Source organism: Rosa chinensis, chromosome 4 (genome assembly GCF_002994745.2).
Source record: "Rosa chinensis cultivar Old Blush chromosome 4, RchiOBHm-V2, whole genome shotgun sequence".
In the NCBI taxonomy this organism is placed as follows: domain Eukaryota; kingdom Viridiplantae; phylum Streptophyta; class Magnoliopsida; order Rosales; family Rosaceae; genus Rosa; species Rosa chinensis.
Genome location: NC_037091.1, coordinates 62478185 through 62547710, shown reverse-complemented (window position 1 = coordinate 62547710; position 69526 = coordinate 62478185). Strand labels below are relative to the sequence as shown.

At 37.4% G+C, this 69526-nt stretch overlaps 8 protein-coding genes and 2 long non-coding RNA genes across 13 annotated transcripts in view; 7 read left to right on the top strand and 3 right to left on the bottom strand.

Moving 5' to 3' along the window:
- Positions 1–3589, top strand: part of LOC112199899 — a 3987-nt gene extending 398 nt beyond the window's left edge. Inside the window, exons 1-3 of one of the 4 annotated variants that reach the window (XR_005810535.1) lie at positions 1–269; positions 2257–2847; positions 3091–3589. The exon at positions 1–269 is cut by the window's left edge and continues 395 nt beyond it. This is a non-coding gene — a long non-coding RNA (uncharacterized LOC112199899). Of the gene's footprint in view, positions 1910–2256; positions 3008–3090 lie in introns of those variants that run through there. The other 3 variants (XR_002936097.2, XR_005810534.1, XR_005810533.1) reach the window with 3 other exon arrangements.
- A 25538-nt stretch (positions 3590–29127) lies between these two features.
- On the top strand, positions 29128–32786 carry LOC112197978 (WRKY transcription factor 72B). The gene is made up of 5 exons (XM_024338962.2): positions 29128–29345; positions 29815–29910; positions 30362–30949; positions 31128–31241; positions 31345–32786. The coding sequence occupies exons 1-5, from the start codon at positions 29214–29216 to the stop codon at positions 32296–32298; spliced, it is 1884 nt and encodes a 627-aa protein (XP_024194730.1). The 5' UTR covers positions 29128–29213; the 3' UTR covers positions 32299–32786.
- Positions 32787–32910: 124 nt separating this feature from the next.
- On the top strand, positions 32911–36043 carry LOC112197980 (SNF1-related protein kinase regulatory subunit gamma-1-like). The gene is made up of 7 exons (XM_024338964.2): positions 32911–33082; positions 33417–33611; positions 33763–34125; positions 34314–34420; positions 34537–34803; positions 34887–35059; positions 35225–36043. Exons 2-7 carry the CDS (start codon positions 33428–33430, stop codon positions 35505–35507), a joined length of 1377 nt encoding a protein of 458 aa, XP_024194732.1. The 5' UTR covers positions 32911–33082; positions 33417–33427; the 3' UTR covers positions 35508–36043.
- Positions 36044–36341: 298 nt separating this feature from the next.
- On the top strand, positions 36342–39036 carry LOC112197981 (SNF1-related protein kinase regulatory subunit gamma-1-like). The gene is made up of 6 exons (XM_024338966.2): positions 36342–36502; positions 36873–37055; positions 37163–37605; positions 37787–38053; positions 38136–38308; positions 38623–39036. Exons 2-6 carry the CDS (start codon positions 36887–36889, stop codon positions 38897–38899), a joined length of 1329 nt encoding a protein of 442 aa, XP_024194734.1. The 5' UTR covers positions 36342–36502; positions 36873–36886; the 3' UTR covers positions 38900–39036.
- LOC112197979 (pentatricopeptide repeat-containing protein At2g02750) lies at positions 37295–40959 on the bottom strand. Its single transcript, XM_024338963.2, has one exon. It carries the CDS (start codon positions 40844–40846, stop codon positions 38987–38989), a length of 1860 nt encoding a protein of 619 aa, XP_024194731.1. The 5' UTR covers positions 40847–40959; the 3' UTR covers positions 37295–38986.
- Positions 40960–42495: 1536 nt separating this feature from the next.
- On the top strand, positions 42496–45356 carry LOC112197982 (ubiquitin-conjugating enzyme E2 2). Its single transcript, XM_024338967.2, has 6 exons — positions 42496–42777; positions 43422–43555; positions 43682–43707; positions 43823–43912; positions 44462–44550; positions 45037–45356. Exons 2-6 carry the CDS (start codon positions 43431–43433, stop codon positions 45163–45165), a joined length of 459 nt encoding a protein of 152 aa, XP_024194735.1. The 5' UTR covers positions 42496–42777; positions 43422–43430; the 3' UTR covers positions 45166–45356.
- A 147-nt stretch (positions 45357–45503) lies between these two features.
- On the bottom strand, positions 45504–48659 carry LOC112197977 (probable LRR receptor-like serine/threonine-protein kinase At1g14390). Its single transcript, XM_024338961.2, has 6 exons — positions 47029–48659; positions 46797–46930; positions 46473–46716; positions 46190–46377; positions 45946–46080; positions 45504–45862 (listed from the first exon to the last, which is right to left on the bottom strand). Exons 1-6 carry the CDS (start codon positions 48272–48274, stop codon positions 45629–45631), a joined length of 2181 nt encoding a protein of 726 aa, XP_024194729.1. The 5' UTR covers positions 48275–48659; the 3' UTR covers positions 45504–45628.
- Positions 48660–51643: 2984 nt separating this feature from the next.
- On the top strand, positions 51644–56186 carry LOC112197877 (protein IQ-DOMAIN 31). Its single transcript, XM_024338808.2, has 7 exons — positions 51644–51803; positions 52142–52269; positions 52489–52773; positions 52914–53102; positions 53436–53516; positions 54280–55393; positions 56101–56186. The coding sequence occupies exons 2-7, from the start codon at positions 52186–52188 to the stop codon at positions 56130–56132; spliced, it is 1785 nt and encodes a 594-aa protein (XP_024194576.1). The 5' UTR covers positions 51644–51803; positions 52142–52185; the 3' UTR covers positions 56133–56186.
- A 359-nt stretch (positions 56187–56545) lies between these two features.
- Positions 56546–58945, bottom strand: LOC112197878 (polyvinylalcohol dehydrogenase). The gene is made up of 4 exons (XM_024338810.2): positions 58429–58945; positions 57885–58327; positions 57170–57773; positions 56546–57096 (listed from the first exon to the last, which is right to left on the bottom strand). The coding sequence occupies exons 1-4, from the start codon at positions 58522–58524 to the stop codon at positions 56638–56640; spliced, it is 1602 nt and encodes a 533-aa protein (XP_024194578.2). The 5' UTR covers positions 58525–58945; the 3' UTR covers positions 56546–56637.
- A 5467-nt stretch (positions 58946–64412) lies between these two features.
- Positions 64413–69123, top strand: LOC121052466. Its single transcript, XR_005809163.1, has 3 exons — positions 64413–64535; positions 65543–65647; positions 68697–69123. It is a non-coding gene; the product is annotated as an uncharacterized LOC121052466 (long non-coding RNA).
- The last annotated feature ends 403 nt before the right edge of the window (positions 69124–69526 follow it).

The window sequence follows — 69526 nt, the reverse complement described above, 5'->3', positions numbered from 1 at the left end:
TGCAGCTGCTCCTCCAATAACACCGCAACTGTGGTCGCGCAACAAAACACCAATGCCACCGGAGATTGAGCTTACCCATGCTGCATCGCAATTGATGGCAATGGTACCTGGAGAGGGGGGTCTCTGTCGGGCTTGGTTCAGCTGCCGTCATATACTCAAGAGTTGATTCCATCCCAATCTTAAGAATCCGGGAAAGAGAGATCATATTGTGTTGGTAGACAAAGCTACACCTAGCCTTCCATATTGCCCAAGCTAGAAAGCTGATCCAGGTAAACACCCACTTCCTTTCCTTGCTGTTGTGATGAGAATTAGAAATGAGTAAGAACCATTTGTCAAAAGTAGTAACCTGTTGTTTATCGATCCTTAGTCCCAAAGGGAAACCAAACCAAACCATTTCTACCCAAGGGCATAAAAGAAGAGTATGCTCTATAGATTAATCAAAATCACCACAAATCGGGGCATCTGTTAGCTTACGCTTGTAGAGATTAAGGAAATAGGGGATAGCTCCATTTAGGACTTTCCATAGAAATATCTTGATTTTTGGTAGAGAAGCAATTTTCCACAATAACTTCCAGCACCTACTATCCACAGAGTGGGAGGTTCCACTCTTATGGGTGATATGGGAGGTTTTCTGCTGGTTATGGATCAAATGATACGCTGACTTGACAGTGTAATCTCCACACTTGTTCCATGGCCAAACCAGCTTGTCATCTCCACCCCCCCTGCCTATAGGAACAGACAATATCTTTTCGACCTCAGAGGGTAATAAGATGTGAAGAATTTGGTCTAGAGTCCACGTCCGGGTGTCTGGATCAATAATTTCAACAACTCGAGTTGGAGCATTACTAGGGATAGCATCAATAGTATGTACCAAACCAAAATTAGGAGGAGGAATCCAGTAATCAGTCCATATATTGATGGATGAGCCACTGACGACTTGCCAGAAAGAGCCTTTTAGAGCTATGTCCCTTGCTTCCAAAAGACTCGACCAACCCCATGAAGCCCAGTATCCTTTTTCAGCCTTGATGAAGTCACAATTTGGGTAGTACCTGACTTTAGTCACACGAGTCCATAGGGAATTAGGCTGCTGGATAAGGCGCCAGGCCTGCTTGGTAAGGAGGGCAAGGTTGAAATGGTGGAGGTCCCTGAACCCTAAGCCTCCCATGTCGTTAGACTTGCCCAAGTGTTCCCAACTATTCCAGTGAATCTTGTTGCCATTTTCATTATAACCCCACAAAAAGTTACCAAGGGCAGAGTTAATATCATCGCAGATGCCTTTAGGGAACTTGAAGCACGTCATAGGATAAGTGGGGACTGCAATAGCTATCGATTTGATCAAAACAGTTCTTCCAGCTTGAGACAAAGCCTTCTGTTTCCGGCCATCGATTTTGTGCCTGATCTTCTCTTTGATAAAAGAAAGGGCCTCATTCTTAGACCTGCCCCATATAGTTGAGAGCAGATCATTCACTCCAGGGTTTGGAGCGACACTCGATACTAATACCTCGCCCTCCTGTGTGATTTTTTTGGAGGATTTTGAGCAAGAACCCATTACCTCAGACACCATTTTCATGTCCATTGCATTGTTCAGTGCCTGGAGATGAACCACATGTGTCCCCTCTGCCGATACCCAATGCCAACAGAAGAAGATTAAGACCTGCTCAACCTGCCAAGATCAAGAGGTGCTTGCTGCTGTCTTATCAATTATGAGTCTTGAAAATTAAACAAAAAAAGTTGGTTGCTACTGAAATAAAATGTGTCATCTTTTATTTACTTTGTATAGGTATTTTCGCTATTAGTGACAGAAATTGGAAGCATAGTGAGCCTTGGTGTGAGGTGTGAGGTGTGAGGTGTGAGGTGTGAGGTGTGAGGGAGTCTGTGAATTTTTTCACGATCCTTTTAAGGGGAATAGGTGCTATGTCTACTCCACTCCATTAGTTCATTTTATGTTGATGAATGGGATTTTGAACTCCTTCGTGACATGTTACTTGGGTTTTACATATCTTGTCATCATACATTGAACAGAAAGGTCTTAATTTGGATTTAAAACCCAAAAACATTAAGTTCATGATATATCATAAACTTGGTTCTGTATGACCAAAAAACAAAAAAAAACTTGGTACTGTGGCCATATATACTGTGATATCCATAAGCCCATGTATGTCTATGCACACTGTCATAATACATGTTGCAATGCACCTTGTTCATTAGATGATTATATATAATAAAATGATCAATAAAATTGAAAATGTTTTGTAGTGCCGTGAGGAAGGCAAGGTCAGGAAGGTGTTGAAAGTGGAACCTCTTCCAGATGGATCTGGCCGTTTCTTTAACCTCAGTAATCCTCTTATTCCTTGAAATCTTTGTGGTGAACTAATACAATAGTACCTTATTTGTATTGAACTTATGTAATACATTGAAATATGTAATACACCGGTAGAAATTAGGTGTTCGAAAAAGTTTGATGTTACTTGGTCATTCTGTTTTATCTTATATAATATTAACCTCATTTGGTCAACCATACAGTCTATTTCTGATATCAATTATGGTTATATGGCATTTATTCAAGGTGTTCAAAACAAGCTTATCAACTTGGATGAGAACATTTATATTCCTGTCACCAAAGCGGAGTTTGTTGTTCTCAACTCCGCTTTCAATGTATGATCTCCACTACTCTCCACTAATTTTGCTGAATTCTTGCCTGTTAGGACTCATATCCATGTGTTCTCTGCAATATATCTTACCGTATCTCATAGGCTGGCATGCATATGCAAACTCTATAAAGCCAGAAGATATGAGCCGTGTGAATAACTCCACTCCTAGATATGGAGGGGACTTTGAATGGAGCTGGTAGTGAACATTGCGGGCGTTTCTCTGACGTGCAAATTATGTTCTTTCTTATATGTTGTAACTGTACTGTTATTAGGATTTAGGAAGTCCTAAAATTTTGTTAATTAGTAGCTATTTGTTTATGGAAAATTTAAAGAATGAAGTGGCTGACCTTGTCCTCTTTTCTTCCATCTCAGAGGATCGTTAGATCTTTTTTATTTTTGCCAAAAGCTAAAAACTAAAAGGGATTGATATTGTTTGCAGGTCCATGAGAAGGCCCAGCAAGCATTCATTCTTACCCACTCCAAGCTTTCAAAACCCATAGAGAATTGAAAAGTTGTTGGATATTTTTTTCTTTTTCTATTTTCAATTCAATTTTTTATTTATTCTCGTGTGGATAACTGTACTCCTAACGTTAAGTTATTCCCTTGAAAAATATCGATTATTTTTCAAAGGAGAAATATCAATTATATTACCTAAAAAGATGGATATTGGTGTCTCATGGTTCAACCATGAATAGAGAATGAGCATGTATGCATCCATGAAGTTTCTGTGGAAAATATATATTATGATGTGTTGTAGGAAATAGTTGGTGCTTACTTAACAAGTTGATATTCTAATCATTTAATTAATAGCTGCATTCTTATGCATGATCCCACTCAATTGACTAATTATGATGTATTATGCCGCACAAAGTGACAAAACAAGACCTGCAATTATGCAATTTGTCTAGACAGGAAAACAAAATGTTGACCCTATTTGTTTTAATCAGATGGCTAACTTAGCTCCGCAATTGAGAAATTTTTATGTAGGGCATACATATCATGTATCTGGTAAGGTTGATCAATCAGTGCACATGTATGAGTGTGTTTTGGGTATTGACTTTAATGAAGTAATGATAATTTCAGAATACACATAAAAAATTTCTGGGTTTTAATTGGATAGTTACACCGCTATGTGATACGTTTGCCTTATATAAGAATTTCTCCTCAATTAAATACTTGCGAGAAGCCAAAAAGAGTGTCTACTATCCAATACGAGGACAAGTCGTGGCTGCATTTTGGTCCAAATAGCACATTTCTATGGGAGGAAAATGTTTTGGTCTTGTTTGATCCGTACGGTATTTGTAAGAAATTTATTTTTCTTGCTTTTCTATAGAAATGAGATATTATTTATTTTTTCGGTTTCTTCTAAAAGTCCAATGTTATGAAGAGTTTTGGATACAAATTTGGTCTTTACTATAATTTTTCAATTCAAGCTCATGGATCTAATAAGTTTAATTTACAGTAATGGAAATTTTTAATATAATGACTTTCACATAAATGAGAAGATCGATATTATTATTTTACTATAGAATTTATTTAGTATTTATGTTTTTTATAAACCTTTATTGGTAACCAGAAAAGGAATAAATGATACAATTCAATTGTATTTAATTTGGAAGGAAACATATGGTGTATACTTTTGGAGAAATTTTTCTGTCCTCCAATAGAACCATGTTAGCCTGACACATGGTCTACCAACCCAATAGAATAACGCCACGTGGATTTATTTAACACCTCATATCATAACAAATTACCCTACATCCTACTGCAGTAAAACCAACGTGAAACAAAAAAAAAACAAGAATCTTAAACGGGACGTTAACAGCTATCGTTAACTGATGCAAACACTATTCGAAGGAACCCTAGAGAAATTTGTTTATCTCATCAACCCGAGAATTCTCTACTACAATCTTGTTATCTTTCTATAAAGATTGAACTTCCTCTCTCCAACAATGAGTAGAGATGCAGACGATGATCATAATCAAGGTAAACAAAGCTGTTCAATCATGTTATTTTGAGTCTGATATGTATGTATTTGGTACAAATTTATGAACTTGCTTCTGTGTTTTCCGAATTGGGTTCCAACTGCGTTTGCTGCGTTTATAGTAAAAGTTCATGTACTTGCTTCCGTTTTCTCTTCCATGTTCTACTTGCTTCTGTTTTTTTTTCCTGAATTGGGTTTTATTTGTTGCTTCTGTCGTTGCCATAGCTTCTTGCTTTGCTCATCTTTTTTCTTTTCTTTGGGTTTAGTTTGTTGCTTCTGTTGTTGCAAGTTGCTGCCGTAGCTTCTTGCTCTGCTCCTCTCTTTTTTTTCTCTCGAATTGGGTTTAATTTTTTGCTTCTGTTGTTGCAAGTCGCTGCCATAGTTTCTTGCTTTGCTGGTTTTTTTTTCCTTTTTATTTTTCTTCTCTTTTCCCCCAAGCTACATAGCTAGCTTCTTGCTTTGCTCATCCCCCCCCCCCCTCTCCCTAGCTACTTCGCTTAGGCTCTTCAATCTATTAGTTTGGTGCGTCCTTCTTCCTATTGTTTTGTTGGTTTCTTTTAGGAGTTGTGTTCTAGAGTAAATTGACACCCCTCTATTATATAGATGATTGATTGGAGTGAATTACTAAATAATTTATTAGTCCCTGTTTACATACTTGCTTATGTGTTTTTGCTCCGATTATTATGAACTACTTTCACATTGTCTGCACCACAAGTTTGAAATACTATTCTTTAATATGATGGTGGAGTTCTTATATTTATTGGCATGTTATGATACTCAACTTGATTCGTGCTTCTGTGTAATTTTTTTTAAGCAATTTCTTTGTTCTTTTACTATAGCTACATATTACACAATATATATATATATATATATATATACACACCAATTTATTAATTGACATGCCTACATTAATTGACATAGAAGACGATGGAGAACATAGCATGGGAACTGCTTTGGGAAAAGATTCAATGTTTGTGAATCGTCAAGCTAGTAATGATGATGACTTGTATGGAGTGACTGTGAATAGTGAGGAAGAAGCATATAACGTCTACTATGAGTATGGTGCTAGAATGGGGTTTAGTGCTCGGATAATGCAGAGGAGGAAAACCAACAATGTTGTGAAGCAAGTTAATTATCGTTGTTCAAAAGAAGGTTTTAAACTAGATAGTGATCCTTCGGAAGTGAAAAAGGCAGCTAGGCTGGACATTAGAACTGGTTGCACAGCAAAAATTCGATTTGGATTGCAAGATAACAATTTATGGAAAGCGACTCTCTTTGTCCCTGAACACAACCATAAGCTTGTAGAGCTAGAAGAAAGACAATTTTTGTGCTCCAATCGAAAAGTTTCAAATGCTCATCAGGGGGTGATTAGATCAATGAAAACCGCAGGTATGAGTACGATAAATACATATTCATATTTAGCAGAAGAAGTTGGGGGATCTCAAAATGTTGGATTTACAAAGACTCTTGCTATGATTATTGTGTTGGTAGACCATGGCGTTATTCTATTGGGTTGGTAGACCATGTGTCAGGCTAACATGGTTCTACTGGAGGACAGACAAATTTCTTATATTTTTGAGCCTTTGAAGGGGTATTGACTGACCTGGAAAAAGATGGAGCAGAGTTCGTCATGATTATTGTGTGCTTAAGCTTAAAGTAGACTTACGGAAGTTTGCTAGATTAGGATTTATCTAATGAAAACTGTACTAAGTTAGTGATTGATGACATTAAATAAAACATCCAATCACATTCAGCTAGCTAATTAATTGAGGTCAGTCTATGAATATATTTATTCAAGTGCATAGTAGATAATTTAGTTCAGGCCACAAGGTAACAAATTATCTTACTTTTAAATTCTCTCTGAGAAAACTCTAAGGAGGTGTTAGCATTAAAGCCACCCTCAAGTGCAAGAGGTACAAGTTATAGAATAGAGGATTAAGTAAGGATGTCGAACCCACGAGGATTGGTAAATCCTTTCCTAGCTAGGGAAAACCTAAGGAAAAACTAGAAGAATATGCAAATGTACAATCACAAACAAATGCTCACAAGTGAACCAAAGTTCATGGTGAGTATGTGCAAGATGGTGAGTAGAGATTTGATTTTGAGTTTGAGATTGGTTTCTATTCAAATTGAAACAATGAAAGCAAGTAATATAAACTAAGCTAAACTAAACAAGTTGTTATCAAATGGATGGGAGTTAGGGCATTGGGTTTCACCTTTTGCCTCCCTTGCAAGCATTAAAGCAATTGAATATAAATGATGCAAAGCTAATTGTCCAACTACCCTCTTAGCATCTGGATAGGACTACTAAGGCTTAAACCCCTTTCATTTTATTAACTCTAACCGGATAAGTTTAGAGCTAACTACCTAGAGACAAATTCAATTACCGGATAGGTCTCAATCATTTGCCCCTAAATGCATAAAGCTTAGAGTTTAGGTAACCAAGCAAGCAAACCAATCCTATCTCCAGGTGATTTTAGCTCACTACCCTCACATGCACACATGGTGTGCTTTCATGCTCTCTTTTTGCCTAAAGGTAATCAATCTCTAGGAAAAACTTCATGTCATGGCAAACACATAACTCAAATTGATTAGGTCTAAGTAATGCATTCAACTATTGACTTAGCATGTGAGAATGAAAACATGAATTTGCATCAATTTATAAACAAAAGCATCAATCCAAGCAAGTTTGGCTAGGGTTTTCAACCCTAGCCCCAACTAGTTCACTACTCACACATAGCTAGATACACAAGCTTCAACATTCTATTAAACATCAAATACATAAAGAGATAGGGAGTAAAGGGTGACTATTGATGATGCCAGAAGAGGTGGTGGAGATGGGTCTCCAAGAACATGATGTGGTGGTAGTCACCTCCTTCTCCTTGCTCCAAGCTCTTGATATTGGTAAGAATAGTGAAATTTGGAATTTCTAAGGTGAGTTGTGGTGTTGAGTGGTGGAAGAAATGGAGGATGTAGTTGTGGAAATGGAGGTTTTAGAGGTGGAGATGGTGGTTTTAGTGGTGGAAATGGTGGTGTATTGATGCAGTATAATCACTGCCTAGACACCAGGATCAACAAACTCTAAGGTATAGGGCTTTAACACACACAGGTTTTGTAGGGTAGAAAGTGAAAACTAAGAACTAGGATTCCCTCCCAGGTTTCTCACTCACACACAAGGCTTCACACCAACACTCCAATCTCTGGAAAACTCAGAAACTCTCTGAAATTTTTATTCATCACAACATATCTGGCCACTTGGCACTTACACTTATTTATATTTGAGCATATAGCTCATATTAACTAGCATTAAAGACTCTTTCATAGCTAGGGCTGTTACACTTCACAAAACTGAAGCATAAAAGACCTAATAAAGGAATTTAAACTCCTATCTGAAACTGAAGTAATAAAGAAACCTTAAAAATCCCAAACTGAAACTGACCCAAACTGAAACTGAAAGACACCTGCCTAGAGACTTCTAGACTGAAAGCAATTAATCAAACCATATGGAAAGGGAATGACTAGCTGCTCTCCTTTTCCATTTCTTTCGCTCATAAACCTTAAAAGGTTTGGCTATGATGTCCTCATCATGTATTCTCTAGAGAGAAAATGGATCTTGGATAGGATGAAGATGATTGAATGGAGTCAATAATTTATGTCACATGATCTTAATCATATTTTTAATTCTTATTAATATATATGAATGTTTTAATGAGTATGTAGTGAAATTGGAAAATGAAAATAGATAAGGAAAATAATAAGAAATAAAATCTAATATTATTGAATTAGAAAGTCTACATAAAATAAATATAATATTTTTTGATATAATTATTGTCCTTAATTGTCATTTTATAGTAGGTTATATATGTCATTTAATAATTCATAATAGAGTGAGGTCAAGTGAGCAGATTTGGAGGTCCCAATAGAAACTCTCTTAGTATATTCTAGTATATTGATGTTTTTAAATGACCATATTGATTACTTGTGTTACATAAGAAATCCATAAAGATTTATTATTGTTCCCTTTAAATAAATGCATATAAATAGGTTTTATATTATTTGAGTTCTCATCCACCAAACACCATGTTGATCAAGTATAAAATTATGAGTTGAACATTTAACCAAAACTATATCATGCACTAGTTTCTCTCCAATGGTGGAACTACAAAGTTGTCATTAGAGGGGCCAAAAAAATTAACAATTACAAAGTTTTTTCACCCGTGATGTTTTATATTAGAAAATAAATGGATTGATTGTATCTCTTAGAAAAAAGAAAGAAAAGGAAATTACTAAAAAATGGGAGTAACACGATCCGTTTTAAAAACATTTAATTCCTATGTTTTTTAGCTTGTCTAAATTACAATAATTCTTTGTATCAAGAAACTAAGCACCGATGTGCACTCTATGTCTCTTTAGCATCTCTGGAGTAGTACCGAAGGAGGATATCCGTTATCTCTACGTATTTAAATGTACAATGAGTAGGACTATATGTATGTACCACTTGTGGGTACTACCACTAGCTTCTTGTCTGTCTCAAAATGACAGCGGAATGGTATGTAACGGCCTATTCTGACTTCTGATGAATATATATTGTCACCCGTTTTTGGGTTTGATTCAAAAAAAAAAAAATTTAATACCATTGATTTTGCAATTCTAAATATTATGGCTTCTAACCCCATTTAATTACAATTTATTTAAAAAAAAAGTAAATTAGATAGTTTCTAACTTTATTCCATTACTAAATTAGGAGGCCATGTGTAGAAATTTGTTGTGTTTATCTAACTATTTATACATAAATTATTCTATATAAGGAAAATATGACTATTTTTTTTCTTCTAATGCATAGATGTCTATTTTGGTCATTCAACCTACCTATAAAATCTAATTTGAAATATAAAATAATAGGGATGTGTATTAAGTGATTAGAGGTGTGTATTTAAAATTTCTCACAGAATAATAGTTGAGTCTATACATCTAGGTGCAAAGTTTTTTGGTGTACCACAATTGAGCTCATTTACACAGGGAACTCTGTCTGCTATTATTATAGTTTAGAATTTTGTTATTCTGCTAGGGTCCTGCATAAAGGATCAACGGAATTGTTTTCAAGTGTAATGACACCTATCACTCCTGGTGGGATCTATGTATTGTGTCATTCTAATCTATGTTTGCTATGAATGAAGTTGTTTCTTAAAAAAAAAAAAAAAAAAAAAAAAGAAGAGATAATTTAGTTCCAGATCGATACTTGAATCAGCATCCATTGACCTGGGTTTAAATTATAACAAAAACCAGTACGTACTTGCTGCATATTTTTTTTTTAAAGGTACGTACTTGCTGTGTGTGTGTGTGTATATTACAATTTTCAAGCTAGGGTTTTAGACATTGAGTGAATATCTAGCTTCCCTAATCATCTGAAACCGTGGTTTGAGCTGTCAACAGCAGCCTCTTGACCCTGTTTTAAAAACTTAATTAATTAGCCAATTTTTTTTTCTTAGATTTTGTAAAAATCCTTAGATCATTGAAACCAGGATAAAATAGTGTTTATACTGAGTAACAAGTAACATCAATAACCTAATCTGGACGTTGAACATTGAACAGATCGATTACTTTAATTTTAGTTGATCGATTTATCTAAATTTGTATCCACCCCTTTCTGTCTGTTTTTTTTTTACAGTCATGATTCATGCATGTATATGAACTATGAACTTCCAACTTCCAGGTATGTAAGCTTATTTGTTTATATTTTATGTGGGGTGTAAAGACTAGAGAATGAAATTCTAAACTATTTACAGTATATACATGCGGTAGTCAAAGTTACAGTTCATCGTTCAACATGATATAAAATCATACCTAAAAAACTAGTTACAAGTTGTTCACGTAATTATTGTACACTTAGATGATACATACCATGCATCTTCATGAAATGGCTAGGCTAGCGATTAGAACACACACACGTGTATCCTTAGTACACAATAGTTGTAGTACGTTGTAATACGATTGTAACCTATTTATATACACCACAGAATGGGTGTAATGATCATCAGGAAATTCATTCTCTCAATACTGTCTTATTTGACTTGGTATCAGAGCAAAGATCCGAAAAAGGACTTTGTCTCTTTGTTTTTCCTTTATTTTTCTCTTAATTAGAGGAAAATCCTTTTTAGAACCCCGGTTGTTAGGGTTTCTTCTCCAACTGACGGCAGCATTCATCTTTCCAGATCGGCTTCTTGTCTGTCTGTTTCACTCCAAACGACGTCGTCCTTCATCTGTCCCAAGATCAGACTCGTCCTCTATTCCAGGCTTCCATACCAGCACCAGTCCATGCGTCCATCGAGCCGGGTCAAATCCGGTGCTTCTTCAGACCGGTCGTGTCTCATCTTCAGTCAGTCCGGTTGGCCTCATCTCCGATCTACTTCGTCTCATCTTCAGTCAGTCCAGATCGGCTTCGTCTTCGCCGGCGCTAACCTTCGATCGGCTTATCAGTCCAAATCGTCGCAGCCCAGCAGCAGCGTTGCACTCCAGTAGCAGCCCAGTCCAGTTGCGGTCCAGACTGCCTGCGCCCTCCGTTCCGATCAGCGTCGCTAATCAGTGTCCCCTCTTCTCCAGTCACCTGCTTCAGTCGGCGTCCTTTCCAACTCTCTCACTCAGTCAAACTCAGTCAACCAGCTCACTCGGTCAAACTCAGTCAGGTTCTAAAAAAAAATAAAAATAAAAATAAAAAAAATCAACTGTTACTATTTGTTTATTTCCGCTGCGTACTTTGAGATTTGTATATTTTTCTATTGTATTATTGCAATGGGTGGTGCTGACAGTGAAAGTCAAAGTTCTAAGACCAATGAGGTCCAGAGAGTTGAAGTCTCTGTCAAGAGCTCAGAAGGTGGTTCTTTTGGGGGTACCAAACTCACTGGTACCAATTTCCGAACATGGAAGAAGATTATGTATGTTTATCTCCGTGGGATACACAAAATGGGGCATGTGACTGGAACAATCAAGGCTTCTAGTGAAGATGATAAGGAGGCCTATGCTAAGTGGGAAGATGATGATGGGTTTGTAATGTCGGTTCTATTTCGAGCCATGACTGATGATGTGCTATAGATGGTAGGGGAATGTGAAACTGCTGAGGCGATATGGAAGACATTGGGAGATCTCTATACAAATGAGTCTGATTTTATACAGGTTCATGAATTGATGTGCAAAGCTGCAGGAATGCAATAGAACGAGCAACCAGTGTCAGTGTTTTTTACCAAGCTGAAGAATGTATAGGCTGAAATTGATCAGAAGCGTCCTTGCAAGATCAAGAACCAGGATGATATTGCATGGTACCAGAAAGAAAAGGAACTTGAGTGGGTTCATGCATTCTTGCGAGGACTTGATACCAAACATAACAGTGCCAAAGGAGAATTGCTTAGAATGCCAGATCCTCCTAGCTTGACCACAGCTTTTACATACATTCGTAAGGATGAGTCTTAGCAAGAAAGTCTCAAACAGGCACAAGTTGAAGTATCTAGCCTCGCTATTCAGGCACCAACACCTTTTCTTCAGCATCAGAGATCAGTCCCAGTTCATCAGCAAGGACCTCCGCCCGGCTATGCTAATCGTCCTCGTCCTCAGTGCTCTTATCGCACCGATGTTGGGCATATTCGAGATACTTGCTGGAAACTGAATCCGCACCTCAAACCTAAAAGGCAAGGTTATCCTCCTAAGGCAAAAGCAGCTGCTGTTCAATTGGTTCAAGAACCAGATTTCTATGGAGTGGCTGGCCAAGATCATCATATAGCCGGTGGAACTACTTCTACAGCCTCTATAGCTGGTCGAGGTAAAATTGGTATGGCTTTAAGGTTTCTAACTTTGTTGATTCTGATAGATGGATTATTGATTCTGGTGCCTCCGATCATATGACTTATGACAAATCATATTTTACTAAATTGTCTTCCCCACCAGTATCCTATGTAACCAATGCCAACGGTGAGGCTTTTCCTGTGTTAGGGTCAGGGTCAGTGCGTATTACCCCCACTTTAGAACTTCATAATGTGTTATATGTACCTGACTTATCTCATCACTTGATATCTGTCCCACAATTGAACACTGAGTCTAAATGCTCTGTAACCTTTCATCCTATGTATGTGATTTTTCAGGATCTTCTCACCAGGGAGATAGTCAGTCGGGGGTATCTAAGGGCAAGTTGTTCCATCTGGATCAGACATACGCAGGAGAGAAACCAGGGGTACAGTCCCGAGCCGCTTTGACTTCGAATTCTGATAAGCTAAGTGAAATTTGGTTGTGGCATCGCCGTTTAGGGCATCCATCTTTTAGTCTTATGAAAAAAACCATGCCTACTCTATTTATTGGTGTGGATGAGTCAGTTTTACATGGTGAAACATGTGTTTTGGCCAAGAGTCATCGTGCTACTTATTCTCCTAGTATTTCTAATAAAAGTGTTATTCCTTTTGAGTTGATTCATTCTGATGTTTGGGGACCTTCTAGAGAGCCTACTGTATCGGGTATGCGATACTTTGTGTTGTTTATTGATGATTGTATGAGATTGTCATGGGTTGCTCTTCTTAAAACCAAAGATGAAGTCTTTCCTGCCTTTCAAACATTTCGTAATCTTGTTCAAACACAATATCATAGCACCATTAAAGTCCTTCGTTCTGACAATGGGGGGGAGTATGTTAACCATGTGTTCCAAGAATTTTTTAAAAACCATGGGATTGTTCACCGAACCACGTGTCCACAAACACCATAACAGAATGGAGTGTCCGAACGGAAAAACCGACATTTACTTGATATGGCTCGTGCCCTTCTTTTTAGTGCTCATATGCCTAAGTATCTTTGGGGCGATGCTATACATGCTTCCTCTCATCTTATCAATCGTCTTCCATCCAGTGTCCTTCAGGGCAAAATTCCATTTGAGGTTCTCGCCTCTCATGTCTCCTTACCATCATTTCATAATCTTCCCGCTCGTGTATTTGGTTGTGTTGCTTTTGTCCATGTCCCCAAGAATCAGCGGTCTAAGTTGGATGCCCGGGCCCTTAAGTGTGTGTTTGTTGGCTACGGAGGCTATCAGAAGGGGTACAAGTGCTATCATCCACCAACCATAAGGTATTATGTCACTATGGATGTTACTTTCTTTGAAGACATGAGTTATTTCTCCTCTTCCGATACAGCTCTTCCGGGGGAGAATTCATATTTTGAATAGCTACATCATGGAGAGGGGGAGGAATCAGAAGGAACACCGCCATGAGGTATTTTGAGTGATCCGGTTGAGATTCTTAGCTCGCTACCTCCAGTAGCAGAAGCACCAATTTCCACTCCTCCGAATGAGGTTGAAGACACAACTTCCCCTCATACCATCGCTTCTACTCCTGACCTACAGCTTCCTGGTACTGAAGATCATCCAATTGAGGTATGTCCATCCACTGATACTGGTAGTAGTGAGTCTAATGTTGAACAATATGTGTCACCACATAGGACTACTCTAGGTCAATCAGCCAAAAGATATGTACCTTATCTTACTGCCAAATCAAAATACCCAGTAGCCAACTATATGTCCACTAGGAGGTTGTTTAAGTCATATGAATCATTTGTGAATCAAATATCTGTTGTATCAGTACCTAACAAAGTGCAGGATGCGTTGGGGGATTCAAAGTGGAGGAAGGATATGGATGAAGAGATGGAGGCGTTGCAGAAGAACAATACTTGGCAACTTGTGCCTCCACCACAAGGCAAGAAGGTTGTAGGCTGTCGTTGGGTGTTTACAGTGAAGCATAATGCAGATGGATCAGTGAATCGATATAAAGCACGGCTTGTAGCAAAGGGATTTACTCAGACGTATGGTATAGACTATGATGAAACTTTTGCTCCTGTTGCCAAGATGAATACTATTCGGGTTCTGCTCTAGTTCGCTGCTAGTTTAAACTGGCCACTCCGACAGTTTGATGTCAAGAATGCATTTCTTCATGGAGAGTTAGCTGAGGAAGTGTTCATGAGCCTTCCACCAGGGTATGTAGTTGCTTCCCCTGGTGAGTTTGTATGCAAGTTGAGAAAATCTTTGTATGGTCTCAAACATTCACCTCGTGTTTGGTTTGGAAGATTTTCACAATTCATGCAGAAGGTTGGTTACAGGCAGAGCAACTCAGACCACACCTTGTTTCTCAAGCATCAACAAGGGAAGGTAACAGCTCTAATTATTTATGTGGATGATAAGGTAATCACTGGTAATGATACTGTTGAGATAGATAGGCTGCAGAGACAACTAGCCTCTGAGTTTGAGATGAAGGATTTGGGTGAGCTTAAGTACTTCTTAGGAATTGAGGTAGCCATGGGGAGAGAAGGAATCTATCTGTGCCAGAGGAAGTATGTTCTCGATTTGCTGACAGAGACAGGTTTGTTGGATTGCAGACCTATTGACACTCCTATTGAGCAGAACCATTGTTTAGCTGAGTATCCAGATCAGGTACCTACTGATCGAGCTCGCTATCAGAGGTTAGTTGGGCGCTTGATTTATTTGGCTCATACTAGACCAGATGTAGCATATGCAGTGAGTGTGGTGAGTCAGTTCATGCATAATCCGAGTGAGAGTCACATGGATGCTGTTATGCGAATTCTGAAGTACTTGAAGTCAGCTCCTGGAAGGGGAGTACTGTTTTCTAAACACAACAACATTCTTGAGATTTGTGGCTTCACAGATGCAGATTGGGTGGAAATATCACAGACAGGAGGTCGACATCAGGTTACTTCACCTTTGTGGGAGGTAATTTGGTTACATGGAAGAGTAAGAAACAGAAAGTTGTGGCACGTTCTAGTGGCTGAGTATAGAGGTATGGCTCACGGAGTGTGTGAATTGTTATGGCTAAGAAATCTGTTACGTGATCTGGGTTTCAAACTCAAAAATTCCATGCAGTTGTATTGTGACAACAAGGCAGCTATTGGCATATCACAGAATCCAGTACAGCATGATCGTACTAAGCATGTGGAGTTTGATCATCACTTTATAAAAGAGAAGCTAGATGCCAAAATGATTAGCTTTCCTTTTGTTCCAACTGAAGAGCAACTTGCTGATGACTCACTAAACAAGTTGGGCATGGTTGATGTATATGTGCCAACTTGAGGGGGAGTGTTAGTGTGAGTCTTTGTTCCCTATTAGGAATATATTACAAGGGAATATATTGTTGTAACTACTTACCTTGTATATGTTGTGTAGTACAATAGTACACAATAGTTGTAGTACGTTGTAGTACGTTGTAGTACGATTGTAACCAGTTTATATACACCACAGAATGAGTGTAATGATCATCAGGAAATTCATTCTCTCAATACTGTCTTATTTGACTATATATATAATAATAATAATAATAATAATAATAATAATAAAATCAGCTAATCCAACCAAATCCAATTCAATTAAAGATGGTTTGCCACAGTATAGGCTGCAAATGTTGTGACTTTAGATGCCAAAGTTTTTAATAGTCGTTTAACTTCTATACTGTTGATTTCAGTGTGCGTTCTGTGAATCTGTGATCTTTGTGCACCTGCTTCTGCTGGTCTCTTCATAGTCGTTTTCTATACTGAATGAATATTTTGTTTGGATGTTCCTGCGTTAAGAGATCATACTTACTACTGTGGGACTTTTGTGCACAAAGATCTAACTTCCTTGCTGCTATCTCATTTGCTCATCGAAGTACAGACTTTCCGGTTACAATTAAACACCAGCATACTCCATGTTCAAAGTTCAAACTATGAAATATGTAATACACTGGCTGAATTTAGGTGTTCAAAAGTTTGAAGTTACTTTGTCATTCTATTTTATCAAAAAGAATATTAACCTTATTTAGCCAACATACATTTAGGATATAATCACAGATTATTTGACATTTATTAATTCAAGGTTTTCAAAACAAGCTTATCAACTTGGACGAGAACATTTATATTCCTATCACCAGAGCAGAGTTTGCTGTTCTCAACTCCCCTTTCAATGTATGATCTCCACTCATTTGTATTGTCCTCTACTAGTTTTGCTGAATTCTTGCATGTTAGGACTCATATCGATTGTTCTCTGCAGTATATATTGCCGTATCTCCTACGTTGGCATGCATATGCAAACTGTATAAAGCCAGATGAGATGAGCCGTGTGAACAACGCCACTCCTAGATATGGAGGAGACTTTGAATGAAGCCACTAGTGAACATTGCAGGGGTTCTGAGAAGTGCAAATTATGTTATTTCTTATGTGTTTGTAACTATACTGTTATTAGGATTTAGGAAATCCAAAAATTTTGTTAAACAGGAGCTACGTGTTTATGGAAAATCTAGTACAGATTGAAGAATAAAGAGTATGACCTTGCGTCTTTTCTCCCATCCTAGAGCTCTTTTCTTTCTTTATTCAAGCTTGTTTATTCGTCTGGAGAACGTGAAGTTATTGCCTTGAGAAATATCGTTTATTTTTCAAAGGAGAAACGTTAATTGATGGACTAAATACTGTTTAGTCCTTGAGTTGTCCTTGAGTTTTTGACAAAAAAACACTTCAGTCCTTAGCTTTTTAATTTCACACATTTAGTCATTGTACTTCTCAATTTTGAACCAATAGGTCCTTTCAGTCACTCTCCGTCCAAAACTTCCATTAAGTAGCTGACGTGGCAGCATTTTCCAGCTAAAATGTCTGTTCTACCCTCACTTCCTTTTTTTTATAATTATATATATATATATATATTATTATTATTTTCTTGTTTCCTTCTTTTTCCTCTCTCTCCTCCTTCACCTACTCAATCTTCCTTACTTCCTTCTCTGACACTCCTCAATGTCGTGCCCTTTTCTTCCTCTTCTCTCTTCTTCTTGTCCTCTATACCCATATCGAAGGGACTGATTCATATACAACATATATGTTAGCATAATTGAGAACGATAAGGACATCACATTAATGCAACCTCATCAATAACAACACCATGCACCATTGCAAAACCCCCCAAAAGCAATCGAAATCTAAAACAACAGAAACTAACTGCAGTTAAGAGCCTAATTCAATCACAAATTTGAACAACAATACCATTTACCATCATAAAACCCAAATCAGCGACAAGGTTAGATTATCATAAATAAATTTTTGGGTGGATGAGTGCTCTACGGTGGAGCAGCTGTTTGGAGCTCAATTCCAACTGGAAATTGAGGCTGAGAGAGAAGATGATCCTGGGGTGAAGATGATCCGATCTGGGGCCCTTTTTTTTTTTTTTTTGTCAATCTGTTTATCTTTTCTTCTTTCTTCTTCCAGCTCCACCCCCTACAACCTCCTCTGCAGTGTTTCCAACACCGTCCTCTTCTTGGATGAGGACACCATATACCCAAAGAGGCAAGCCATATACCCAAATCATAGAGTTTCAAAAAACAAAGAATCAAAGGCAAGCCATATACCCAAAACATAAACACCATTATCCCAAACTCAAATCGAGACCCAATCCAAAAGAACCCGAATTAAAACCCTATATCCCTAAATCAACCACAAAAGAATCAAACCTCGGGGGTGTCGTCCTCGTCTTGGCTGAGGACATTGGAGCGGTGCAGGTCCTCGGAGGCATCGTCACGAGTGCACTGCATGCGGAACTGGCTTCACGATCCAGTAGAGTGTGGAGGAGAACAAGCAAATCGAGGAGCGGGTGGATGGGAAGGGATTACGGTTTGAGGTTCGGGTGAGGAGGATTTGGTTGATTAGGGTGAGCGAGATGGTTAGGGTTTTAAAGGAGAAGGGGAAGGTTGCAACTCAGTCTCGTGTTTGCTCGTGTTCAGGGTTCTGAGAAAAGATAGCTGGAAGAGGGAAGAAAATGAAGAAGAGATGAACCGATTGACAAAAAAAAAAAAATAATAATAATAATAAAAAGATAAGTGAGGGTAGAATAGACATTTTGGCGGGAAAATGTTGCCACGTTAGCTACTTAACGGAGGTTTTGGACAAAGAGTGATGGAAATGACCTATTGGTCTAAAATTGAGAAGTACAAGGACTAAACATGAGAAATTAAAATGCTAAGGATTGAAGTATTTTTTGGTCAAAAACTCAATTACTAAACAGTATTTAATCCTAATTGATTATATTACTTACCTAAAAAGACGGATATTGGTGTCAACCTTCATCCATGAATAGATAATGGGCATGTATGTACCCATGAAGTTTTTGTGGAAAATATATATAATGATTTGTTGTGGGAAATAGTTGGTACTTAGTTACAACTTACAAGTTGATATTCTAATCATTTACTTAATGGCTGCATTCTTATGCATGACTAATTATGTTGTATTATACTGCAAAAGAAGACCTCCTGCAATTATGCAATTTGTCTAGGCAAGGAAAACAAAATGTTGACCCCATTTGTTTTAATTCGATGGCTAACCTAGCTACGCAATTAAATACTTGCGAGAAGAGTGTTTACTGTCAAAATGAGGACAAGTAGTGATGGTCGGACCTGTGAGTTTGGAGGCTCAAGGCAAAAAAAATTTCGAGGCCCAAAAAAAGAGTCTAAAATCCCCAAACAGAGATGAAACATGCATAAGTCTAAAATCCCTAAAGACAAAAATGAAATAGACTCATTGTTCATTGTTCTGCAGCATACTAAATAGCTCACAAGTCCTAAATTTTCAACAAATCATGATTTCATAGTTATATGACTCCAAATCAAAATAGAGAAGGAATGGTATGCAAGAGCATCAGAAACACAAAAAGAGAAATAAAAAAGCCAAAATTTCTTCAAAACAGAAAAGAAAGAGCTTCAAAGATCTTACTTTTTTACCTTTTTGGATGATAAAATCAACTCTTCAATCCCTAAATTCAACTTTTTCGTCTAATCTTCTCCTAGTCTCCTTCTCCTTTTGGGTTTTGGTCTTCAACCACCGTTGGGAAATATAATTTTCTTCTAGTATGATCTGCAATGGTTCAACCACAATGGATTTCTGTCTTGGAATGAGAAAGAGATGATCGTTGGCTTGAAAACTTGAATTGAGAAAGAGAAAGAGATGATGAGATGATCGTGTGTCAGTTCATTTGAACTTTGCGTGTAAACAGAGTGTCGCGTCTATATAAGCATCTTTTATTTCGTTAATTTATTTTTTATTTTTTATTGCAAGCCCAACATAAAACAAAATTTGGGTGAAATCTGAGGCCCTAGGTATGGGTCTGCTTCGCCTAGGCCCAAGGCCGGCCCTGCAAGTCGTGGTTGCATTTTAGTCCAAATAGAACATAATTTCTCTGGGAGGAAGATATTTTGGTCTTGCTTGATTCGTAGAGTATTATTTTTTAAGAAATTCATTTTCTCGCTTTTCTATGAAAATGAGATATTAATTATTTTATGGGTTTTGACTAAGAGTAAATAAACAATGAAAAAAATCAAGAGAATTTGGATACCAATTTGGTCTTTACTAAAATTTTTCTAATTCAAGCTCATGGATCTAATAAGTTTAATTTACAGTAATGGAAATTTTTAATATAATAACTTTCACAAAAAATGAGAAGTTATTTTTATTTTACTATAGAATTTATGTTTTTCTTAAAGTTAGTATTTATGTTTTTTTTTTTTGAAAGAGTATTTATGTTTTTTATAAACCTTTAGTTGGTAACCGGAAAAGGAATAAATGTTAAGATTCAATTGTTGTTTTAATTGGTTGGAACTTGGAAGGAAACATAAGGTGTATGTTTTTGAGCCTTTGAAGGGGCATTGACTCACTTGGAAATAGATGGACCAGAGTTCATCATGGTATGTGCTTAAGCTTAAAGTAGACTTACGGAAGTTTTGCTAGATTAGGATTTGTCTAATGAAAATTACACTAAGTTGGTGATTGATGACATTAATTAAATAAAATATTCAATCACATTCAGCTAGCTAATTAATTGAGGGTCAGTCTATGAATATATTTATTCAAGTGTATAGTAGATAATTTTAGTTCTAGATACTTGAATCAGCATCCACATGTGATTAAATTATAACAAAAAACAGTACGTACTTGGTATATATATTTATATATATTACAATTTTCAATCTCGGGTTTTAGATTCATTGAGTGAATATCTAGCTAGCTTCCCTAATCATCATGATTATGTGCCTGTGAACCATTAAACCGTTGGTTTGAGCTGTCAACAGCAGCCTCTTGACCCTGTTTTAAAAATATAATTAGGCAATTGTTTTCTTAGATTTTGTAAAAATGCTTGGATAAAATAGTGTTTATACGTACTGAGTAACAAGTAAAATCAATGACCTATTCTGGACGTTGAACATTGAACAGAGTACTTTAATTTTAATTGACCGATTTATCTAAATTTGTATCCATCCCTTTCTGTTTGTTTTTTTAATTACAGTCATGATTCATGCATGTATATGAACTATGAACTTCCAACTTCCAACTTCCAACTTCCAGGTATATATGTAAGCTTAGATCGATCTGTTTATGTGTTATGTGGGGTGTAAAGAGTAGAGAATGAAATTCTAAGTACTATTTGCAGCCACTTGCATGCGGATTAGTCAAATTCCAAACTTATAAAAAAAAAAAAAAAACAGTTCATCCTCCAACATGATATCATATCATATCTATAAACCCGTTACAAGTTGTTCACGTAAATATTGTACACTTAGAGGATACATACCATCTTCATGAAATGGCTAGGCTAGCGATTAGAACACACACACACACGCATGCGTCTTATTGTTTAGTAACTGTAATATATTCGTGCATGTGTTTACTCAAAGTTTGTTTTATTTCCCGGTCCGAAATTAGGGTTTCCGAGTACTCAAGGTGTCTTGTAACTAGAAAAATAAAGTTTATTTAGGTAAGTAACTATCATTATCACGATGAATCTGCCTTCTGCAGATGTGTTGATGATCATGAATAGGGGTGTGCAAAACACGGTACAAACCAGCCAAACCGGTCGAAACCAACCTGTAAATATGGTTTGGCTAAGGTTTTTTAGCGTTAAAATATGAAAGCCGGTTCAATACCGAACCAAACCGTTTATGAATTTGCTTGGTTTGGTTTTTCTTTTACTTAAACCGCGAAACCCGAACCGACCGGTATGTATTAAATATAATAAGAAAAAATTTAAATTTATATACATAATACATATATATATATATATATATTTATTTGTGGGTAGTCTTTTATAAGTAAGTTATAAGGGAAAATGCTTATTTACCCAATTTTAGCTTAAAATTTGCCCACTTGCTCCACTAACTGTTTTTTAATCCCGTTTACCCAAAACACTCTAAGGGATTATTTCCCTTTTACCCAATTAATTCTTTTTTTCTTCTTTTTATTTATTTTGGGACTTTTTTGCCCTCTTCCCCCTCACCGATTTCTCTCTCCTCCCCCTCACCGATCTCTCTCTCTCTCTCTCTCTCTCTCTCTCTCTCTCTCTCTCTCTCTCTCTCTCTCTCTCTCTCTCTCTCTCTCTCTCTCTCTCTCTCTCTCTCTCTCTCTCTCTCTCTCCAGACGACATCGGATTTCTCTCTCCCTCCCTCCATCCCTCCAGCAGGTCGCCCACGACGCCTGCTCTAACCATCGCCGTGCCGAAACTTGTCGTCGTGCTCTCCGGTGCCAGGCTCGACGCCAAGCAGACGGTCCTCGTCGCTGAGAAGCTCGGCGAGGCCGGGTTTGACCTTTTGAAGGAATCGACGACGGACTAAAAACTACTATCTGGGACTGAAAACTGCTATCTGCTATTGTGCAGTCATAACCATAAAAGTTGTAACATTAGTGCCCCCCAGTAGACTTTGTATTGGGTGCCAATGATGACTGCTTTATTTATTGACGGACTGAAAACTGCTATTCTAAAGTAAATGTAGTGTTAAATTGCAGTAGTCGATAAATGAAAAAAATTGTGTGGTTTGTGTCAGTCTACTGGGGGGCAGTAAACAGAATATTGACCCTCATAATGTGTGTTTTTAGACATTATCTGTTGTTTTGAGTGTGAATAACCTCTATAATCTGTGAAACATAGGAAGCGGTGTAATGTTTGATGGTCTATTGGGGGGCAGTAGACACATTAGTGCCACCCAATAATGTCTTTCTTAGGAGACAGTAATCCTCTTGTTGATTATAAAATGATCATTTTGGTTTTGTTTGTGATAAAGTGCAATACACTGTGAATCCTTGAAACTGTTGCAAGTTTTAATGGTTTAGTGGGGGGCAGTAGACACATTACTGCCCCCAAATAATGTCTTCATACGAAGTCAGAACCCTTCACTTAACTATCATTGACAGATTATTGTACTTTAATAAACTCAAAACAACATAAGACTTATCAAAACTCTAATTTCAGTGATTAATTAACCACAGTTAAGAAATTAGTGGGGGGCAATAATCTGTCTATTACCCCCCAATAGACCACAGTTTTGACGTCGTCCGAGACCTGCAAGTGAAGCCTAGACCCGATTCCGGCGTGTAGCTTCGGAGCTTCCCGGACATCTGACGAACAAAACTGGCGAAGCCCAGAGGGGTTGGGATCGTGGAATTAGATTGCGTCATCCTCTGGTGGTCTGACGGTGGGACAGAGCGGCGGCGGTGGACGCCGACATCGACGGTGGAGTGGTGGGCGTGGTGGCTCAGAGAGAGAGAGAGAGCCTAAGACGAGGTTAGAGAAAGCGAGAGAGAGAAATCGATGAGGGGGAGGAGAGAGAGATATGAGTGTAATTTGTTAATCAAAATGAGGGCAATACTGTCAAACATTGTTAAATTGGGTAAATGGGGTTAAAAAAACTCTTGGTGAAGTAAGTGGGCAATTTTTGGCCAAAAATTGGGTAAGTGGTCAAAGCCCCAAGTTATAAATCTCCAATTATAATTTGATTCTCAAAATGATATACTACTATATTGAATTATAAGTAAGTTATAAATCTCACATTATAATTTGATTCTCAAAATGATATACTACCATATTGAATCGTAGACCCAAAAGGCTTAAAACCCAAATAAGTGAATCGTTTTGAAACTATTTTGGATTTTGTTATTTGAATATTAGTTTTGGGTTTTGATTATTAAATTTTTATTATTGAGAATGAGTTTTAGTATTTTTATTATGAATTTTTTGTAAACAAAACGTCAATGCTATATAGGTTAAAACGGTAAAGCCGCCTTACCGACCGAACCAACCATCTTTAAATGGATTGGATTGGATCGGATTAAGTTTATTTTATTCGAAGACCAGTTGTCTAAAATGTCTAAACCGCTTACTTTGGTATAGAGACGGTTTGGAGTCAAAACCGATCCAATTCAATCCACGTGCAGCCCTAATCATGAATTCAGATTTAAAAATCTGTACATTACGACCTCCTAGCTGGCTGCTTCAACAACCTTATTATTTTCCTAAATTTTGTCTTTAGTTTGGTTTCAATTTGTCTCTTAAATTTGCAGAAAGCAACAGTTTTGGACTATTGATCTAAATAAATTTAATACTAGCTAGACTGTATTAAATATCATCAAACGTTCAAACGTGCCATACAAATATCTCCACGTAATATTAGGTTTCCAACAGATTTTGTGTTTTGGCCAAATAGCTAGGGTTCCATTAGAATATTAGATTAAGAGACTTTTCCCTAAGAGAACTTTTAAATACACACCCCTAATTACTTAATACACACTCCTTACTCAATACACTTACCATTTAATTTCTCATTCTAATATTTTACTAAATGCACAATCCAAATTACCTAAAATATCCTTAAACGAAAAAACCATGAAATACACTATTATTTAACTACATTAAGGCTACTATTTAATTTGATGAGTATATATAATTGACCATATTAATTACTTGTGTTAGTTATTGGAAAATCCATAAGGATTCATTATTGTTCCCTAAATGATGCTTAGAAATAGTTTTTGTATTATTTGAGTTCTCATCCACCAAATACCCTATTGATCAAGTATAAAATTTTGAGTTGAACATTCAACCAAAACTGTAACAATAGTTTCTTCACAATGCCAGAACTACGAAGTTATCATTGGATGGTCAAACAAATTAATAATTACAAAGTTTTATACCTCTGATATTTTATGTTGGATAATAAATTGACTAATATATTGTAACTTTTAGAAAAAAAGAAGGGAATAAAAAGTGGGAATAATGCGATATGTATTAAAAATATTTAATGTCATTGATTTCGAAATTCTAAATTATATGGTCTCTCACCCCATTTAATTGCAATGTATTTAAGGAAAATTTAAATTAAATGGTTTCTAACTTTATTCTTGTTTTAAATGAGGATGCCATGTATAGAAATTTATTGTGTTTATAATTATAGAATGATATAAGGAATATATGATTGTTATTATTTTTCTTATAATACATATATGTCTATTTTGGTCATTTAACCTATCTATAAAATCTTATTTGAAATATAAAATAATAGAGATGTGTATTAAGTAGTTTGGGGTGTGTATTTAAAATTTCTCTTTCCCTAAACCTTAATTACTAAACTAAATAAATGTCTTCTCCTTGTTACCGCCGGCCCACGCTAAGAAAATGAATACCAGTCATAAGAATAGCAAAGCAAATGATAATACAAGTCTTAAGACTTGATCTTTTCATCAACAGAATTGTATTTTTTAAGTCTGTTGCTCAAAACTCCAAGTAATTGCGCGCCCTCTAAATTTGTTAAATATAATTAATCTATAATTAGAATTTGGATCATATGAGATGGTGACAGTTCTCAGAAAATTCACTCAGATTTAGTTAGGTTGAAATAATTATAAGCAATTTCTTTCAGTAATTATAAGTGGGCAAAGATTTGTCTTTGTCAATGCAGATTATAATTCAAACTTTCAGTCAAGTGCAGCCGTGCAGGTATAAAAAGAGTACTCTTATGTTCAAAGTAAGTGGTCCGGCCAGTATTAAGATTCAAACGATGGCTTTGGTTATATATATCCATGTAAATAGTTAATTAGTTCTTAAACTTCCACGCTGCTTAAAAAGTAAAATTAATGGGAAGCATTTGATCTTTCATCATTAACCAATTAAGGACTTGATCTAATTTAACTACTTAAGCAGAAAAAAATAGAAAAGAGTTAAATAAGCTTATTCATGTATTTTATGCTCCAAGCGGTAATACACATGTACGTTTCACGATTAATTTTCAAATAGAATTATTAATGGATATATATACTTCAAGTTGCCAACAGTTAAGTTCCATAAGTAACAACAAATATGGCTTATGAGAGGTCAGAAATATTATATATTCACATTACTTTTGGAATAATCTACAGAAGTATGCATACAAACTTACAAAGTTAGTTGATGAAAACGAAGTTATTGATGTCTATGATGGTGGCACGTTGCATATTAGATACTATTAAATTAGACAACTCCTAATCAGATCAGCTAGCTAATTAAATCTGTTTTAAAATGCAAGTTACTTCTACAGTTTTTGTTTAGTGCATGCTCTAAATATATAATTAACCATACAATTGACGGACGTTTTAATTTGTAGTTAGATAATTGAAGCTCGATTCAATGTTGAATTTCTCTTGAACTCAAGCTCAATTTGCTTAGCTAATTTGTATACATAATAAGCTTGATTATATATAACTATATAAGCTTGGGGGAACACTCTCGGTATTGATTCGTAGCTTCTTCCGCTCAAACTTTAATTTAGTTCAAGTAATATCAAACAACGACAAAAATGCATGTTAATTGGAATAGATTTATATGGCGCTCTTTTGATAAAATTTGGAACTTAAGCATGCACATTTTGGATCACTGTTCAAGATATAAATTGCATTCTAGATGATATTAGGAAAAAAAAAGAAAAGTAAAAGATATGTCGTCCCGTGTGCGTCTACGATACCATGCACAGCTGACACAATGAAATGAAATGAAATAAGCACCTTCTTTTCAAAACGTAATAAGATTATGCCATCTAAAATAAGATAGATGAGATACAATATTTTTTATATTTAAATTACACATTAAGAAGTTTTTCATTCAAACTTGGCTCATATATAATTTCTTTTGCAAGTTCATAATTGAACATGAGTGAACTTTGAACTGTATCGAACCGATTTATATTTTTAATATTTTTCTTTTCATTATGGCTAACATATATACTTATCACAAAATACAGAAAATTCAAACATGCACGTTAGGATCTATTTCTTTTTTCTTGTTTTTGAATTTTGACATTTTTTTGTACAACAAAGTTTTCTGGCATTTGAAATATTTCAAGAATTAACGAAATAAAAAGGGGAAAAAAATGCAAACAGTACCTGACTTTTGGCCCATTAGTAACTTTAGTACCTGACAAAAAAAAAATCACTTTGGTACCGGAAGTTCGGACCCCGACCCAACTTTAGTACCTAAAACACTGTTGTCCGTTACGGCGTCAGACAGGTGGCATATATTGAAGGGTAATTTCATCATTTCATGTTTTATTCATTATTTTTTTTCTTTAAGCATTTTTCCTCTCTCTCTCTCTCTCTCTCTCTCTCTCTCTCTCTCCTGTTCTTTATTATCTTCTTCTTCCCTCTTTCCAGATCTTCATTTTCCTCCTCCTCCCTGCAGATTGGGGTAAGTTCCCATTTTTACCCAGTCTTGAGTCGATTGAAATTTACACAGAATGGGGTGGATTATCATCATCTTCATTTCCCCTTCTGCACCAACCAATGCAAGCAGCACTGGCGGCCATAGCAGCCCACTCTGTGATGCTCTCAGCTTACTCATCCCCCACTCTCTTCGCCCAAATTCAAACCCCTAACCCCCGCCCAACTCTCCACTCCGCCTTCCACGGCGTCTCTCTCAAGCTCCCCATCAAATCCCAATCCCAATCCATGTCTCTCGCCACCGCCGCCTCCCCCAAGCCCCTCACGGTCGTCACTGCCACCAAGAAGGTCGTTGCCGTCCTTAAGGGCACTTCAACCGTCGAAGATGTCGTCACCTTGACCCAAGATGATGACGGCACTTCGTCTTACCTTCCTCATCAGTTGTTTCTTGAATGTTTAATTGCGTAGCAGAATTGAATTGATATTGCAACTGTGTTTTTTGTATTGGGTTTCTTACATGGGCTATTGTTTGTTACTCTGAAATTGGTTTTTGTTACCGTCGAAGGCGTCTTCAATCTTGATTTGGGCTGCTCAGCTCTGTAATTTGCTCATGTTTCTGGGTTTTTGGTGTTTAATGATGTGTTTTCACCATCGGTGGTAGTTGGGTTTGTGTATAATTCTGGTTTGCTTTGGCAATTAAAATGCTTACTTGCTTGTTCTTGATTATTACATGTGAATTGTGATGGGGCTGCAGTTTAGATTTTGGGTTATTTTTGATAATTTTAACTTAATTGTGGTTAATCTCCTTCAAAACGCTTTGATCCCTATGATTTTTGTTGTTATCTGATATCTCTGATGCCTTTTTTGTTGTCATAGCCTTATAGAGATTCTTGATAGCCAAAGATGAGCCACCATTCTGGTCAACAAAAGAAAAGCCGCAAAAAAAATGCATCTGTTGTATCAGTAGGATCTTGATTATTGCAATCAAAGTCCGAAGAAACATTATTGTTGCTTATAGTGGCTCGCACAAGGTGAAAGTACTGGTTCTGCTGAGACTGAGAGATGGAATGTGGAGATAAATGACAAGAAGTTGAAACAAACGTGGAATTGATTTATGATGATCTGAGGGTGATGAAGAATGGGTTGTAAAAGAATGGAACTTCATGGGGAATTGATGTTCATCAAAAATCACGTGCCTTTAAATAATGCAATTGCCTGATGTGAAACCCATCATATGATAGTTATGCGTGATATGATAGGGTTGGTGCTGAGGAAAATGAAGATCTGGAGAGAGGGAAGAAGAAGATAATAATTAAAGAACAGGGGAGAGAGGGAGAGGGAGAGAGAGGGGAGAGAGGGAGAGAGAGAAAGAGAGAGAGGAAAAATGCTTAAAGAAAAAAAGTAATGAATAAAACATGAAATGACAAAATTACCCTTCAATATATGCCACCTATCTGACGCCGTAACGGCCAACAGTGTTTCAGGTACTAAAGTTGGATCGGGGTCCGAACTTCAGGTACTAAAGTGATATTTTTTTTTTGTCAGGTACTAAAGTTACTAATGGGCCAAATGTCAGGTACTGTTTGTATTTTTTTTCCCAAATAAAAATGGTGTTAAAGAACAAAAAGATAAAAAAAATCACCGAAAAAATCTAAGGACCAATGGAGTCAAGGTTGATGACGGTGGATGAGGTTTTGACCCAAATGGGGGCAAATCTTCAACCCTGATTGGTAGATGAAGTCTTAAAAATGATCCTCTTCCTCTCTCAATAGCGTTGAAACTAGCAAATTAAGTTGAAATTTAACACTTCATTATTGAATATAAAATTGGTTATCAGAGCTAGGGCATTAGTCTAATACGCGACCTTTCTTTAAAAGAAAACTGTTGGGCTGTTTGACACTTCTCAATAAGTTATCTCTGCATTGGTTTGTATACATATGCAGAAGATAAGCACTGGATCTGTGTATATAAATTCAATATTATACAAAGTCAAAATCTATAGGCTCTCTCTCTCTCTCTCTCTCTCTCTCTCTCTCTCTCTCTCTCTCTCTCTCTCTCTCTCCATATATACAAGAAGCCAAATTTCTATGCAATTAGCAAAGAGGCGTTCGAAATCAATGGAGATGGAAAAGTCTTTGCTGGGAAATTCAGTTATGGAAGAGAACAGAATGAAATCTGATGGTGATGATTCAGAAGGCGCTTCCAAAGATATAAACAAGGTGATAGTTCTCTCCTGGCTTTGCTCTCATTTACATACACAGAATTCAATCATTTATGTGTATATGGGATATCATGCATTCATGCTAGCTATAGTTTTCATTTTATCTAATAGTTAATTATTTTCTTGTTTATAGTTTGACAGTTTCTAAACATTTTTGTGTTCAATTGTCTTATGTATGTTATGATTTTATGAGTTAGGTTTTTACTTAATATTGAACTTGGATTATGATCGATGAAAGAATTATTGTTTTGAATTTCACTTGATTATCTTTTATCTGGATTCAGGATGTTAAATTGCTACATCTTTAACCTATATATAATTAGTCTATATGCAACTGCTGTGCATCAATGACTGATCCCAATTTTTTAGTGATCTTGTTAATTTGTTTTCCTGATTGATTTGTGTGTGTGTGTGTGTGTTCAATCAGATGACAGATTAAGTACTCATGCATCTATATCATATTTCAGGGAGGAGATGTTGAAGAAATAGCTGAAGGAAAGTACAATTTGAAGCTGCAGCCTTCACCTACACAAAAGGATAGAGCTCAGAGCAAGCACAAACAGGTAAAAGCAAGTCACATACAAATATAATTAATTAGAGAGAAACAAGGAAAATTTAAGCAAGTTATACATGTAATTATCTATATAAGCTGATGAATTAATCTTAATTGCGTGATATTATATGTGACTTATCAGAACTCAAATTAATTAAGATCATCATGCATGAATCTTCCAGACAGGCCAGAAAAGTCGATACATATTGAAGTCATAGATCCCATGTGATATCGAGTCATGTAGGTTAAATTAATTTCATTCAGTAGTTAATTGAATTTATGCTCTAATTATTTTATCTACGTTGATATCTCACTTAGTTAGATAAATTACATCCACATGTGTACATGCATAAATATCATGAACTTATAATCAAATGAATCCTCACTTTAACATTGAAAGAATCAGATAATCCAGCTTTTCGATCCATCTTCAATACCATTTTGTATTAATGCCCATGCAGGAAGCAGATGATGAACTGGAATTAGCTAAAGCTGAAATGGGGGAGGTTAGAGAAGAAAATAAAAGGCTAAAGGTGTTATTATCGCAAATCGTGAAGGATTACCAGGAACTTCAGATGCATTTTCTTGATGTTATTCAAAAAGAAGAAACAAATAAGAAATCTATGGATACCAGTAGTACAGCTGATCATCAAGGAACTGTTTCGGCTGAAGCTGATGAACTTGTGTCCCTTAGCCTTGGGAGAACCTCGAGTAGTACTAGTACTCATGATCATCAGCTCAGAAAGGATCATCATGAGATGATGAAAAAGACCAGCAGAGATGACTATTACGGGGTAATGAATGAAGCTGGACTTGCATTGGAATTGGGATGCAGATCATTTGAGCCAGCTGCTGCTGATCATGAAACTATGAAGGTTAATTCAAGCTCCGAAATTAATAGTTCAGCCGCAGATCCAAAGGAAGACGAAGTAACTAAGATATGGCCGCCTGGTAAAATGTTGAAGACAAGAGATGATGATGTTTCACAACAGCAGACCCATTTGAAGAAAGCTAGGGTTTCTGTCCGAGCTAGATGCGATGCTCCAACAGTTAGTACTATAAACTTTTGACTTTAATAACCCTAACATGAGCTTTTAACCCTAATTCATTTCTGAACATGAATTCTCCATGACATGCACACGCACATCCACCATGAAAATTTACCCCGCTACTAATAATTGTTATTGATTAATAGGATCACTAAGCAGTAATTTTACATAAATGCAGTTGAATGATGGATGTCAATGGAGAAAATATGGACAGAAAATAGCAAAAGGAAATCCATGCCCTCGAGCATACTACCGTTGCACAGTTTCACCGTCGTGCCCTGTGAGAAAACAAGTAAGCTGATAGTACCTCTAAAAGTCCTTACATTTCATACTGCAGATTGATATTCTCAGTGCACATTACTCAAAAGTCTAATAAACTTGCTCAATAATTTCAGGTGCAAAGATGTGCGGAAGACATGTCGATATTGATCACAACCTATGAGGGTAACCACAACCATCCACTTCCCATGTCAGCCACGGCCATGGCCTCCACCACCTCCGCCGCGGCATCCATGCTTCAGTCTCACTCATCCACCTCGCAACAAGGCCTTGTCAACTCAACCACCGCCCCCATCTCCACCTCCACTAGTAACCTCCATGGCCATGGACCAAATTACTTCACCAATAGTCTCTCCCAGAATTCATCGAGACTACTACCACAGTCACAGTTCTATTTCCCCAACAGTTCAATCTCAACCAACAATTCCCACCCAACCATCACCCTTGATCTCACTGCTCCATCTCCCTCCCATTTCGGACTAAGATTTCCTTCAGGATTACCGAGATATTCCTCGAGTACAAGCCTCAACTTTTCGTCATCGTCTTCCTCTTCTTTCGACCACAACACATTACTACAAACACCAAATTGGATTAACAATCCCGCTGCTGCAGGCTATTTCAACTATGGGACGGTACTATCTCATCAGAATAGGATGAACCAAGCTGTTGGTGGGTCTTCTCTTAACAACGGAAAGCAGCCATTTCAAGAACCTAATTTCTACCAATCTTACATAAAAAATTCTCAGAAAGCAGCTCCTGCTCCACCTCAGCATCATCTGTTTACAGAGACATTAACCACTGCAACAAAAGCAATCACATCAAACCCTAAGTTTCAATCAGCTTTAGCAGCGGCACTCACGTCATTTGTTGGTGCTAATGGGGGTACTAGCGGGGCGGTCAGAGAAACTAGTCACATCGTTAATGGCAGTAGTAGTACTGAAAGTTCTGGGCTGAAATTGAAGTGGGGTGAGTCCTTGACGCCGATTAATCCAATCTACCCATCAACCCAGAAAGGAATCGGGTGCGCATCATCAGGCTACTTGAACAAATCATCGTCGCCATTGAATTAGTTCTCAATATCATGGGAGCTTTGTGTTGTTTTCCACCTTCATTGCAACATTCCATGCACGTCTAACATTTCTGTGTCTCAGCTGGGAATAGGAGGCATTTCAAGCAGAGTAATGCTAGAGCTAGGGACTATATTTTTTTATCACATTAATGAATCGCATTATGTGACAGGTGCGGCCTCCTTGTTACATTGACCAGCCGGTAGATAATAAAACACCTGCTACATAGTGTTGATAATTACATGTGGCTTAAAAATGTAGTCTCTTTAGCATTATAGCGGCTAGTGTAATTAATACCTCTTTCTCATTTAGTCTTAGTATCTCTGATGATGTCAAAACAAGTTAGTTATATCATGTAAATTAAATTGCTATACATGTCCTATAAACTGATACAGTTTGCAAAATTTATATAATTGTAAATTTATGAACATCATGATTTGTGAATTGAACTTCTAATATTTCGAACCATTTGCGGCAAGCAATGAAACAAACTCATGGGAAACTCTGCGTGTATAACTGTATATGCATATAGCAAAAAATTCGAGCATGACCAGTCAATTGGGCCAGGCCCAATAAGCCAGCAGGCCCAAATACACTCCATACAAAATCCATTCCGAAGAAAACTGATGAGTTTGACGTCCAGTTCCTACACATGGCAAAGTTGGGTTCTTGCATGCAGAAGCCAGGTTAACTGTTTCTGGAAGGAGAAATGGAGAATTATTGATCTGAGTTATAAAAAAGAACCCTAAATCCAATTTTTGAATCCATTGGAAGCACAAAATTTGAGGTATATTCCAATCCTCAGGCACTTTTCTTGATCTCTTTTTCTATCACACAATGTATGCTTTCTTGATCAATCTACACGCACATTACTTTCATATACAAAATCATAGAATCGAATTGAACTTTTGGAATGATCCCCTAGTCTCTTGGATATGGTATTAGAAATTTATTTAGATTTATCATGTTAATGGACATAGTTTAAGATGGCCAAATGATGAGCCATATAAAATGTACAAGATCAAATCTGTCATGGTTGTGTAGCTGGATATTCTACCATGGTGAGTATATGACCACTGACTACATATGAAGATATTGACTATTCTAATTTGTGCCTTTAGTCTGTGCGAACATGACAGAAGCAGCACAAGAAGGAAGGGGAATTCCCAAGAGTCCTAAGAGGTCAAGCTGCTATGATGCCTACTTCGAAAGGATTCAGTTCAGGAAGAAATTACCGCATGAGCTTCAAGAGAAATTAACGTATGCATTTTCAAAAGTTCCAGTTTCATCTTTCCAATCCCTTCAGGGAGGAAAAGGTACTAGCAATATTGTTATTGTTCATCCTAGTTACAATTTCACCAATGACTAGTTTAATTAAGACTAGATATGAATTGCATGAGCTAAATTATTAACTAAAATTTGACAGTGCATCCTGTAATGCTCTAATAACATTATTATATTTTGCAGTAATTGAGATTGTAGCAGATATGTCTATTCCTGATGCAGTCAAGACTCTCTCAGAGCACAAGATTTTGTCAGCTCCGGTGATTACTGTGCCGGATCAAACCTATTCGGATTGGAGAGGAAGGTACCTTGGAATCATAGATTACTCTGCCGTTCTTGTTTGGGTGTTGGAGAGTGCAGAACATGCTGCTGAAGGTGCCTCGTCAGCTAGTTATGCAGCAACCACGGCTGGTGGAATTGGTGGTGCAGGAGCTGTCGGCGCCATTGGAGCTGTAGCATTGGGGGTCACAGGTCCTGCTGCAATTGCAGGCCTAACTGCTGCTGCAGTTTGTTCCGCTGTAGCCGGGAGTGCTGTTGGAAAAATAGGTGAAATGTTACTGCACATTAGTCACAAATTTAAAACGAAGAATAGTGCCACGAACAAGAATAATAAATGCATGATAGTCATCCAGTATACAGAGAACAAGAAGGGATTTTGTAGAAAATAATGGAATTTTGGAAGACACATATTTGAATGCTAGAAATTGATCATTCTCGCATTCAAATTGTAACAGATATAGCTGCAGAGAATGAGGACAAAGATTCTCCCACAACGGGTGATAAATTGACCAAAGATCTTGACAAGGTCATACTGCAAGATGAACCCTGCAAGTCAACAACAGTAAGTTATGTCCTCCAAGAAGATTTTTTCTGCAGTATTGTTTGCCTTTCCAAATCACTTCATTCCACTTTTTGATAGCGAATGTGATATGTATGATATTTACTTGAATGTATCAGGTAAAGTCAATAGTTAAATCCTTCGGGGAAACACCTTTCCTTCCGGTAGCAGAAGATAGTTCTATGTTGACCATCTTGCTACTACTCTCAAAATATAGGATGAGGAATGTGCCTGTAATAGAAAATGGCCAACCAGGACTGAAGAACTACATTACTCAATCAGCAGTTATACGCGGTCTTGAAGGATGCAAAGGAATGGAGTGGTTTGACTGCATTGCAGAAAAACCTATCTCGGATCTGGGACTTCCCTTTATGTCCTCTGATGAGGTTATCATTGTTCTGGCTTATCGCTAGTGACTTTGGAGTTTTAGTATCACTGTTTCTGAATCCTAATTTGTTTATCTGGCCAGGTTATTAGTATCCAGAGTGATGATCTGATACTGGAAGCTTATAAGAAAATGAAAGAAAAAAAAATGGGTGGTCTTCCAGTTGTAGAGGGACAAACGAAGAAGCTAGTTGGTAATGTCAGCGTAAGCGATATCAGATACATGTTTCTCAAACACGATCTCCTCTCCAATTTCAGGTATTGATAGGCCATGTTTGTACCATTTGGGTCTAATGCTGTCTGAAATTACGTTCACCTAAAAATATCTATCAAGCTTTTCAAAAAAAAAAAAAAAAAAAAAATATCTATCAAGTCGGTCCTGAATGTTGATGGTCAGCTCAATTGTTTACCTCATTCTTTCAGGAAGCTCACTGCTATGGAATTCCTAACCACCATCTCAACAAGCAAAGAACCTGGAAAGCCCATCCCACCAATTACATGCAATATCGAGTCGACTCTTGGTAATGTGATTGAGATTCTTGCTTCCAAGTCCGTTCATAGGATCTACGCGGTAAGTGCGGAAGAAGGAGAAGTTCTTGGTGTGATTACACTCAGAGACGTCATTTCTTGCTTCATATATGAACCCCCCAATCACTTTGATGCCTACTTGGGGTTTGCAGTGAAGGAGATACTGAAGCAGGAATAAGATTTCAGTTTGTTAAAAACTTACATATGCATAGAGATGATAACAAAATTTTGGTTCGGGACTTAAAACGATTTGGCTTGGTAAACTAAAGCCATTGAATTGCATCATGATTTGTAACCTTCATTTCAAACAACTGCTTTCTCCAGTGTTCAAAACATGGGCTAGCAGCCTAGTCCTACTCGTTTTCAGAGGGCATTCTATATTCTGTTGGGATGTATTGAGCATGAATAGGGAGGCAATGGGTTTTCTTGGGTTGGATTTGTCTTGGGGTGAGGATATTTCGATCATCTACTTACTTTTGTCGTATTTATAAGTAATAGTTAAAAATATTTACTCATACACTCGAATTTCTGAAATTAAATCTCTCGATATTTAGCTGGCCAAGAACAATAATAAATAAGAAACGACGATAATCTGTGCAATTCAAATTTGATTATCAAACTGTAGTCATACTCTGGTTAATCTGTTAATCCAGCTTATTCCTTGATATTCATACTGATTAGTACTTTAATCAAATAGGTAATCACTATTAGAGTAATAGTACTAAGTAATCCACATGCGTAAATTCTGTATGATTATACAGGTTATACAAATATATAAGTCATAAAAGATCAAAGTTAATATATAGAATCATGTAATTTCAAATTTGTACCCAAAAGAGATGGAAAAACGTACCTGCACGGCTGCATTGCAGGCATGGAAAAGCCAAGCGACTTTATTTATTTATTTATTTATTTTTTTGAGAAAGAAGCCAACTGACTCTTTTTAAAGAAGAAAAAGAAAAATATCGTCAAAAAAAAAGAAAAAGAAAAAGACGTGACTCATCCACAAGTGGTGAGTTACAAGTCTAACACGTATCCAATGCTTACACATGGCAAAGCTAGACTTGATACATGCAGAGGCGGATAACTGTTTCTCGGAAGAGAATGGTCAGAATTTCCAAAGAACAGAACCCAAAACCAATCTCTGAATCAACTGCAAGCACACACTTGAAGGTGTTTTTCTTGATCTTCTATTTTGAGTTTATTCTGGTAGCAGTTCTTGTTCTTCGTTACTATAATCACATGCTTTTAAGTTTATTATTGGGATTTTTAATGTTAATGAACGTTAGGCAGAACAAACAATGAAGATCGAAATTTCGAACATGAAATACCATCTGATTTGAAGGCTGAAATTTTATTTTTTAGTCCATCTGTTTTTGAGAACCAATAATGGGATCTGGATTTCATCCCAGAAAGATGAGCCATAAGCCATACCAAACAAATCGATTCGTGATCTCCATATTCTTGTATTTAAATTTACTACATTGATTCTATGATTTCTTAGGAAAACAATGAGTATGCAACTTACATATTCTAATTTCAGAGTTTAAAGCACATATGGCACAACCACAAGAAGCTAAGGGAAGTTCTAATATTTCAAGCTATGATTCCTACTTCAAGACAGTACAGGCAAGGAAGAAATTACCACATTCGCTACAAGAGGTTTTAACAACTGCATTTGCAAAAATCCCAGTTTCCTCTTTTCCAGGAGTTCCTGGAGGCAAAGGTAATAGAATTTGTTCAGTCAACATTTTCATCACAAGCTAATTGCATGCTATGGACTAGAACTAATGGTTAGCTAAAAACAGTTACCTCTAACATCATTATTTGCAGTAGTTGAGATTCCAGCAGATACATCTATCGGCGATGCAGTCAAGATTCTGTCTGAATGCAACATTTTGTCAGCTCCTGTGAGAAACCCAGCTGCAGAAACCAGCTCAGAATGGAGAGATAGTTACCTAGGAATCATAGATTACTCTGCCATTATTCTTTGGGTGTTGGAGAGTGCAGAACTAGCTGCAGTTGCTCTCTCAGCTACTTCAGCAACAGCTGCTGGAGTTGGTGCAGGAGCTGTTGGCGCAATTGGAGCAGTTGCATTGGGTGTGACCGGTCCTGCTGCAGTTGCAGGGTTAACCGCTGCTGCAGTTGGAGCTGCAGTGGCTGGTGGAGTGGCTGCGGACAAAGGGATGCGCAAAGATGCTCCCACAGCTGCTGATGAATTGGGCCAAGACTTTTACAAAACTATACTGCAAGATGAACCTTTCAAGTCAACCACAGTAAGCTTGTATCTAGAGTATTGTTTGTCATCTGTCATTGTTGAATCACTCGGTTCCACTTCTTCCGAAAATTTTCAAGCATATTATAGCATCTATATTGTAGAACCCAGAACCAGATACATGAAAGCGTTGCTCTTGTACTGCATTTAGCTGTCTGAATGATATTACTTGTATGTTTCAGGTAAGGTCAATACTTAAATCCTTCCGCTGGGCACCTTTCCTTCCAGTAGCAACCGATAGTTCTATGTTGAGCGTCTTGCTACTACTCTCAAAATATAGGCTCAGGAATGTACCTGTGATAGAACCTGGCCAAGCTACTATCAAGAACTACATTACTCAATCAGCAATTGTTCATGGTCTTGAGCGATGCAAAGGAAGGGATTGGTTTGACTGCATTGCCGCAAAGCCTATATCTGATCTGGGACTTCCTTTTATGTCCTCTGATGAGGTAAGCGTTCCTGATTACCAAGGCATTGGTTGATAGTGAATTTAACGTCTCAATTTCAATGTTCCTTTGCTTTCTTGGCCAGGTTATTAGTGTCCTGAGCGATGACTTGATCCTGGAAGCTTTCAAGAAGATGAGAGATAATCAAATTGGCGGTCTTCCAGTTGTAGAAGGGACAAAGAAGCAGATAGTCGGTAATGTCAGCATAAGAGATATCAGACACTTGCTGCTCAAACCCGAGCTCTTCTCCAATTTCAGGTATTTGAACGCAAACTTGGAAGCATTTCTGCCCAACCTCTTTCCAAATTTACATTGAAATGTTGGTCATCACTCTTGACTGTGGAATGCTTTAATTCTCTCAAATTCAGGTATCAAACATTAACTGTTGTATACTCTACTGTTTCATTTGACATTTGAGCTCAACTACTGGAACTAACATGCAATGCACTGATTTCTTTAAAGACACTTTGCTTTATCACATAATAAAGGCAATCACCTTCTCGTTTCTTCTTGTAGACATCTTCCAAGTCAGACAATGATCAGCTTAAATTTGTTTTGCCTTTTTCTTTCAGGAAGCTCACTGTCAGGGACTTCATGAGCACCATCTCGACAAGCCAGAATATTGGAAAAGCCGTCCCAGCAATTACATGCAATGTCGAGTCCACTCTTGGCAATGTGATTGAAACTCTTGCTTCCAAGTCCGTTCATAGAATCTACGTGGCGGGGCAGGAAGGTGAAGTTGTTGGTGTCATTACTCTCAGAGATGTGATTTCTTGCTTCATTTATGAACCCCCCAACCACTTTGATGACTGCATGGGGTCTGCGTTGAAGGAGATGCTGAATGAGTGAAACTTACGTTTGTGGAAACCTTACATAGATATGCAGAGACAGGAAGAAAACAGTTGACAATCAAGTTGCAGTTATCTATCAGTATATCTATTTTTCATGCAATTGTAATAAGCTAAAGCCAGGGAGCTTTCTTGACTTTTGATCATCCATCATTCCCCTAATGATTTCTGCATCCTTCCACCTCCCAAGCCCAGCATATATCTTGGACAGTATCAGGAAAGGTGTAGGGTTCTCTGGCTCTAATTCTGAAAGTTTTATGGCCATTTCTTTCCCCAGTTCTAGATTTAAATGGGACTCGCAAGCACCTAGCAAAGAAGCAAAAACTGATCCAGAAGGCTCTGATAACTCGTGTGTTAATTCCCGGGCTTCATCCAACCTGCCTGATCTACCTAAAAGGTCAATCAAACAACCATAATGTTTCGGATCTGGTTTCATTCCAAAATCTCTATCCATCATCCTAAAAATTTGCCATCCCTTGTCAATTAAACCACTGTGACTACACATAGATAGAAGACTTATAAAAGTTGCTGCATTTGGTTGAACTTTTTCTTCGAGCATCTGATCAAATATTCGAAATGCAGATTCATTCTCTCCTTCTCTTCCATACCCAGATATTGTTGCATTCCAAAATGCTGGATCGTCAGGTTTTACATGAAAGGAATCAAAAACTCTTCTTGCCCAAGAAGACTGCCCACATTTCATGTACGTGTCAATGAGAGCGGTTGAAAAGAACAGATCACTGCTAATATCAGTCCTAATTGCATGCCCATGAACCTCTTGTCCACATTGCAGAGCAGATGAATCTGCACAGGCTTGCAAGAGACTAGTGACAGATTTCAAACTCGGAGCTACACCAGTCGATTGCATTCTCTTAAAATACTTGAAAGCTTCGTTTCCCATCCCTAGTTGTGAAAACCCGCTGATCATTGAATTCCAAGTCACTGAATCAGGCTTAAACCCTTCAGATTCTAGCTGTTCGAAAAGCTCAACAGCAATCTCCCACTGCGCATTCAACATCACTCCTGCAATCATGGCATTCCATATAAACAAGGTCCTTGTTTCATCTAGATCTTCGAATATTTGGTACCCGAGCTGCCAACACCCACACTTGGAATACATGTCGACAAGCGCTGTTCTAGTCATAGCATCAATCCCACTCGCAATTTTCACGATCAAACCATGAACCTGCCTGCCAAATCGGAGATACAAAACACTAGCACAAGCAGAGAGAACCGAAACCAATGTCACTGAATTCGGATTTTCACCTCTACATGCTCTCATTTTCTTAAACACATCCAACACCACCCTTGGAACCCCATTCTGCAAAAGCCCTGTTATAAAAGCATTATAGCTCACCACATTCTTGACAGGCATATCTTCAAACAACTTTGCAGCAGAAACCAACTCTCCACAGCTCGAATACATACTCACAGCTGATGTAGCAACATAAACATCACTCTCAACCCCGAGCTTCACCGCAGCGCAATGCGTTCCCATCCCCTCCTTCGCATTGTCACACGCCGAAAGCACACTGGCTATAGTAACCGAATTCAACCCGAACCCTCCAAAACCAACGCTCTTGAACACCTTTAAAGCCTCTCTGCGATGTCCATTATGCAACAGCCCGGAAATCACAGCGTTTACCGAAGCCAAGTTTCGGTCAGGCATTTCGTCGAACACCTTGAGCGCATCGTCCATGAGATTGAGCTTCATGTAAGCGTCGGTGAGAGCGGTGGCTGAGTAGACGTCGGAGAAGAAGCCGGTTTTGAGGAGATGGGTGTGGACCATTTGGGCTTGAGGGGCTGATCGGAGCTTGGCACAGGCTTTGAGAAGCGGAGGGAATGTGAATTTGTGAGGGGGGAAAGAAGCGGAGTGGTGTTGAGTATATAAGCATAGGGCTTCTCTGTATAAGCCATCAGCGACTAGTCTGCCTATTTCGCGCTTCATGGGTTTCGAAAATGGCCAACCATCTACACATTTTGACTTGTATAATATTCGGGTCCCTCAAATTTTTTTTTTTTTTTTTTTTGGACAAACAAAATTTAGCTTATAAGTGGGCCGTTTAAATGTGGGCCAATTTGAATTTCTATTAACTATTGAATATTGATAAGATATCGAAAATTGAAATATCGATAAAATATAAATAAATTTGTAAGATAATATTGAGGAAGGTGTTGCATCGGTACTTATAAAATAGACATACGAAGATATTTATCAGTGTTTTGGACTTGGGACAATGATACCTACATTGAACGTATGATGAACCGACAACAATCTTTTTTTGCATACTTTTATGTTGGTAGAATAATAGGGGAATATTTTCTTTACAGAAAGCCATGCACCATGTTCTTGTTGTATTATGCGAAAGGGAAAAATGCTCATTGTTGTTACTTCAAATTGACCAAAGAGCCCTTGGCTCTGTAAGGAATCAAATATCAAACAGACAAAATGAAATGATTCCCTGTAGTTTCCTTCACGGGTATTTCTATAGTTCTATTACATTCTCTCTCACTTTTTTTTTTCCCCTGATGAAATGAACTTTTGGATTATGCAAATCAATTGAAGCTTTAGGCTTAAGTTATTGGTCTCTCTCCCTCTCTCAATAAGCTCAAAGAGTCGATTGAGGTAAAAACAAATCGAACATAAGTCACACTCAAATTATATCGATGCAATAGAGACTTCCCTGATAAGGTTTAGACATTTTGACTACACCCTATTTAAAAGCCAATTGACATGCTCCCTAGGACTTTCATTTACCTAGCATCATAGACATCCTCACATGCTGAATCACCAAAAGACAAACTACTATAAAGATTCCCTCATGATCTCTAGCCTTCACGATACCAAATTGAAAATGTATAGAATAAAACAAAATGCACAAATTGACCTTAAATTCCTTGTAGAGAACTTATAGTCCGTGCAATACATGTTCTAGACTTTTGTAGTATGAACTTAACTATCCGTAATTTTAGTTTTGTACGCATATTTGTTGTCATATAAACTCATACTTATTGTGATTTTATTAAATAGTTGTTATGTTTTACAAGATTGAGATACAATATATATATATATATATATATATCTTAATATTACGCATAACAAAACCAATAACATATGTCATCTATTATATAGAAATAGATTTCACTAAAATAGAATAAAACCTTTCGTTTTAAATATTCTAACACCGTCTTTAATCACACTTAGACCCACCAAAAACATAATTTATAGAATATTTTAATCTTTATACAATGATGTGTCACAGAGAAGGGGACCCATCTCAATTTTCAACCGGTAAAAAAACATGGATCTCACTAAAAGTAAATACAACCCAAAAAAAATTTAGCACGAGAAAAAATAAAGAATGTTTAGTATAGAAACTATGGTATAAACAATCACCAAATGATCTTAAACATAAGATCTTTTAGAATCGTTTTATTTATACCGCTGTTAATTTATATGATTATAAAGTTATAATAATAGACGAGGTCACAAATTCGAATTACCCTTGTAAAAATAGGATTTGTCATGGTGGTTGCATCATGGACTGGTGATTGGCAGAGTCGGCAATAGCAGAGAAAGTATTAGAGAGAGAGAGAGAAAGAGCGCTGACCCGATAGAAAGACTACTAATAGCAAATTCCCTATATATGAACACGATTCCAACTCAGAAACACTTTTTAACCTAAAAATAATTCATCTCCCTCGCTCTCTATCTCTCTCTCTTCCTTGATCGCCGGTCACCGTGGAAATCATTCTCCGGCGCCTTCAAATCCCCCGTCCTCTTCGTTTCGCGGGAAATATCTCAGCTGCGGAACCTCACCGTTCCCGCCGTTCTGAACATTCCGATAACCGAATCTTCTTCTCGCCGTCAGCTAACAGGTGACTCTATGATTCTCAGCTTTCTGTGTAATTTCGCTCTTGATTGTATTCGTGTTCTGATTTTCGGTCTGTATGGGATGTGATTGTGAAGAAGATCTAGTCTGTTGATTGCGATACAAGAAAAACTAAACCCTAAGGTTTTCTTTTTGATTACAAATTACAGTAGCTGTAGGAGGTAGCTGGTTGGGTTATGGATCTTGGTTTTTGATTGTGTATGCTTTGTAACTTTTTTGTAGTTCGAATTTGTGGTAGCGACTGGTTGACTATAAATTTTGGATCCAAGTTAGTCTGAGCTTTATCTTTTCGGTGATATTTGTGTTAAATATGATAGTTTGAGCTGTGATGTCTCATGTCTGTTCAATTCCTTGATCTCGAGCATGGGTTTAGATTTAGAGGTTTAAGTTTCTATGTTGGTTCATTATAGGTTTAAGTTTAAATTAGGTTCTTTTCGACTTCAATTATGTTGCTTGAAGCCTTAAACATGTTGCGTTCTCTTAGTTGCATAACTTATGCACCTCATTTTGTTGCTAGAAGTCATCAATCGTCTCTCTTTAGGTGCATGCGTGTTTTGATTTGTGCCCAACTGTACTGAACTGTATTTGACTGTCTCTGAGTTTTAATTTTTTACCCGGCCACATATGTAGGCGGTGAGGATGTCGACTCCTGCAAGGAAGAGACTGATGAGGGATTTCAAGAGGTTGCAGCAGGACCCTCCTGCTGGAATAAGCGGTGCTCCTCAAGACAATAATATAATGCTTTGGAATGCTGTTATATTTGGGTATGTCTTGGATGAAGATAGTATTTTGTTTGCCTATTTCAGATATCTTCATTTTGATGGTTTTGCTTGAAATTCAGTACAGCTTTTCTAGTTATTTACTTACACGATTGATTGGTTGAATTACAGGCCCGATGACACCCCATGGGATGGAGGTGAATTTCTCTTCTTCTTCCTCTTTACACTCTGAGGAGAAATTTATATCGCATTGCAAATAGATTGTTCTTCTTTCATATAAGCTTAGTCTGTTAAGATGTTTTTGTGTCTCAGGTACGTTCAAGTTGACACTTCAATTTTCCGAGGATTATCCAAATAAGCCACCAACAGTGCGCTTTGTTTCTCGAATGTTTCATCCAAACAGTAAGTTTGCACCAGACTTCAGACATAAGCACACACGTATTACCTTTGTACATATGTTGGTACTTCCAATTCATGTATATGTATATGTATATATGCACATACAAACAACAATATTGGTTATTCTCAATGCTTCTTAAATTAGTCATGTAATTTACGTTATAATTGTTGTCAAATCTTTTGGCTTAACTCCGAGCTTAGTGTAGCTCACTCACCTAAACTGGATTGTGTTTATGTACTCTTGGCACATTATATTCTCTTTTAGTGTGCTTTTATCAGGAGTTAATCTTCTTTTTCATATACATTTTTTTGTGATTGTACATTTTTGTTTTTGGAAGAGAAGTAGGCCTGCCATCACTTTTTTTTTCATTCACTAGACATCCAAAGTAACTTCTAACAAGTGAAAAAAGGAGCTGAACAAAGGGTTACTTTTGGAAATTGTTTGGAAGCTCCCAACATTTTTAATCGGTTATTGGATCACTGATTGTCATACTCAAAGTGCTTATAAATCTTTCAAGTTCTAAATTCTGTCATTGGTTTGCCTCTTTCCAGTTTATGCGGATGGAAGCATTTGTTTGGACATCCTACAGAATCAGTGGAGCCCTATATATGATGTAGCAGCTATACTTACTTCCATTCAGGTATTCGATGTTGTTTCCATTGCTTGGTAATAATTAGTCATTTGATTTTTTGTGTCTCTTGTTTAATTGTATCATGTCATAGGCTTGTAAATTGCTAAGGCACCATTTGTGAAATCATGGTTTACTATCTTTGAGTTCTGTTATTCATTTTATATATTCCTGAATCCTGCCTTATCTTGTTCAGTTGAATCTATAAGCAAAAGCTTTTGTAACGTAATAGCCTCTTTACGTAACTACATTAAGAAGGCAATGTTGGGTATACTAATTTGAGTCTTCCACTTCAAAGAAAGAATCTGAATTATCTGTGCACTTTTAAACATCTTAAGGAGGCCATAACTATTACTTCTTTTAAAGCAAATTTCAAGTATATATCCTCTGCCTCATTATCTCATTTAAAGAACAAGGACTGTAGAAGCATTTGACACTAAACTACCACCTAGTTGATGGATGAAGTTTTTCTAATTCATATTGTTTATCTGATTGCAGTCATTGCTGTGTGATCCAAACCCGAACTCTCCAGCAAATTCAGAAGCTGCACGTATGTTCAGTGAGAACAAGCGTGAATACAACAGAAGAGTCCGTGAGATTGTTGAGCAGAGTTGGACTGCTGATTAGCAACCTCGCTCCTAGTAAGGAGCCTTCAGAGATCAGTGGAACAACATGTTTAAATAACTTGAAACTTAAAACCATTCTGTTGTGAACTCAAGACTTTTGATCTTGTGAATGTTTGCTTGGGCTTTCCTTCCTATGATATTTGGCCTCGTATATTTATTAAATTTATATATATCATGGACCAGCTTCGTATACTTCTTGTTTTAAATTTACTTTGGTGCCTGGGAGGCTAGGAGTGATTAAAACATGATTATTTTTAACCATAAAATTGTAGGAGAGTTGAACAAGGATAACAATGGAAACTCAGCTCAATGAAAAGAAGATTGGGAGAAACTTTATTATTTTTTTTTTTGAAAGGTTGGGAGAAACTTTATAGTTGTATTGAAATTGATCACGGTAAGCAGCAAGCGCGAGTTGCATTTACATTTTATTCGTATAGACACAGGGATTAAAGAAAGCTACACCACTACATTTGTGCACTAAGGTTGCCACTGCTGGTCCATCCCTCCTGAACCTGAATTGCATACTGCAAGTTCCAGAGAACATTATCCACTGAAGGACGCTTGCTTGGATCTCTGCACAGACAATTGATGGTGATTTCGACCGCCGTCTTCAGTGACTGGTATGCAAAACTGCCCTGGATAGAGGGGTCTATTGCAAGTCGTAGTCTCGATTGCCCTTCTGTTAAGCCTTTCTCGAGCTGTTAAGACCAAAAGAATGCTTATAAATAAATTTCCCTGAAACCGTTTGATTAGAGAAATGATGAGTGGACTGTGTGCATACCTCAAGCTTTAGGTCATTCACTTCACTTGTTGATTTGACCAATTTGCCAGTAAGAACTTGGAGCAGAATAACACCCAGCTGGTAAATATCTTCCTTCTCGGCTTCAGCACTGGGTTTAGGACTCTCTGAACCAATCTGCAAAATCGAAAGTGCAATGGTTAGCAGCAAGACCAGTTCACTTCTTTACTTCTTTATCTAATTTGACAAGCATTATCCATTTCGGTTATATCTGCTATATTCTCACCTGAAATGGAAGGTTATAGTTGCTGATTTTCGCAGAAACACTCTCATCCAACAATATGTTGTCCATCTTCAAATTATTTCCAAAGACGCCCGGTGCTACTCCAGTGTGCAAGAACTGAACTCCTCTTGCAATACCAATAGTAACAGCCATTCTCTGTGGCCATTTGAGCCAGTCTTTCTTTCTCCAATCTGCAAAATTAAACATAATGTATAAGAACCTTTTCGAGTATATAAGACTTTTTCTTGATGATGTGATCTTTAGTTTTGACAAAGCGCGCTTTTACCAGTGAGATGGTCTCTCAATGACCCGTTTGAGATGTTTTCGAAAACAATGAATACAGTGATGGCTGTATTAGGAGGGTCCTGATAAGTGACAGTGCAGTGTCCAAGAACACTGACCAAATGCCTATGCCTTAGCTTTGACAAGGCTTCCACATTCTGCACAAAGTTTTGGGGCATATGCTTCTGCTTTAATTTCACACATTTCACTAGTACCCCTGCACCATCCCTCACCCAACCTCTGTAGACCTGTTTGTGTTGCAGACAGTAAGAAACACAACACTCAAAGCCAACAAACATTTCAAAGTTAATGCAATACTAATCAATACCTGTCCCTGAGATCCTTCCCCCATTAGGTTTGAAGCATCGAAATTGTTCGTTGCATCCTCGATTTCTTCCAATGTGAAAACACGATACGGTGGGAGACCAAGGGTTGGCAGCCTCATCATTTGGGGGACATGCCCTTAAAAAAGCAAATAAAATCAGCTTCAAAGTTCAAAACAGGACTACTAGTCCTGCATCATTTACGACAAAGAAATTAGGGAACAAAAAGGGCCTTACTTGCATCTGAGTTTGGCATTTGGGATGCTCGAAATGTAAACTTTTCGGGCTGATATCTGCTGTCAAATGTATCTTCTGTCTTCCTATCTCCTGCCTTTTTGATAATGACCAAAATAAGCAACCCTATGACTCCAGCAACACCAACAATACCACCGATGATACCAAGCACAACCCCTATCTTTATTTTTGACTCCTCTTTCTCATCTGGAGTTTTAGCTGGTGGCTTGACAGCCAATGCCTCCTTTTGACAAAACCTATAGGGATGCTGATACTTTGAGACTCCACTAGACAAACAGTTCCACGAATCACGAACCGTCCGATTCGACGACTTCGATCCAATGCAGGAAGGCAGTTTCCCTATCAAAAGGTTCTGCGAAACGTCCACAACTTGAAGCTTTGCGCTGCAAGTTGTGTTCAACGAAAGAGCCCCACTGAGTTGGTTCTGAGCCAAATTTAGGTACTGAAGTGAAGGAAGGGAGAACAAGAAAGAAGGCATTGGACCAACGAACTTATTGTAGGAGAGGTCCAGCTGCTGTAGCTGGTCAAAGCTGGTCAACATTTTGGGAACCTCAGATCTCACAGAATTGTTTCTCAGTATGAGACTGACAAGGCTACTTCCCAACGAGGGAAACGCAGGTCCAATGTGGTTGTTCCCCAAATTGATTTCTTCAAGAAGCGCCAAGCCCTTAAGATCTGGGACACTCCCACTGAACAGATTATCAGCCAAGTTAATACTCCTCAGATTCTTCATCGAAGCCAGTGAAGGAGGAACAGAGCCGGAGATGAAATTCGAACTAACGTTGAGCTGCTCAAGCGACCAGAACCGGTTGATCTTCGCCGGCAGTGGGCCCCACAGGCCTAAAGAGACAAGGGATAGGACTTTGAGGTTGGAGAGCTTCGTGACGGTGGTGAAGAAGGAATCAATGGAGAAGCTTCTGGACAGAGTAGTCGGCTGAGAAACGGCGAAGTTTTGAGGGAGGTGAGAAGGAGAGGTCTTGTTTCCGACGACCGTTAATTCTGTTATGCGGTTACTGGTGCAGACAATCTTGAGAGATGAAGTAGGAGGAAGGTAGCAGAAGTTGGTCCAGTTCGACCATCCTTGTAGAGCAGGAGGATACTCAAGAAGCTTTTGAACCTGGAATAGAATCCGGCTCTCCCTCGGAGTTAACTGAGCAGTTGGGATCGGAGGTAACAGAGATATAATCACAAACAACAATAAACTCGAACAAACCCAGAAATTCTTCATTGCTTGGATTGAACTCAAAGGGCCGCCACAGGTTCAAATGCCACCAACATACATATGAAATATAATCAGAACCAACTATGATAAAGAAAAGAGGGGTACTTTCTGTTATACCTAATCCAGGGAAAAGCAGGTTCTGAGTTTTACTTGGAATACCAAACTGATTGCGAAAATGATTAAAATAAGAAAGTTAGTAGCTAATGGGAGCATAAGGATCTCGGTTTGGTGTACTGAGATGATGACAAGAAAGAATTTTACTTAGGTAGTTGATGATTACTCTGTAGGAGTACCCAGCTTTAATTCAGAGCACTCATTATTGTGGAGAGACTGAAGAGATCTGAGCCCCGTAAAGACTGAAATTCTGTGCCAAGTGAACATGAGAGACACTGTGGAAAGTAACTAGTTAAGCACAAAGAGACAATGGAAGCCAACAAACTGGTTATTTTTAAATTTGCAAATTAATTGCTTATTTGTTTTTCATGGTTAAATTATCTTTGCATGCACTGCTTGGCATTGAAGAATTGAAGGTCAACTGAGCTCTGATTCAAACGTAACGTTGAGATTTGAGAGAACCAAGATGTTGACCACGCTTATTATGGTATACCCTCACCGGCAAGTATCTGAAAACACGCGCTGGAAGCACGTGCGGTTCGTGAAAGCTAGGGCCCTCTTTAAGCTCATGAAATCCTCGTTTATGTTATCATGCATGAAAGGTTGTGAGGAATAAAGGAAATGGCTCTGCACGGAGAATAAACAGCAAACATAGAGACACCTCACTCAAATATTGATTAGGCAAAATAGCCAAATTATCCCATAATTTTTTTATGGCTGTCGATTTACCCCTTGACATTTTAATAGGCTTTCAATCCAATTTTCAGTTAACTTGGTTAGCATGTGAGGGGCTTTTTCGTCTTTTCAACTATCACCTAAAAAAAAAAAAACAAACCAACACATCGTTAAAGAAATTTAAAAAAAAAATGCAAAATTGTTTTTCGCTAAAAAAGGGAAAGAAAAAAAAACTTGCCATTTGTCGCTTCTTCCTTGTCCATCTCTTCTTCTTCTTTACTCCATTTATTTCAAGATTGGTCGTTAACTTGCAACTGATCGCTTAATTAATATTTGCTAGTCACATCAAATGATTGAATAATCATATCACTGAAGGAGAAACCGTCTTTGATCATTTAGGTTTCTGGTTTTTCTTTTTCTTTGAAGGCCAGACTGGTCATTAATATTTCAAACATTCATATGAGAATTTGATCTTCCATGTTTCTAGTTTGAGGGGTTTGTATTGTGTATAAGATTGAGAAGCCATCGAACAAACTAAAATATTTATATGTATGGAATATGAAAATTAAAATTAAAGCAAGCATGTGAAGGTCATCTTAATTGATTCAAGTTGGGATTATGTTATATTGATCTCGATAAAAGGAACATAGAGGAAGAGGTCGGTCATGCTAAGAAAAGTTAATGGAGAGATAGTTAGAGAAGAAGATGAGAGGCTAAGGGGAAAAAAAACAGTTGTAGGAGACCAATAGCAGTATTTCATTTTTTATTTTTTAACAAGGTAATTTTGTATTTTTTTCTTGATTATTTTTTTGGGTGACAATTGTAGAGACGAAAATGCCCCTCACATGCTACCCAAATTAACAGAGAAATTTGATGGAAAGCCTGAAATTTAACTATAGGGTGTAAATTGGTAACATTTAGAAAATTGAGGGTGTAAATAATCAAAATTGAAATGTCAAAGGGTAAATCGGCAGTCATGAAAAAAGTTAGGGGGTAATTTAGCTATTTTGCCTATTGATTAATCTAATAAGTTTCTAACTTAGATACACTTTAAATATTAATTTATCTAATAATTTTTGATTTTAGAGTATTAGAACTCTAAAAAGATATAAAAATTTCGGGAGAAGTTATTTCAAACCTAGAGTGTTTTTGTAGTATGTATTTTTGTGTATATGACCGTACCCATGCCCATGCACCTCACTCAAATCAAATACTGATTAATTAGTATAGGGTTACTGATTAATCTAATAAGTTTGTTACTGAGATACACCTTAAATATTGATTTATCTAATAATTTTAAATTTTGGAGTATTAAAACTCTAAAAGGATATAACTTTTTGTAGTATCAATTTTTGTGCATAGTGCATATGACCATACCCATGCCCATGCGTCGGTGTCACTCGCATCGGAATCATCCAGATCACTATGGTATGATGACTTTACAGTATGTCGTTTTGTGTTACAAGGCTTGAAGCTCGGTGAGGTTCTGTCGGTGGTCAGAGAGAGACAGACACAAAGAAAATAGAGGAAAATAAACGAGGCATGAAGATTAATCACTTAATCTGGGGGTTAGCTTCACCTAATCCTCTCATTGCCAGCTGACATTTGGTTTTATCTATCTGTGCTAACGTGCTTTGTTCTTTCTCATGGAAACAAGGTTTGCTCCAATTTGCAAAACGACGGCTTGTTAAGATACCTTATTCTTCTTCTATGAATGATGAATTATTGCATATAATGTATGGATTATTTGCCAAGTGATCCATGAATTATGAAATCGATGATTAATTAATCATTTACCAAACTTGTGTATGAAGACAATTGTAGTGCTAACAGCGTTTTGGTTTATAGGAAAACCGTGAGATGAGCTATAAATTTATACATGGGCCATTTGATCTTTATTCATTTTGTGAGTTTTAACTTTTACCGGCTGCACAAGTTGTGAAGTCAATTTATATTAATGATGTTTGTCTGCTTGTCTTTCTAGTGTACACCAACTTCAAAATTGTTTGAGGATTCGGAGTTTAAAGAAGTTATATTCGATACAACAAATAAAATAAAAAAAGCATGAGAAATTTATTTTCTTTGGGATAATAGTGCATGAGGAATTAAAATAGCTTTATCCTCACATCATTTTCATATTTTTAATTATTAGAAAAGACCTCAAATTAATCTCTCTTTCAAAATTATTAAAGAGATTCGACAAAAAAAAGAAAAGAAATTTGAGAGGGACGTATGGACTTTAGAAACAAAAAAAAAATCTCCTACTTTTAACAGGTAGATGTGACTGTCAAACGTATAATTGACGCACAAACAGATTTGCAAAACCTAATTAGTAATTCCAAAACCATGCACATCTCAATGTACTTTATTCATAAGATAAAGATAAGGCTCGCTCTCTCTCGTCTCTACTCTCTACCCTACTTCAGCCGTTATCTGAACCAACTTTGGGCCCTGATTTGGGCCAACTCTTGTTTCTCTATTCCCGGGCCAACTTTAATTCGGCCGAGGTCCACACAGTATTTGCCACTGGATAAAGTGAACCCACCCCAAAACGACGTCGTTGTTCCACCCCTCCTATTTTGGTGGTTTACATTTCCACTTCGCTTTACAATTCTTTCCAATTTTTTTCTTAGGTGGTTTCGAACAGTAAGCAGAGCTCAGTCGGCAGCTCAGAGCAGCAGACCCAATCGTCTCTGTGATTTTGCACCCCAAATACCCAAGACGGTGTCGTCTTCTTCGTTTTACGGTACTTTTTCCTTTCATTTTCTCAGTTTTTGTTGCTCGGTAGTGCAACTTAGGGTTTCCAAGTCCTGCATTTTGAGCTAAGGCTTAGATCGAGTGGATTTCCATCTCATGTTTTGTGTTTCCTCAATGTGCATTCTTGCTTTTCATACTAAACTCTCTGTACGATTTAGTATTTTTTTATTTTTGTCCCATCTTGCCAATGTGAATGTTAAGGATGGTATAGTTTTAAATTCGGTGAACTTGTATATTTTAATGAAGGTTTGGTCCAGTTTCCGTCTGTTTCGGGGTATCTTTTTCGGCTGTATAGCCTTTCGATTTAACTATGTGTTGTATGCGCAGGCTGTGTGAATTGAGTTCTTGGAGCTGGATTTGACTTTTCTGCGATGGGAAAAACGCCGGGAAAATGGATCAAGAATTTGCTTCTTGGGAAGAAATCGTCGAGGTCTAGTTTGTCCAAAGGAAGAGAGGTATTATTGCTATTTGCTGAGATGCTTATGTATTGGTTTTCAAATCAGTTGCCATTTTAAACCTTTGAAATGTATGTTGGCTAATGCCTATGGTTATGCTCTGTAGACTCCAAGGAAAATCGTTTCTTTCTGCGTTCATGGGCTTGTTTGTTTTCTTTTTATTATCTTTTGTCTTATATGGATGTTAAGTTCTGAATTGCAAAGTCTGATTCTGCGCAGAAGTCTGCAACTAAAGGGGAGACAGTGGTCTCTTCAAAGTTGTCTGTGCCTGAGTTAACTGTCAGTGCACCGGTGATATCACCACCATTCGTTGGGACGGTTGTTAGTAACGTGGACTCAGAAATCAGAGCAGCTGTGGAAATACCAAACGATAACATTACACTTTCATCGGCAAAGGAAGATGGCCAAACACAAGCTATCTCTAGTTCGGGGTCTCAGGATCTTCAGAGAATTAACCGAGAGGAAGCTGCCACAAAGGCACAGAGTGCTTATAGAGGATATGTGGTACTTTCCTTTCATACATTTTCTGCTTTTTGTTGATAATCATGCCAAATAATATATGTTGTACCTCTGTTATAGGATTTTTAGTATAATATTTCTCTCCAAACTTATAGCTACTGATGTTAGCTTAATTATCTCTGAAGGCTCGCCGTGCATATCGAACCCTGAAGGGCATCATAAGGCTGCAAGCACTTATTCGTGGTCATTTGGTTAGAAGACAAGCTGTATCCACATTATTATGTGTCCAGGGGATTGTGAAGTTTCAAGCACTGATTCGTGGTCAGCATGTTAGACATTCTGATATTGGGGTTGAAGTGCATAAAACACATCAGGTAAATTCTGGTTACCTTTTCAATTTCATTGTGCCAGAGCTTACTGTCTGATGCTTTTTGACTGCAGCAAAAGTCTATTTTTATATTCTTCATGCCAAATATTTTGCGTTAATGGATATGGTATAACAGCTATTTGCAGTGTAGAGATTGATAAATCAACTTATATTTGAATTGGTAATATGTAAGTCTCGTACATGATATGACTGTTAGTGTATATTGCTTATATGATGCTAGTGTTGCAACAATTCAGAAGAGCTTTATTGTTTCGTGCTGTGCTCTTTTGATTTTACTTATTTATTTTTGGCATCCCATGAACATTGTTATATGCATCAGGGTGCTACATGTTTCGATTACTCTGGTGTGAGTGCATCTTCCCAGGTGGACAGGCTTTCGAAAAATGCATTTGCTCAGAAGGTGAGATTTACTCAAGTATTTTCCCAAGACATGGTTATTTACTTGTAAAGATTCATTTCTTGATTGTCATTATGGAATGTATACTCAATTTAGCTTGGGTTTTTGAGATACACTATCTAAATCATATTACACATGGCTTCTGCTTAACACTATGGTTGGCATAGTGCTCTTGTTTCACACTAGAAGGTGCCGGCCTTTTTACATGTCTATGAGGATGGAAATTTCACTTGCCTACGGTGGTCTAGTAAGTTTAGGTGTAATGTCAATTTTTGTTTTGTATAACAAGTTTATGAACTTGTGGTCTGTGCCATATGGTTTAAAAGGAGTTACTGTTATCATCTGAAATAGTATGCCATAAAACCAGGTAGCCATGCTGATATGGGCACTCTAAATGCCAGCTTTAGTTTGCTGTTTTGTATTGTTAATATATTCATCTAGTTATTAGAATGCAATTGTGTTCTGTCAATGTGAGACTTAGCACTTTAAATGTATTCAAATGTGGGAATCAAAAGTTTTCGGGTACCACACTGAGAAAGTGATCCTACGCCTATCTTCTATGGCAATAACAGTTGTGTCCTTACCTGAATTTGGAGAGCCATGCTGCTTATGCCTCCAAACACAAGTTTCAAAACTATGTAAAATCGGTGTCATTTAGGTGTTGATATTAATAAGGAGAACATGATAAATGTTCTATGCCTGCACCTTTTCGGTACTTTTACTGCTGGTTCAAACTATGTATTTGATTATGAATGTTCACTTTCAGCTTCTGGCATCATTGCCTACTGCTAGTCCTCTACGTCTCCAGTATGATCCAGAGGACCCGAACTCGGCCTGGGTGTGGCTTGACCGCTGGACCAGATCATGCTTTTGGGAACCTGTTTTACAACTAAAGAAAAAACCTGATCCGAAGTCTCGTGGCAAATACAAGAAGATTCAAACAGTAGAAACTGAACCAGCTAAGCCAAAAAGAACTGTCCGGAGACTGTCCACTGAAAATGGGCCAAATCGTGTCACTTCAGATACTGAAAAGCCTAAACGAAATATGAGGAAAGTTTCAAGTCATCCAATGAACTCAGTTCAGGAACATCAACAAAACGGAGTTGAGAAGGTCAAAAGTAATGTCAGAAAAGTTTCTGGTCCCAAGGAGGTTTCCAATTCCAAAAAGGTTTCTGATCCCAAGAATAAGGTTTCTGATCCCAGGGAGGAGGTTTCTGATACCAAGGAGGAGGTTTCTGATTCCAAGGAGGAGGTTTCTGATCAGCCAGAGGTTGATAAGGAGATACCAAAGCACAGTACAGAAACAATTTTAGCTCCTGCTGTTCTTGATGATTCAGAGCAGCACACTAGTGAGATTTCTCCGAAGATACAACATGTGGAAGTTTCTGTCTCCAAACACTCTGATCTAGAAGAATGTATGGAGCTGCCACCAACAGATGAGACATTGCAAAAGTTAGATGACCATCCTTCTGTTGACATGCAATCCATGGAGAAGAATGGCAAAAATGAAGAAGTTCAAGCACTAAATGAGGTTCTAACCTCTGCAGACAACTTTATTAGCAACGAGGACCAGAAAACCAGCCAGAGAAGGGCTTCTTTACCTGTGAAGTTTGATCATCGGGATAATGGGGTTCAAACCACACCAAGAGTGCCAAGTTACATGGCACCAACTGAATCTGCCAGAGCTAGGCTGAAAGGACAGAGCTCCCCCAGGTTTGCACGAGACGTGATTGATAAGAATCTTTTAACCAGACGGCATTCTCTGTCTTCTTCCACCAACACCAAGTTAAGTTTACTTTCTCCACGAGCACAAAAATTGGCTCAAGGCAAAGGAGTGATCAGAACTGACAGGTCTTTATCATCTTCAAGGGATGGTTTTGGTAAGTTCTGAACCTTTGGGAGTTTCTAGATGTGCTTTTTATTTACGGCTTTGGTCAAATGACTGGTCTCTGTTGTTATTATTCATTTTCATTTCCTCTCTTTAGGTTCTATTTTTAATTTCTTTATAAACACTCTTGCACACATGTCCCTCCCTGCATCACCATTTATTTATACATATATACCACATATTATCCTTTCAAGCATTTATTTTCTCCAGTGTAGGTTGAGATATTTCATCATTTACATTCACCTTTTGGTCCATGTTCTTATACTTTTATAACTACACACTAAATAGTTTAGCTCAACTGTTCAATACTACTTTTGAAAGGATAATTACACAATGATAAGTCTTGACCTCATTTATATTAGTTTTCTAAGACACTGTTCTGCCTTTAAACAATTATTTCCTGTAATAGAAAAATGCTGAATTCAATCAATGTGTTAATTGCTGATACAAACTTTGTTGCCGAGTTCGGTTTTATGATAGATATTTATATTGAACTTTGCTTCTTGCTTCCTTGTTGATCAATTGTCTTGGACCCTTGGTCATCTTTACTGTATAAAGCTTTTTATTGTCTTTTTGAAAAGAAAAAGGAAAAAAAAAACAGCTCATTTCATGACTTGTTTGGTGCCTTTTTAACCACTTGAAATATGGTATCATTCTCAATTTCTCATTGTCCATTATTGTTGGTAATTCCAATTTCAGATAAGGGGATCCAACCTGAGTGGAGGAGGTGAATTTAGATGAGGCAGCGGTATTCCATGGAAACATATCAAAGGCAGGCAAAAGGGAAAAAAAAAAAAAAATTAATGCTTTGCAGTTTCAAGTTTATACGGTGTTGTTGGCACCAAGGTACAATTGTAACCAACACCAAGATCTATTTTGTTAAGTAATAGGTGTGTTTTTAAGTGTCTAGTTTGTTCTTTTCTTTGACAGGAGGGTCTGTTATGTAGGTCTTGCTGCGTGATGTTAATGATACTCATCTATTATGAGGCCTTGAGCTTCTGATTTTCTGTGCATGTTAAATATTGCTATTTTCTATTGGAAATTACGACGTTGATATCGGAGGGAGGATCTCTAGGATTAGTGACATGCCCCAAATGTACACGATGATTGCATCTACATTGGAAAGGTTGATTTACCAGCAGACATTACTGAAAAGTCCGTTGCATTACAATGGTTTTATTTTTTCCTAGCAACCGCGCGGATGGTAGTTCACATTTCCTAGTCTTTTAACTTCACTCATACAACGCAGAAAGCAAACAGTGAAGTACCACCTGTCCAAGTAGGGTGAAACTTGGCCAGGCCAACTGTGTACCCATTTCCTAGATAAATGCACCCATAGCTTGCTGCGACACCCCCATATATTGTAGAACCAGTATTGATTGACCACAAAATCTTTCCAGTGGTTGCATCCATGGCATATATGGGACCATTCGAAGCTACAGACCCAGCAAAAACAACACCATTAGCAACTGTAACAGGTGCCTGGGCAGTGTCATTGCTTGGGTTTGCTGTTGACCACAAAATCTTCCCGGTATCTGCATCAAGACCCACCCATGCTCCAGCCGTTGTTGTTAGGTTTGATGGTGCTAGAGGGAACATCTGTCGTTGGCCGTTGGCGATGTTTGTGTACACCCTTCTCCCATCTGTGGCTGCACCCCATATCCCTCCTCCTTCATTGCTACCTGGTCCAGCCAACTACAGAACATAACAAATTTAGTGGCCTATCTCAGCATAAAAACATACTTTGAATCCGTAAGAAGCAGCTTACCTTGAACCAAACAATGTTTCCATTGTCACGGTCTAGAGCCCAAGCAAACCCACTCTTCTGCACGGCCACCACGACGTCACGTCTTGTTCCATTAGGGTGTATGGTAAGCAGCATTGGTGCCTCTCCAAAGTCGGCATCATCATTAGGTCCTGGTGGGCAGTCGGGGTTGTTCGGTATCAAACAAGCGAAGTAGAAAATGTCGTAACCACCTAGCTGCCTAGACCATACAATCCTCCCGGTAACAAGATCCAATGCTATAATTGAATTGAAGTGGATATCTGGACCGGTGCACTGGTCAGGCTGTGTAGGCGTTACTGTCTGGTTATTCTGTTTCTCTTGACATTGAAGCACCTCAGGTGGAGCTGTGTAGAGGTTCCCAGTTGATACATAGACATGTCTCCGCAACACATCAATGGCAGGGCTGCTTCCCCATACTGCAGCTCCCGAATAACCGTTCAATCTACCACCATTGTCCGGTAGCATGTAAGTCCGCCATAAGACTGCACCAGTTCTAACATCTAGCTTTGCTACACTGCCACGGAAACTGCAACACTGAGAAGCTGGTAAGCCTTCTTCCAGAGATGACACCCCTACATAAAATGACCTGCAAAAATGTAAGATGAGTTCCATGGTAGCAGCTAGCAATGAATCCCTGAAATAAATTGAAACCACATTTATCAATATTTAAACCATACTGATTTTCTTACGTACTAACCCTAGGAGTACGGTGCCAGACATCGTGATCATAGTTCGAGGGCGTGGGTCTAGTTGACTTGACCAGACAAGCCTCCCGTTCGATCGCTCCACAGCAATCACAACAGCAGGTCCATAAATACCAACGATCAAGAGGTTACCAGCTATTGTTGGGGTTGATCTCGACACAGTCACATTCACAACGACTCCTGTGCCATTTAGTCCAGTTAACTGACTAAGATTCTGCTTCCATATCAAAGCGCCGGTAAATGCATTCACCGCGTACAGAAATCCATTCCATGATGGGAAATAGACCCTTCCATCAGCCACTGCAGGGGTTGCAGTTATGTCTTTACCGGCGAAAAATGACCATTTTTGTTGCATTTTTAACACCGTCCTTGGGGTGATGAGCAATTCCCCATTAGCATACCTTCTGTTACTATTGTCACCTCCGTGATTGAGCCACTGAAATTAAAGAGAATCAAAACTCAGAGCAACTATAGTTGCATATATATGAAAGAAGCTTCAGTGGTGCTCATGGGAAACTGAATATGGTTGGTACTTACAATTGCAAACGTTGTATCAAGAAGTGTAAATAAACATAAGGACATAACTAGCATGTTTACGGTGCTATGACATTTCGGATGTCGTATGGAAACCATGTTGGCTGCCGGTGAAATTGTTATCTAGATCACTAGCTGCAAACGGACATTATATAAGCAGGGAGACTAAGGAAGTGATCGAGCCAACTTTGTAGTCGCAAATTTTCATTATTGCGGTTTGCATCTTGCTTCCTACCTTGGAACTTTAAATCAAGTGGGACCGGTTAAACCAATTTTCCCCCAACTATATTAATTACTATACGTCTATACTCAACATACTTTAAGATCAAATTGCAACGGAGAAGATTGGCCGCTGAAAAAGGAAAGTTCAGTTTAATCCACGTTGGTTTTGGTTCAAATAGGTTAAGGCGCCCCATGCCACCCACGATCAAGTCCAAATATAGTATATGTGATGTTTGCAAAGCGCACTTTCTGGGTAAAGTGACCGACTTTCAGCTGCTTGTCCTGTACATAAATATTATACATGACTGAATTTGTATATGGTTAACCATGGATCGATGCTGATGACCAAAATATCGATCTGTAGCTGGTAGCTAGCTAGCAAAGCCAATAAAATATTAGATACAAGCGTCCGGGCCAGAGCAAATGGGCCCCGGAGTGGCGAGAATAAGAAGCTAGATCAGCAGGAATGACAGCGATCACCGTTGTGTGGCTAGGTTTTGCTATTTTAATAACATGAAGAATTATTAGTAGCTCATCAAAAATAGTATATATGTGATGATGTTTGCATGCAAAGCAGATTGAAGTGACTGAGATAGGTTCTGCTGCTTACCCGGTTTAGTCATAAAGCTTTCAGGATATTGAGGAATGAGGAAGACACCCTTTTCACACACACACACACACACACACACACACACACATATATATATATATATATATATATATCATGCATGGATCTATGTTTCACTACCTGTTTGGCTAGCTATTAGGTATCTTGAGAGAGATATTAAGCAGGAAAATGACAGTTGAAATTGAGGATATATATTGATCAGCATATACATATAAAATTGTAAATTAAGGAATGATGAACATTTCAGATGACCTGCAGCAGTAATTATCATGAAATAAGTGGTAAATATATAATGTAATATGTAGGGGGTGTTCCTATCAGAAACAGGATCGACATGAACTATATGTATAGCGAATTAGCTAGGCCGGAGATGGCAGAGGTCAAGTGGCGACTAGAGTTCCCCCAAACACTTCAGTGGCATTGGATGTGTGCATGAATGAGTGAATACAGATCGATGCCAATGAAGTGATCAGGGAAACTCCGGGTGACAACCGACTTTAATTGATTGATAATCTCTCTTTCCTTTCCATCTTGTTTTGGCTTCATGGTAAGTGAGTAGTAACATGATATACATGCTTACCGTATTTATAGCAAAGGAACTATTCTCAGTAAATTCTCAGTATTCTTAAAATTATCCAAAGCCAAAGGTGGTGTAGGAATATATATGAGAGAATATATCAATATATTGACATATATACAGTAACTAGAAAGAACATATTGATTTGGCCACTATATATTGAACCTGGTCAAAATTGTGGGCCAGATAAATGGCAGTGAATAAGACTAAGGCCTTAATTAATCTCCTCTTGAAAGAAAGTAGTCAAACTGAAATATTATAAGCATGCGTTCAAGCGAGATGCCTCGACTTTAGGAATTAGGACATTCGCAATACCATCTAGTTACGTACATGTATGAAACTATATATTTTGATTATTTACACAAAAAATATTTTTTGAGCTACCGGTAGAAAGAGACTTGGCTAAAAATGTCTCCAAATTATATAAGCATATGTTAAACGAACAGTTCTAACTTGGAGATTAATTGGCATATTGATTCAACTAATATATATATAAGCATATTTCCCGTTTTTCCCCACTTTCCGATCACATTTTCACATCTTAACCGTTCAGTTTTTAGGATTTAATGTATAGATCACATCTGCAAAATTTCAGCCAATTTGGTGATTGTTAAGGCATCCAAAACTGCAAATTACAACAATGTACAGGAATGGTTCCGGTTCGATAGATTCGATTCGTTTGTGTAAATTGCAGTTTTGGATGCCTTAACGATCACCAAATTGGCTGAAATTTTGTAGAGATGATCTAGACATTAAGACCTAAAAACTGAACGGTTAAGATCAAAATATGTGATCGGAAAGTGAGTGAAAACAGGAAATCCGTACCGAAATTTCAGTACGGACGTCCGCACCTGAGAAAAATCACACACACACACACACACACACACACACACACACACACACACACATATATATATATATATATCCTATCCAGAGCTAGGGCTGTCAATTTTGACACGACCCGATAACACGACTGGAAACCCGCACGATTAAAAAGTGGGTCGGCCGCGGGTCAACCCGCTATGACCCATTTATTAAACGGGTCGGCCATGGGTCAACCCACCAACACAAAGTGAACCTATGTAACCCGTTTACTAAATGAGTTGGATTATATATTTTATATAACCCGCGTAGACGATCCATTTTTAAAAAGTTAATATTATATGTATATAAAGGTCGAATAAGTATTTTTCTCACTTTAAACTAGAGTTACCACTTCATCATTAATATTATAAATTCTCTAGTGAATTTAATCAATTTATGCAATTTTTTAGTTAAATCGGTCGCAATGTTAACCCTTAGATGGGTCATTTTGTCTAACATGACACGACTTATTTATTAAATGGGTTAAGCGGGTTGAAAACGGGTAACCCGTTTAATAAATAGGTTGGGTTTGAGTTTAAATTTTCGACACAATTATTAAATGGGTTGGGTTTGAGTTTAAATTTTCGACACAATTATTAAATGGGTTGGGTTTGGGTTTGTCTTTTGTGACCCGACACAATCCATTTACAGCCCTATCCAGAGCGAGGCCTTGCCTTGAAATTAAAGTGCGAGGTTGGAGTTCAGGGTCACTTTTCAGTCACATATCCACATTTCGACCATTCAGTTTTTAGGTACTAATGTATAGATCATCTCTGCAAAATTTCAGCTAAATTGATAGTCGTTAAGGCATTGATAAACTGCCTTAAAGCTAGTACGGTTCAGGTTTGACAGATTCAGTTCGTCCATTGGTTTAAACGAGTTAGATACCTTAAAGAACATTAATTTAGCTGAAATTTTGCAGAGATGATCTGTATATTAGTACTTAAAAACTGAACGTTCGAGATGTGGATATGCGACCGAAAAGTGACCATAAACTCTAACCTCGCACTTTAATTTCAAAGCGAGGCCTCGTTCTGGATAGGATATATATATATATATATATATATATATATATATATATATATATATGGCGATATTACAAACGCTATCTTGGCTCAACTTGGCGAGCATTTCAGATCAATCATGACTCTGATCCATACCTGGTCCGGTATTCCATAAGCCTCTTTTGTGTGACTATGATCCATCGAGCGGGGATATATGAATATGGATCCCTTCATGGCTTAACCAATTTCTATGATCGATTCATGGGAACGCCTCAAAAGGAAAAGCTGCGGAATATATTGGATAGATAGATAGACATCGATTGGGAGAAAGGTATGTATGACCACTCACTAGCAATTCCATTGATCTTTCCAGATATTCTCTACCATAAATCTATACATGTACCAATCCCACAAGAGCCGTCTAGGTTCATCCATCTTTCCTGCAACAACTATATCCCATACATTTTCCTCACAACTGAGAATATTAAACACAACGAATAAAGAAGTACTAAAGATTGACCAGCAGCAGCTTAGCAGCCTTATCTTAATTAGCTATAAATAGTAGACACATACAGTTGACATTTACTGAAGCAATTAGCACTCAAGGAGAGTTCAGAGACAAATATTGATCGAAGTATTTTCAGGTGTCCCCTAGAGTTCCCTTGACCACTTCATTGAAATATATATATATATATATATATATATATATATATATATATATATATATATAACTTTGCTTAGGTGCGGATATCTGCACCTAAGAAAAAAGGTACGGATTTCAGGTTTTGACCTACTTTTCGATTATATTTTCACATCTTAACCGTTCAGTTTTTAGGTCCTAATGTATAGATCACCTCTACAAAATTTCAGCAAAATTGGTGATCGTTAAGGCATCGAAAACTGCAATTTACACGAATGAACCGAATCTGCCGAACCGGAACCGTTCGTGTACATTGTTGTAAATTGCAGTTTTGGATGCCTTAACGATCACCAATTTGGCTGAAATTTTGCAGAGGTGATCTATACATTATGACTTAAAATGAAAATATGATCAAAATGTGGGTCAAAACTTAAAATCCGTACCTAAGAAAAACTGCGGACGTCCGCAGTGGAGAAGCGCTATGTGTGTGTGTCTATATATATATATATATATATATATATATATATATATATATATATATTATCCCACTGAAGTTTTTGGGGAAACTCCTGGTTACACTATACTTGATATCATATCATGTATTACCAAAGAACTGCGCTAGCACACAAGGCCGGATCGGAATTGCTAGCTAGATGCATTTTTACAGTTTCATTGATATATACGTGCTACGTACGTACCAGTGTTGCCATGCACTCTTTGCTGCACCGACTTTAACGTTCAATGTCTTGGTTTTATTTTTTGACAGGTTCTTTAGGTTTGGTTTGCTTAATTGTTGTTGGTCTCTCGATATTCAAAGTACGTGCTTGGACTTGGTATGGAGACATGGTTGATTATTCCTTGAACGTCGATCAGAACCTCACAAATAATTATGTCTATATTGAAGCCAAATCTTTGGCAGAAGAATGTCTGGATCGGAATTCTATGAAGACACGTACTACGTACATGTAGAAGGTTGAATATCAATGTGACTAACGGAGTGATCTTAAGAATTATTCGTCTTTAACTCTCCCAATTGTATGCAGCTATATATCTAAGATCTTCACAACTCATACCGATCTATTAGAGTCTCCTTAGGATATAATTCATAATATTACCAAGAGTTCAAATACATGCAAATCCTGAAAAATTTAACTAAATGTAATCAAAGTTCATTTGTGTCTGATCCAATATGATCTTTTATATAACCACAACATATGATAAAGCTAATTACAAAACTATAGAGGGTAAAATCTGTCTTAACAATTGTTTTTCTATTGTTTCATTTGTGAACTTGGTCAAAGGTTGCATCTCTTTTTCAAAATTCGTCGGAAATGGTTACCTTAAGAAGCAAATCAGGCGCGCAGCTTATGGTACCGCCTCACCTATGGTGTCATTTGGAATTCAAATGTATCTTAGAACTTGTGAAACATTGAAATATCGAATGGATTTTTTTGTTAATTTTCGTACTTTTCAATTTTTGAAATACTAAATAGAGCCTAAGTAACATGTTATAAATTTAGAGCATTATGATGAAAACTAATACTAAAAGTTAATTTAAATGACATCTCTAACAGACTTTTTATTTCAAAATAAATTTAAAATTTAGCTAAATCTGCAGAATACCTAAACAAAAGTTTAAATTTAGCTTTTACTAATTTCTCTAACTATATTTAGCTAGAGAGGAGAGAGAAATTAACTAAAACTTAAATTTTTCAATGTTCAAATTAATTTAACTTGAGATTTAACTTACCTTACTGGAGCATAACTCAAAATATTTCACTTCTAACTACTTTTAACTATGAAAATAGCTATCACTGTTGCCGGTTGGAGGTGCTAAGATAACTCAGAGACAGCATGGAGCCATGGAGTATTAATATATCACATGCACTATAGAACTTACGAGAAAATGGCAGCTATGTTCATATTGACAATTCTTAGTTAGCAAAGTTATTCCATATAGCTAGTTGGACTTTGACCCGTCTCAAGGGCCCATTTCTTTAACCATTGGATGTTATACGGCCCATTTTGTGTCACTGTTCCGTACGGTGACTCTTTCTCTTCCCGAGCTCTCGCTTACTAGACGCAAAACCCTAATATAGAGCGCGGCAGCGAGAGTAGCGTAGCAGGCCAAGAATGGCCTCACTCTGCAGTTTGATGGCCTAAATCGATTACAAGGTAACAATGGCTGTGGACGTTTTATTATTTCTTTGCATATGGAATCAGTCATTGAAAGTATTATAATGGAAGCTATGAAGAAAAATTTCCTTGCAATTTTATGTAACCAAGTTGGTAGACAACATGAACTTTTACGTAGAAATCCTGTCCATTTGATCTGTTCTCTGTTAACCCAATGTACATTTTGAAGTTTGAACTTTGCTATGTATACAAAAGAGTGGTATGCATTCTTCTCAATCACTAGATTGTTAAAGCCACATATGTACTTTTGCTTTTTCAATTAGTTTGTTTCTGCTAATCTGCTGCTAGCTTGTAACAGTCTTCTTCTGTGGTTGATCTCTAGTGTTTCAAAAAAGGGAAAGATCAAGATCAGTCTCCGTAATGGATTTAAACCAAAAGTGAAATAGTGATTAAGATGATAAACTATTAATAGCTGAACATAGCTACTGAAACTCTCGAGTAGCGCCACATATCGAAGTGTCTGTCGGGTATGCTTACAGTAGAAATGACAAGTCAACTAAAGCATAAAAAGAAGAAGAATGTTTTGGTACTTACTATCTAGTTGATGATTTAGCTGCAAAAGAGAAAATGTAGCAAACTAGAATCAATTAGGGCAGGCTTCATATATACAGTTAATTAAGAAGACTAATCGCAACAAGGAAGAACTGTGGAAGGCTGCACATAAGCCTGTATGTTCATCTCATTCTTAGTAAAATCAAATGCCACCGGGAGTTCCCCCAAACACTTCAGTGGGAGAATTGATAGATCAAGTTATCTCTCAATGAAGTGGTCAAGGGAACTCTAGATTAGGACACCTGACATATTCCTTTTTCTCCTTTGTTTCCTTGTTTTCTATTTTCACCTCCAAACTTAGTTTGGTTTCTTTGTTTGAATTTGTGACTAACTCGATCTACTACATATATATAGCATTTAGTAATACTACTCTTTGCATTTAGTTGTGTAGATCTTCCATGGTCCTGACTATATTCTTTGTCCTTGTTCAATAGGAGAGAAAATACTGTGGGGAAATCTGTTAGCATTGATGAATGTAGACGGCATATGATGCTGAATGCAAGTCAGCTATATACCGATGGAATAATATTGAAGATGAGGTGAAGTGATTATTGTCATGTGCTTTTCTATCTTCGGTTCTGTTGCTCACATGCATTCTTCATTTTCCTCCGTGATTTAATATAAAGCTGATCTTTCCTTTTCATCTTTTTTGTTCATTCATACAAATTTCCTGTATATATACTCAAATTTATTTAATCACTGCCAGGCACATATATGAAAGGCTTCTGATTCATTCAGTGCAGGTTGACTAGCTATATAGCTAGAATTAAAGTACTTGGGTTGTGTTGTGGCATGGTTATTGTACGTGCTATATATATGGTCCACACTCATTCTCATATGTGCTGTGGCTACTTGCTATGTGCTTTCTGGAAAATGTTGAAAGGAATAGACCGGTTTAGATACATGATGAAACAGAACACAGTGGTTGGGTATGTGGGAGAGCATGACCACTCACTTTAGTTTTGTTCTATATATCTACTTCATCTGAGTGCAACTCTGACTAGGTTCAGTCTTCAATAAGTTTTAATTTTACCCATTTGAATTCCATAAAGTTCTCTGCGATTCTTGTTTGCATTTGCTTACAAATGTTTAAGGCTTTGAATACTACTAACCAATTTTAATGCGTTACTTCCACTTCTTTGATTATATTAGAATGTGCATCTAAGAATGCACTGAATGCACAGCAAGAAACATATATGAGTACTTTCCCAGAAACAAACCATTACCAAAACAAAAACAAAACAAAACAAAAAAAAAGGTTTTCTTAGCCACTTATACTTGACAACAGTAGTCCAAAATTAAAGCCTGTTAGTCACAAAAGAAAACATATTTTCTGTGATTAAATCACAATATTTTCGTAACACACTTGCATTACATTTCATGACTAACATGGCTGGTCCTGTAAGTTTTAACTATAGTGACAGACTTTGTTGTGACTAAAAACCTGAAGTTCAATATCGACATATGTCATAATGATACGTAGGAAGTTTCAAAATCAGAAGCTAGCTTTAGCAGCTGGTTCTTCTTATGTGCTTGATTTATTACTTATATGTGTAACTGGCCATTTGTTTTCCCATACTTATTAGGCTATTAGCTAAGATGCATGTGGTCAGTAATAATTGTGCTACTCTAACTTCACTGAGTATATTTCACTCCTGACAACTTATGAAAATTTGAATCTGGACAGAACTATTGGTAAGGTGAGTAGTAATAGAATAAATATTACCAGCTAGCTAACTTTCCTAGATCCTCAATCTTTTTCATGGAGATTGATATTAGTTGATATGCATAAGGAACATGGTGTCTTGTAAGTCTGACCCAGAATCTCAGATGATGCTAGGACTATTTATTTTGTGGTGAAGAATAGGCCACGTGTGCTAGCTTAGCTAGCTCATGAGATCAAGTACTTGAAGAAACTTTTATTTCTTGTAATGTAGCATATATCTACATTACAGAAGTAAGAAAACCATTTTAATTAGTTGTGTTTAGTATATTGGAAATGTAGCTAGCATATTCTAGAATATATGTTGGAATTGCTTTCTATCATCTATACACATCAAATAAACTTGAAAACTACTACATGCTGTACATATGGAAGGAATGAGAATGCACAAGAATGTGGCTATTCGAAATCGATTCCTTAGTAGTTCCAACTTCCCAATCTAACCCAGAGTCACGTCTAGGTTCACTGATAACACTTGTCGATCAATCAGGATGGCTTAGCTATGATCTTGTATGAATAGAAACAACATATTCAGCTCAGTGCAAACACAGATAGAAACTCCCTATAAATAGTGGGATGGATTGGTAACCATCCCCTATACCAAGCAAACCACAGCTAGCTAACTAGCATATCCATGAATTAAAAAAATCAGATGTCCCCTAGAGTTCCTTCAAACACTACATTGGGGAGTACTGGCTAGTACTCGATCATCCTCTGATCTTTCCCTACTGAAGTGTTTGGGGGGACCCCTGGAGCCATTTGATCTATATCAAGGTTGAGCTACTTGGAGTAAGAAGGAACGTATTAATTTATGAGGCTATATGTACGTATGAGCCCTAGATCGATCAATTGCATCGATAAATTGCTATATTAGCTACTTGTATTGATCATACATGTACTATATATATGGTGATCCATCTATTATTAAGTATCAGGTGGCCTGCTCATCTCCGTTGTTTGTTCAATATTCTCTGTCACTTAACGTATACCACAGTTATACATTTTCGTATGTCGATGTAGATCAATGTTGCAGATAGGAATAGCACATCAGTACATGAGTTTAAGGTCTATATTGGTGTACTCCTTTTTTTATATTTTTTATTCCCTTTTGTTTCTTTACAAATCTATTTAAATCATCACAGCATTGTAGTTGTACATACGAACAAAATCAAACATGCATCAGATATCACTTGAGTTTAAGGTCTATATTGGAAGCTTCATCAAGAAGGGGTCAAAACATTCAAATTAATTAATGAAATCAAAAATTGTATTATTTAGTTCAACTCAGATGAAATGTCAATTACTTTTAGGATATTATTATCTTCAAAGAATCGGTATGTTTTACTAAATGTACTTGTGAATTGTACTAAAAGTACTAATGAGTTGAGCTAAAAAGTATTCATGAATTTACGCAAGGTATCAATAGGTTGCATTATAGGTAGTATATCTAAAATTAGCAACCTTCACCACCGAAATTTTTTGTTCTCCTAAGGTACCAAGACAATGTCATCATTCTCCAACCAACCTTCCTCATTCTCCTTCACATTCTGTAGCGTAAGCTCGTGATCGGAACCATCCATTTTCTATATCACCCTTTAGAGATTGTCTCGATCTAAAAGATTACCCTAATAGATTTTCTATTTTATTAATTTTATTGAACATCTTAATTGAAAAGTGATAATCACTTATCTATAATCAAGTAAACTATATATTTTCATAGCAATTAGATTCTTGTTAAGAACCAGTCTATTTATCTAATCAAAATCACAATTTATAATTTCATACTTTTGTATTTATGACCTTTGAGGGTGATCTGTAAAATGATCCTATCATGATTTATCATCTGAGATGGTTTTGTGTGGCAGATATATAGGCTACTTCTATTCAGGCCAGACATGTTGAAACAGGTCATGAATTTTTCAGTGGTGCATAAATATAGATTTGGAGTTCTCTTTGCAAATATGTACTACAGCTGATGAACGATGATTGCCGCGGCCGGATGAAACAACACAGAGACAGAGTAAAGCACAATCAGCTGCCATTACATGTGGTCAGTCATCATATGAACTGGAAAGTAGTGGGGATCAATGCGCTAACCTACAGATCACACTCTCATCACAAGAAATGGGAAAGGAGAAGAATTGTACAAGTCTCATTTCTAGGGTTCCTATGATCATCTAGATACACGTTTTGAACTGATTGAGTGTCATAATCTTCTGCATATATGCTTGATAAGCAATTTGTGAATGTTTCTTCCTAGCAGTACATCCTCCTGCATTCCAAATATGAAAACACCAGATGGAACAGTAACACTATGTATTTGAATAACAAATAAGGCTTTGTAAATCAACAACACAATTAAGAAGACCTCAACAATTTGCTAACGCAGTGTAAACCTCACCACTGAGGAAACATCACTGCGTGGCTTTTAACGTAGCAAACACGAGGAACAGATCCACTATTTAATCAAATTGTTACAGATCACAAGTCGTGGTATTCAACATAACCACGTTACTAGCTACACAACTAACTTGTATACAATTTGAAAAGCCTACACTACAGACTCAAATCTCTCAATGTCTGGTAAGCTTCAACGAATCAATTTTTCCTTTTCTCCTTGTATCAAGGGCTCACTGATCTCAAGTATGATATGTGAGAAAGAATGCAGTGAACAAGAAAAGTAAATATCAAAGAG

Excerpts from the sequence above, each read along its gene's own strand:
- LOC112197980 (XM_024338964.2), top strand. The coding sequence starts at position 33,428 with ATGACAGAAGCAGCACAAGAAGGAAGGGGAATTCCCAAGAGTCCTAAG. Across the intron at positions 34,421-34,536 it reads AACCCTGCAAGTCAACAACA|GTAAAGTCAATAGTTAAATC; the intron begins GTAAGTTATGTC and ends TGAATGTATCAG. Across the intron at positions 34,804-34,886 it reads CCTTTATGTCCTCTGATGAG|GTTATTAGTATCCAGAGTGA; the intron begins GTTATCATTGTT and ends TTATCTGGCCAG.
- LOC112197878 (XM_024338810.2), bottom strand. The coding sequence starts at position 58,524 with ATGGTTTCCATACGACATCCGAAATGTCATAGCACCGTAAACATGCTA. Across the intron at positions 58,328-58,428 it reads TTGATACAACGTTTGCAATT|TGGCTCAATCACGGAGGTGA; the intron begins GTAAGTACCAAC and ends CTTTAATTTCAG. Across the intron at positions 57,774-57,884 it reads TCTGGCACCGTACTCCTAGG|GTCATTTTATGTAGGGGTGT; the intron begins GTTAGTACGTAA and ends ACATTTTTGCAG.
- LOC112197977 (XM_024338961.2), bottom strand. The coding sequence starts at position 48,274 with ATGAAGAATTTCTGGGTTTGTTCGAGTTTATTGTTGTTTGTGATTATA. Across the intron at positions 46,931-47,028 it reads AATGCCAAACTCAGATGCAA|GGCATGTCCCCCAAATGATG; the intron begins GTAAGGCCCTTT and ends TGCTTTTTTAAG. Across the intron at positions 45,863-45,945 it reads TGAATGACCTAAAGCTTGAG|CTCGAGAAAGGCTTAACAGA; the intron begins GTATGCACACAG and ends TGGTCTTAACAG.
- LOC112197979 (XM_024338963.2), bottom strand. The coding sequence starts at position 40,846 with ATGAAGCGCGAAATAGGCAGACTAGTCGCTGATGGCTTATACAGAGAA.
- LOC112197877 (XM_024338808.2), top strand. The coding sequence starts at position 52,186 with ATGGGAAAAACGCCGGGAAAATGGATCAAGAATTTGCTTCTTGGGAAG. Across the intron at positions 52,774-52,913 it reads GTGCTTATAGAGGATATGTG|GCTCGCCGTGCATATCGAAC; the intron begins GTACTTTCCTTT and ends TTATCTCTGAAG. Across the intron at positions 55,394-56,100 it reads ATCTTCAAGGGATGGTTTTG|ATAAGGGGATCCAACCTGAG; the intron begins GTAAGTTCTGAA and ends TTCCAATTTCAG.
- LOC112197981 (XM_024338966.2), top strand. The coding sequence starts at position 36,887 with ATGGCACAACCACAAGAAGCTAAGGGAAGTTCTAATATTTCAAGCTAT. Across the intron at positions 37,056-37,162 it reads AGGAGTTCCTGGAGGCAAAG|TAGTTGAGATTCCAGCAGAT; the intron begins GTAATAGAATTT and ends CATTATTTGCAG. Across the intron at positions 37,606-37,786 it reads AACCTTTCAAGTCAACCACA|GTAAGGTCAATACTTAAATC; the intron begins GTAAGCTTGTAT and ends TGTATGTTTCAG.
- LOC112197978 (XM_024338962.2), top strand. The coding sequence starts at position 29,214 with ATGCAATTAGCAAAGAGGCGTTCGAAATCAATGGAGATGGAAAAGTCT. Across the intron at positions 29,346-29,814 it reads CTTCCAAAGATATAAACAAG|GGAGGAGATGTTGAAGAAAT; the intron begins GTGATAGTTCTC and ends ATCATATTTCAG. Across the intron at positions 29,911-30,361 it reads CTCAGAGCAAGCACAAACAG|GAAGCAGATGATGAACTGGA; the intron begins GTAAAAGCAAGT and ends ATGCCCATGCAG.
- LOC112197982 (XM_024338967.2), top strand. The coding sequence starts at position 43,431 with ATGTCGACTCCTGCAAGGAAGAGACTGATGAGGGATTTCAAGAGGTTG. Across the intron at positions 43,708-43,822 it reads TGACACCCCATGGGATGGAG|GTACGTTCAAGTTGACACTT; the intron begins GTGAATTTCTCT and ends TTTGTGTCTCAG. Across the intron at positions 44,551-45,036 it reads CTATACTTACTTCCATTCAG|TCATTGCTGTGTGATCCAAA; the intron begins GTATTCGATGTT and ends ATCTGATTGCAG.